The sequence below is a fragment of the Pinus tabuliformis genome, chromosome 1_1 (assembly GCF_031772625.1).
Source record: "Pinus tabuliformis cultivar Carrire ecotype Pingquan chromosome 1_1, CPIR1, whole genome shotgun sequence".
NCBI lineage: Eukaryota > Viridiplantae > Streptophyta > Pinopsida > Pinales > Pinaceae > Pinus > Pinus tabuliformis.
The window spans coordinates 462,832,983-462,905,071 of record NC_142297.1 but is presented as its reverse complement, the minus strand read 5'-3'; positions in this window follow the sequence as shown (position 1 = coordinate 462,905,071).

The following is a 72,089-nucleotide window of genomic DNA, read 5'->3' as shown; positions in this document are numbered from 1 at the left end:
CTTTTCCAACTTGAGTTCACACACTAGCAATTGCATTGGAAAGCAAAAACATTGTTTTGGTGGTAGCCAGAGTGCTTTGGTCTCAATTCATGGTCCCAAGGAGGAAGAAAGGAGCTCAAAGCCTACTTGGTAGCCCTTTTGTGGATATTTTCTATTATTGCAACAAACTAACTAATCAACCTGAAGCGAGAACAACTATTCTAATCATAAAAAACAACCTAAGTAATAAAGTAAGATTTAATCTAAATAACAGAAATTATTTCATGAATGCAAGAAAAACACATATAAATACAAGAAGGAGATACTAGGCACTTGGGTTGGACCCAACCCAGGGAGCTACAGCTCCCTTAGAAAGATCAGTGCTGGTTCAAGGATGAATTCATCTTCATTGATAAAAAACTAATAGTCATGTCACAAAAATTGTCTTTAGAAAGAGCTCGAAAATTAGCTGAATGCAGAGCTGCACAAAAGTGCGAAAATAGACTGTTCAATAGCTAACCTACTGAGCCCTGAGGCCTTCTTATTTATACAAGTTGAGGACCCAAATAGTCCCCCTAAACTTTAGGAACTCGGCTGCCAAAACTTGCTGTTAACAACAACTTCACTAGCCCTGCTCATCTACCCTTGTGATAATCGATGTGGTGGCCCTTGAACTCTGAGCTGCTGGTGGAGAACTCGAGGAAGGGGTCATAAATGCAAGAAACACCCTTCCTATAATTCTTCAGCTTGGTTTATTCGATTTTTGGTTGTCAATCTACTCATAAATGCCTGGTCTTGGTCCAAAAATTTGCAATAAACACTCATTAGACTTTGTGGTAAAGTGACTATCCCCATTCACTCAATTTACATAAATATATTAAAAAACATGCACAAAACTATGGAGAATGGTGGATTAAATGGAAATAATAGGCAAAATGAGCCCATATAGTTACCCATTTCTGGAGCTCATCATCACCCCCCTACTGAATGGGTTGCTCATCCTTTGAGCAACTAATCCAGTTCTTCATCCTTGATGGCCTTAATAGCTTCCCTGAAATCCCATGCTTCTAAGGTGATGTCCTCTTCCCTATCATGAAAACCTGCCTTTCTGTCTACTTGTTGAGTCTTGAAAATGTCATTCATTTCCATTACACTTTCACTATTATGTCCATTATATCACCTTCATTTCACCTCCATTTCACTACTATGTCACCACATTCATCCCAATTTCATTATCATTGGGCCACATTTATGTTTTTCCACACTTTGTTAATTCTAAGCTTTTTAAGTGAATTTGTGGTTAAAAATTAGAAAATAATGTGCATATGCTTATACCTAACAAATGGGTTGAGATTGTTGACATGTGTGTTGTGGGGAAAAATACCTATGCAGGACGATCCTATCCACCTAAGGTGTGACAGTGCCTTAGCAACAGAGGAAAGCAGCTATCCTAATATCTTTCCTTTATGAAATGAGAAAAAGAGAGATAAATAGACTTACCGGTGTCTTCCATTTGTCCCTCGATCCAATCTCTCTTCTCTTTGGGAGTTCATAGCTACTTGCCTTCTTGCTTGCCCAGCTTCGACAGGTTCATGTGAGATCACAAGAGAACAGCTGCTTGCCTTCTCGCTTGTCCAGCTTCAACGGGTACCTGCAAGATCACAAGAGAAGAACACTACACAAAGACATATATTCTCATTCACAACTAGTTCAGGATTAGAAGCAAACTAAATACACCAATGCAAACATACATCAAGAATACACCAGTATATAGGAGAAACCAAGATAGCTTTATTGATGAATAACAAGGTTCAGGAGGAGATACAACCCATATGGTTCCAATCCAGCATCTCACTCCCAGCAAATGAAATTCCTATCTTCACCTTCCCTTAAAGCATTAAGCACCCAATCTCAGTCTCAAACCAACAGCAATTCTTTGCAATAACCAAATTCCAGCCTCTAGATCCCATGGAGAAGAGATCCATATATAGATGTTTAGAGTGAAGATGAGTCAGCTTGTGATCTGACTAGTGTCCTCTTTCTCTGTCAGTTCTTACTTCCACTTGGAGGCTAACAACCTCTTACTCATTAGTTAGTCGAACTCATCAAGGCATGTGTCATGGAGGAATTTTTTGGAAGCTTCCACAGACTTGACACCTTTCACAAGATACCCTGACATTTGTCATTTCCCACTCAGCGCACCCTGGTAGTGCTTCTACCTACGTTGCAATGCAGGTAGCCAGTGTAACCTCTGCATTTTAGCGCAGACAGCTAGCAGAGCTTCTGAATTGATCCTGAATTGACTTGTTTTTGAGCAGTTTCTGGTGGAGAACTTCTGTGAATTGCTGTGGTTTGCTGGCCTTGTTCCTCTAGGGGTAGGAACAACATGTTTAGGGACTTTGGATCCCTTGGATTATGGACATTTCATGCTTATAGGCTGCAAGGCACAAAAATGTCTATAACAGTTGCCCCCTAAAGTATGAGGCCGTTTATCGGGTGAAATGCTTTATTAGGAGGATCCGAAGTTCTTTCAATGCTGGGAGGAGACCTGTAATACAATACAATACAATACATTATTTTCATACTTTCTCATGATCTAGCTGAAGCGGGCATTCCCATGCTCAGCTTTATAAAGTCATTTTTCATGTACATATAACAGACAATCGTTTGATGATAGACTGATGATTCTGATAGAGCCACCATCCTTTAGGTAGGATGATTATCTGTGCTGCAAAGCTGTACATTTCCATGTCTTTATTTCTAGAATATATATCACAACCCGGATGGATGAAACTAGATCCGGGGTCTTCAATCTCGTTCGATCTTCACTCTAAGTACAAGTCCATCCATGTGAGAATTTCTCTAAAGTCGAACATGGAAAGACATCGCTTGATTACCAGTCAATGATGTAAACTGTTAACAAGCACGAGAGGAATCACTGATAATGATGATGACCCTCAAGGTACTGCAGTACAATTCACGTGGTGTGAATAGAGGACTTGGCGTCGAACACCACGCAAAATCTTTCGGTCGAAGGTCATTGATGTATACCTGTCGCCGGAAGTGAGAAACTTGCCATTGAGGCATGCAAGCTTCAAAGTACTGGGGGGGTGTTCCTAGATCGACTTCTTGGATAATGAGCTGATGTCAATAAGAAGCGATCCGTCAAAGGAGGGCCTTAATGAATCCCACATCGATGACACAGAACGGAGCTAATGACTTTCATGGAGGTGAAAACGATCTATGATATATGATTCAGGGTGGCGGTCATGAAAGAGTATAATGTATGGTAGTGGATGGGACACGGGTGACTTCTCTAAATGACTTCTCTTGAACATATGGCGACACTGATGCGATGGATCGGTAGCATTACCCCAAATATGGATGGTACGGCGAGACCATGGTGATGTGACCGGTGAATGAAACAACCCAACCCGATTGTGGTACGGAGGAAAAGTGTCATGTTCAAGAGCGACTTGCTACCATCAAAGTTTCTTGAGTTTCTCCCAATTTTTCCCCAGTCATTGCTGACCAGTACTTCGTTATTTTTGTCAAGCTTGAGGAGGATAACATATGCTTGTTCTATAACCTGCACTTCGGGCAAGCCCATCGCTATGTTTTAACGAGCCTAGCGATAGGGAAACTCGTTCTCGTCTAAAGACAAGTTTGTCGCTATTTAATGCATTTAACGAGTCTAGCGACAAAGACAACTCGGTCCTTTTCATTTTTAGAGAGTCTGAAAAGGTACATAAAGTTAACTTCAAAAGTCCTTTTTCGTCATCTAATCCCTTAAGTCTGAAAAAGTATAAAACAATACAGAAGGGATGAATTTTCGATCCATTTTAACGAGCCGAATAAACAAGCGCTCGATCTTTTTGTGCAATAATCCCTCAGGTCCAAAAAGATTAAAATCTAGAGGAGGGATAGCTCTTCCGATCGCTTTAACGAGCTGGAAGGCCAAAACTTGGCAATCTTTTCATATTTTACGAGTCAAATGAAAAGAGCTTAAAGAAGACTCGTCTTTTGAGGAACGAGTGATAAAAGGGTTAGCAGTTGATTCCAGGGAAGGATTGGAATTTCCAAATCACGGCACTGTCACAAGGATTGCTAGTGAAATCACTCTTTGTAGTTGTTCCTCAAAATGGGTAAACAATCATATGGAGGTGGATGATCGGCCAATGGAAAAGTGGAGGTGGTGGGCAAACACGACCAAGGTTCTAATGGCTGATGATATTACGTCCACTGCGGTTATCTACTGGGACAGTTCATTTTTTAACGAGCTTAAACACGGGTGGAAACGTTTGCTCGATCTTATGTTTATTTTTTAACGAGCATGAACTATGTGCTAAAATTGCTCGGATCTTGCATTTATTTTTTAACGAGCATGAACTTGTGCTAAAACTGCTCGAATCTTGCGTTTATTTTTTAACGAGCATGAACGTGTGCTAAAACTGCTCGATTATGGTCTTGTTTTTGAGTTTTACCATAAATAGCTCCATTCTTTCAACAGATAGTACTTTATCTTCAACTGCTTCATCAAACAAGTTAGAAATAAACAATATTTGCTTGAAAATGAGATAGAGACACTAATATTTTACTTTGAACTACGTAAAAAGCATTTAGAAGTGTTTTTACCTTTCATTTTACCATTTCATTTACACTTGGTTTGTTGGAGCTTTGGAGGTGCCTCTTCCTCTTCGATTTTCATTAGCTGATTTCGGGAGATTCTGTGGATGATTCTCGGCACCGTCTGGACCAGGTAGGAGCTATACCCTAGCTCTTTCTTTTCATGGTTTCCTTTTTGCATTTTGTGCCTTCTTTCCTGATTTTCTGAGCACCTAGGGTTTCATGAGCTCATTTTCCAATCAACGCACCCTATACACATCGAAACCTGCGCTGAATGTCAAGCAGTATGAAGGCAGTTTGACCTTCAACGCAGGTGAACTGCTACTATAGGTGCGTTGGGCGAGAAAGAGGAAATTCTTGCACAGTTTTTGATGAAAATTTTGCCTGTTTGTCATCAAAATCAGGATCTTACTCCTTCTCTTGTTTGTTTTGCAGGGATCCTTGAGCAAAATGACCCTTACATGGTGAGAACGAGAGCATGAAGAAGAAGACATGATTGCCCTACATGATCCAGTTACAGTGAACGCGCTAAGGAACTGTGGCTTGTTGAAGTTCTTTCGCATCTCTAGCATGAGGCAGCAGATCAACCTACTACAGTATTTGCTCGATGCTTGGGATCCCGACCACCAAGTTTTTTAGATTAGGGGCAAGTCTATCCCCTTGACAGCAGTGGACATCTACTTCTTGACTGGTTTGTCGAGGCGAGGTGCCCCCATCTCTTTGTCAAGTTCGGTCCGAGGGAGCGATTCTGTGAGAGATTATGTTCGCCAGTACTGTAGGGAAGGATCTCAGCCGAGTAAAGACAGCAAGATCGTTATCCGTGATGTCACCGACAGGCCCCTCAGGGCGATCTTGTTTACTTTTGGTAGGATGGCCAGTAGCGCGTCCCTTCATGTAGCCAACAGGTCCTATATGCAGCATGCCTTGGAATGCCTCCAACAGAAATTGTTCAACTGGTGTGATGCAGTACTTTTGGTGATGAAAGAACAGCTAGCCAAGGTAAAGACCAGCAGATTGAAGAACTTCGGGTTTGGTTCTATTTTGACAGCCTTCGCCTTGGAGAGGATACCACTGATGTAGCCTCAGTACATTGCACTTGACTTACCTTCTCCTACCGAACCACAGATGCAGAGATGGGTGGTCCACATGTCACGGCATGCAGGACAGTCTTAGATTTCCTTTTGTGATACCTTCTTCAGGTGGTTCGATCGTCAGGATATGTTTTATGCCGAGTATCCATATGTTGGCATGGATTTCCGGGGTGATCCGGATTTAGTACTGCCGGCTGGTGAGCAGTGGGGCGCTATTGGTAAAATCTCTGACCATATCACTGTTTACTGTTCTTGCTTACAATGTTCTTGTGATTTACTCTATCAAGACTTTAATCAAACTCATGTGTACATGCAGATGTTGGTCCCGTCGGCCCAGTAGCCCGCCCGAGAGTGCCAGCGGTCGCCCCAGCAGGAGAGGCTGCCGGGAGAGTTGTCCTTCGCGATCTCAATGTGGCTGAGACTCTTTCAGCTATACAAGAGCAGGTTGAGAGCCCTACTCTTGGTATTCCAGATGTGAGGATCGACGAGTTTCCGTTGCAGCTACAGCGGCATACTACTGGCGTGCCTAGACGATGGACTCGTCTCTTACGCATGATTGCACAGGCCGTGACTTGCTATCACAAGCATCATTAGACTAGGGTGCCCCCTAGCATTTTGAGTTCTTAGGTCATATGACCGATTTTGTCTTGGTTACAGAACATTATATGTAAACCGTAAACAGCTATATTTATTTTTGATTTTCGGAGTTTTATTCTGGTTTATGTGATCCATATTGATGATGTTTTTCCTTTTTATAAATTTTGCAAATGTCTATCTAACACATAGTTTGCTAATGAGTCGGTTAATGTGTTTAAGTTTCTGGAAATGTGTTGATATTGAATAAGATCAAATTGTCTTTCCAAAATCTTAACCCTTAGGAACATGCGATAAATAGCTGGATTTCGGACAGAGTAGATACCAGTGAGTTGTAGTACTACGAGTTGTGAGTCTAGCCTGACAACTAGTCGGCGTATACCATGGGTGATGGCATCAGAGAGTAGTTCTATCAACGCGCTATACTCAGCGATGTTGTTCGTTGATCGACCAATACACACCCCTCTGAAACTCACTAACTCGCCACTTGGATCAAAAATGGCTCAGGCTGCGGAGGATAGGTTCTTCGAACTACGACTTGCTCCGTCTGCATATCCAACACACGGTTCCAATGGATTCGACATCTGCAATAAATGAAAAAGGTGGATTACTCAATGTTGTTGGGAAAAGTATCCAATACGGAATGACCCTATCCCACTCTAAGGGTGATAGTACCTCAGCAACAAGCAAGACAAAACTATCTAAGATTTCTTCTTTATGAAATGTAAAGAGAGGAGAAGGAGTTAACTAACTGATGTCTTCCGCTAGTTTGTTGATCCAATCTCGCTCCTTGCTGCTTGCTCCCAGCTCCTTGCTCTTTCACTGGCCCAGCTACACCAAGTTCCTACAAAATGGCAAGAGAGGGAAACTACAAGAAGCATACATTCACAACTAGTTTAAGGATTAGAATAAACTAAATATGCAAATACATCAAAACAGCATTGAGATACATGCATATAGAAGAAACTCAAATGGCTTTATTGATGGAAGAAGTAAAGTTCAGGAAGTGATACAACCATAAGAGGCCCAATCCAACATCACCTTCCCAGCAGAAAGGAATATCCTCTTCACTTCCTTCAAAGCAAATCACCCAATAGTTCTAAACTCAAACCAACAGCAATTCTTTGCATTCACAAAATTCGAGCCTCTAGATCTCATGGGGGAGAGATCCATATATAGATGTTTGGAGAGAGGATGAGTCAGCCTGAGATGTGACTAGTGTCCTCTCCTTCTTTCAGTTCTTGATTCCACTTGGAGGTTCTTGCTTCCACTTGGAGATTTGGAACCTCTTACTCATCACCAGTTGAATTCCCTGATACAAGTGTCATTTTGGAAGCTTCTTGGGCATTGACACATTGAGGAATGAGCCTGCCACTTGTCCAAACTCGCTCAGCGCAGGTAGCCTTTGTTGGAGTTGACATTCAACGCAGGTGGACAGTGGAGCAGTTGACATTCAGCGCAGATGCTCAGTGGAGCAGTTGACATGATCCAGAATTGGCTTGTTTTTGAGTAGTTTCAGGTGGAGAACTTCTCTGAATTGCTGTGGTTTCTTGGCCTTGTTCCTCTAGGGGTAGGAACAACATGTTTAGGGACTTTGGATCCCTTAGATTATGGACATTTCATGCTCAATGCTGTAAGGCAAAAAAATGTCTATAACAGTTTCCCCCTAAAGTATGAGGCCGTTTATCGGGTGAAATGATTTATCAGGAGGATCCGAAGTTCATCCAATCGCTGGGAGGTGACCTGTAATAAGATACAATACAATACATTATTTTTCATACTGCTTTCATGATCTAGCTGAGGCGGGCATTCCCATGCTCAGCTTTATAAATACATTTTTTTGTACATAGAACAGACAATCGTCTGATGGTAGACTGATAATTTTCTGATGAAATTATCATCCTTTGAGTAGGATGATCATCTGCTGCACATGTCAATGTCTTTATTTCCTGAATATATTTCGCAGGTCAGATGGATGAAACTAGATCTGGGGTCTTCAATCTTGTCCGATCTTCACTCTAAGTACAAGTCGATCCATGTGAGAATTTTTTGGAGTCGAACATGGAAAGACATCGCTTGATTACCAGTCAATGATGTAAACTGTTAACAAGCGCGAGAGGAATCACCGATAATGATGATGACCCTCAAGGTACTGCAGTACAATTCACGTGGTGTGAATAAAGGACTTGACGTCGAACACCACGCAAAATCTTTCGGTCGAAGGTCATTGATGTATACTTGTCGCCGAAAGTGAGAAACTTGCCATTGAGGCATGCAAGCTTCAAAGTACTGAGGGGGGTGTTCCTAGATCAACTTCTTGGATAATGAGCTGATGTCGACAAGAAGCGATCCGTCAAAGGAAGGCCTTAATGAATCCCACATCAGTGACACAGAACGGAGCTAATGATTGTTATGGAGGTGAAAACGATCTGTGACATATGATTTAGGGTGGCGGTCATGAACGAATGAAGGATAATGTATGGCAGTGGATGGGACACGGTTGACTCTTTCTGAACAACATCTCTTGAACATATAACGACACTGATGTGATGGATTGGTAGCATTACCCCAAATATGGATGGTATGGCGAGACCATGGTGATGTGACCGGTGAATGAAAACAACCCAACCCGATGTGGTACGGAGGAAAAGTGTCATGTTCAAGAGCGACTTGCTACCATCAAAGCTTTGAGTTTCTCCCAATTTTTCCCCAGTCATTACTGACCAGTACCTCTTTATTTTTGTCAAGCTTGAGGAGGATAACATATGCTTGTTCTATAACCTGCCCTTCGGGCAAGCCCATCGCTATGTTTTAACGAGCCTAGCGATAGGGAAACTCGTTCTCGTCCAAAGACAAGTTTGTCACTATTTAATGCATTTAACGAGTCTAGCGACAAAGAAAACTCGGTCCTTTTCATTTTTAGAGAGTCTGAAAAGGTACGTAAAGTTAACTCCAAAGGTCCTTTTTCGTCATCTAATCCCTTAAGTCCGAAAAAGTATAAAACAATACAGAAGGGATGAATGTTCGATAGTTTTATCGAGCCGAACTAAATAAGCGCTCGATCTTTTTGTGCAATAATCCCTCAGGTCCAAAAAGATTAAAATCTAGAGGGATAGCTCTTCCGGTCACTTTAACGAGCTGGAAGGCCAAAAATCGGCAAACTTTTCATATTTTACGAGTCAGATGAAAAGAGCTCAAAGAAGTCTCGTATTTTGAGGAACGAGTGATAAATAGGGATAGCAGCAGATTCCAGGTACAGGTTGGAATTTTCCAATCACGGCAGTGTCACAAGGATGGCTAGGTGAAATCACTCTTCGCAGCTGTTCCTCAAAATAGGTAAACAATCAAAATGGAGGTGAACGATCGGCCAAATGAAAAGTGGAGGTGATGGTGCAAACACGACCAAGGCTTTTATGGCTGATGAATTTACAATCACAATGGTTATTTACCGGTTCATTTTTTCTGGATGAGCTTGAACTCTAAGGGAAAGCTTGCTCACGGTTGCATTTATTTTTTAAAGAGCATGAACTCGTGCTAAAACTGCTCGATTCTTGCGTTTATTTTTTAACGAGCATGAACTTGTGCTAAAACTGCTCGATGATAAGTTTGCATGCCCCCAGCATAATAACGAAAATCGAGGTGCATGCCCCCCAAGCTTCATTGCATTCAACTCGGTGGTTGGAATGAAGGTTTACCTTTGAGATTTGGAAAGGGGGTTTGTTTCATTTTTTAATGAGGTTGACACAGTAAAAGAACTATCCTCATGACTCCTTGTTTCATTTTTTAACGAGGTTGACACGAGGTAAGAACCGTCCTCGGAGCCCACTTTATTTACAGTATTTCTATTAGGGAGATGATCCATGCTGACAAAATGTTTAGGAATCTTCCGAATCCATTAGATATAGAAGATTTCATATTGTAGGTTTCCACTGTGGCTACTTCCGCCAGATTACTTGCAGGCGGTAAGGCAAAAGTACCCATTAAGGGAGGGTCTTTTAGGAGACCTACTCCAATATTTTGAAGCGAATGATTGCTTCCATGGATCATTGGAATGGTTCCCGTAACTTGTGAACTGTCGGGGAGGAGAGTTTGTTGGTCGACGACTGTAATTCCTCCTTGAAAGGGAAATACAATCTTCCTGAAGTAGGTCGACACAACTGCGGCCATGGCATATATCCAAGGCCTTCCCAGTAGGATGTTGTAATCGAGTTTTCCATCAATTACTTCAACATCAATTTCTATTGTTTTGCCCCCTAGTTCAACTTGCAAGTTACTTAAAATCCCGTATGGAGTGTATGATCGTCCATCAAATTCTTTTAACATCATTGACGATTTTGACAAGGGTGGTGAGCCTAAATTTTTCCAGCAACTCATCGACATAATACACGTAGATGCCCCCTCATCAATAATTGTTCGATGAACAGTTTTGTTGAGGGCTTTCACTTGAATAAGGAAAGCTAGTTGAGCTGGTAACTGAGGGTCATATCCTTTATGATCAAAGGCCACAAGATTGGAATCCATTGGGCCAATCCCACCTATTGCTGATAATAAAGCTTGCTCTTGGGAGGGGAAATTTTGCGGTACCTCAAGTGTCGACATAGCGGACGACGATTGGGCCAGGTCCTCTATTATATTATAATTCTATGCTATTTTTGCACGAGGATTAAATGTCGATTTGTGTACTACTCCCTTTGGCGACTTTATCATTTGTTCAGGAATGATGGGTGGCACAACTTTGGTCAAAGTTGTCGTCGAACTACTAGGTTGTTCATTAGCCTTGTTATTCGACAACTATGGATTCCCATAATCTTTATTCCTTTTCAAAGCATCATTTTGCTGCTTTGAGATAGACAACATAAGCACTTGGGATCGGGAAGCATTTTGACTAGCAACCAGTTTGGTTCTCGGGTTTGGAAACAGATCAGTCAATACTACTGAGGTTTTTGAACTCTTAAAGAGTTTCTTAACTTCAGCTATATGTGGACAATCTCTCGTCCAATGATCCTCATCGCATATATGACACCCCGCAGGGGGTTTCCTTTTTCTCCCTTTCTTTTTCTTCTTGCCCCCTGGTTGCTTCAGTTGTTTGCCCTTATCAGTCGACATGACATTTACTTCCGAGGCAAGAAGTTCCTCATTTGCATTTTGATTAGAAATCTTACGGGCCTTTTTAGATGTAGCCTTTGTCGATTTCGCGTTTGTCATGCCAATCATGCCATCGCCGGCGTGAGAGTCATTGTTTGATTTAGGAGGAGGAGGAATTGAGAATTCCGGTCTAGGGGCGTCAGGTATTTTGTCGTAGAGCATGTCGGATTGAGTATAGACCAAGTCCAGATATTGCGCACGAGCGATAACTTTCTCTTCCGTTACGACTCCTCCCTTTACCACATCTTCCGTTATAGAGGGAAGTAACGACTTGATAAACCATTCAGCTAATAGCTGATCGGGAACGTATGTTTTTACCATCCTACGACGACGTCGCCACTCATGTATATGATCCGATATGTGAGTGGTCGTTGTCTGTTTGAAGTTGGTTAGGAGTTCTGTTCCCGTTTCATACCTTATCGGTAATTGAAAATGCGTTAAAAAGGTTGTGGCTAAGGTACTGAAGTTGTCGAACGAAGCTCTAGGCAATTCAATGTACCATTTTGCCGCTGGACCCGTTAACGTCCTCTAAAAGAGGCGAAGTCTTATCGAATCATCATTCAGGGTGTTTGATGAACACCATAGATGGAATTTCATCACATGATTCGACGGATCTTCACCCGGATTTCCATTAAATTTAGGAATATCTGACGGAAGTTTATGCGGAATCACTGGCCACCAAGGGGCATAAGCAATTGGATCATTCGTCAGCTGGTTTAGATCTGGTAATTCTAAAGTTGCTACAAAGGGCAACTGTTGATTCAGGTTCGGCGAAGCATACCCAGGATAAGATGGGATCGCCTGAGCAATGGGTCTTTGCAAACCAACATAACAAGGTTGATGGGCATAACCATTATAGCATGGTTGCCCATTACTTACAAAGACTTGTTGCTCAGGTCCTTGATATGATTGCGGGAATGGCGGTTGTTGAGATTGAACCAGCTCTGTTTGTTGGACCATTTGTTGTTGACCAATACTGGATGATTGACCAAGATGAGGAGTCACAGTACTTGTTTGAGCCTGAGTCACTCCAGATAAGGAGGCACTAACCTGAGGTTGTGATTGAGTCGTTGAGACAAGAGGCTGTTGTATTGCAACCTGAGAAACTTGGGGTTGACATACAACAAGTTGAGCTTGTACTTGCGACGCATTCACTATAACAGGTATGGTGGGAATATTCGACACAGGGTGTACTGGTTGTATTGAATATACAACCCCTGGTTGCTGAGGCAGTATTGGTACCCAACCGCTGGATGTAATTCCAGTTTGACCTGAACTTTGTTGTAAACTCCCATATGGTTGTTCTCCGGGAGGGAACAATGAAAAGGCATACTGCCCTCTATATGGCGGAAATCCAATACTTAAAGGGTAGATTGGCCTTTGAAGACACATTGGATCAATTTTTTGAGTTTCAACGTAAGAAATACCAGATGATAATCCGTATGAAGAAATAGGAACTAACCATGTTGTCGAAGTAGTCCCTGATGGGACTCCGGCTTGTTGTTGATAACTTGCCAGGACAGATGGTATACCATTGAACATCGTTGGAGTAGTAGCAGGAGGTTCTGCTGCTGCTGTATCGGATGACACAGTCGTAGATGTTGACGGTTGTTCAGACATATTTAGTCTATCCAAAAGATTTCTTAGCGATTCCACAAGAACTTGTGATGAAGGGAGACTAACTTCGAAGATCAACGAGGGAAAGGTGATGATTATTCCGTTTAAAATAAATTTTAATGACGCTTAGACACAACCTGCTTTTTCAATTTTAAAGAGTCGAGAAAAAGCAAAAGATGTCTCTAGTCTCCTTCGATGTTTTAACGAGCCCGAAGTGACAAATGCTCGGATGGAATTTTTCTGTTATAGAGTCTGAAAAAGGCCAAAAGAAACTGCTCTGGAGTTCTAAGTAGAGGGTGTGCCAAACTTTTCGCAAAACCGCAGAATACTTTTTAAGGTACGGGCGGTCGATCTTCCTGAATGTTGTGTTCAGTGCATTGCAATCAGTAGGGCGGCCGACATGGCTTCCTATGGATAAAGGCTTTATTCTTATAGGGGTCTCCCAATATATACTCGACGGTACGTGGGAGCACAATCCGTACTAATACTTATCGCTTCACCGTGGAGGAATCACCCAACCACTCGACGGTAAAATATCAGGCTTTACGACGCCGGAACACGTCTCTAGCCTAGACCTCTATGTTGTGCATTATGTTACAAAGCATTGTTATGTTCATTCAATTTATTTTAGGTTGATCTTATTTAGAAGTTTGCCTTTTTGGATCACCATGAGATGTATGGTACAACTCCTAAATGCAGTCTAAAGATGATAAGCAAGCTTTTTCTATCTTTTCAACATATGAAAATCCTAACTACTGAGGGAAAAGAAAGACATCATCTTTTCACACAGAGCGTAGAGCACACAGTAATGCACTTTTTCCTAAATCAACATGCAAGCTGTCAAAATGCAAATGCACGATGCAGGTATTTCTTTTCTCTTTCTTAATATTGATGTTTTATATAAAGAAAGCTGTTGTACAACTTTGAATTCGATTTCAAGTGAACACACAAATAAGCTTTTTGTCCAAAATCAAAAGACACCTTATGATTTACTTGTTTCGACACTAGAAATTCATAAATTCAAACCATATGACGAAAGTAAAATCTCAATCAACTGTGAACAGCAAACAAACTTACTCCTAAGATCAAAACGACACTTATGACAGGTCTAGATCTAAGAGGCCACAGTAAGACTAGTTTACTTTCGTAATGGGAAACTGCAAATGATGTAAGAAATACACAAAGAACAAATACAGTTTCTTTACACAACCGAGGCAGAATAGAGGCAAAGAAAGGCGGTTTCAGATAGGTACATTGACTGATAACAGGTTGCAAAAACAGGGATCAAAACAGGGCAACAGAGAGCAGAGAATCCCAGCTGCACAGGGCCAAACTGGTTCAGCGCAACCTCAACACTGTGGGTTTGACATTCAGCGCAGGTAGCCTTCACGGGACCTGTGTTGAAATGTAGACTGCCTTCACAGCAGTTGTGCTGAAGGAGAAACTCTCGTTTCTCCTGGGTTCTGGGTCACAAATTACTCAAAAATCAACAATTTTTGGCCAAATCAAAGCTAGCAATCGAGTACAAACTAAGGGATGATTCAAAGGAGGATGAAGATCTATCACTAAGAGTTGTTAGAGCACTTGTGGATCAGCTCTTTAGATCATAAACAGGTCCAGTAACTGGACTAGAGTAGCTGCCCTCTACTTTGCATTTGAAAAATCCAAATGCAGTTCGATTCGGTACTCCCTGAATTTATGAAATGAATAGCAAAAACACAAACAAACCAACAAGATACGATCCCCAGTGGAGTCGCCAATTTGTTGTTGGGAAAAGTATCCAATACGGAATGACCCTATCCCACTCTAAGGGTGATAGTACCTTAGCAACAAGCAAGACAAAACTATCTAAGATTTCTTCTTTATGAAATGTAAAGAGAGGAGAAGGAGTTAACTAACCGATGTCTTCCGCTAGTTTGTTGATCCAATCTCTCTCCTTGCTGCTTGCTCCCAGCTCCTTGCTCTTTCACTGGCCCAACTACACCAAGTTCCTGCAAAATGGCAAGAGAGGGAAACTACAAGAAGCATACATTCACAACTAGTTTAAGGATTAGAATAAACTAAATATGCAAATACATCAAAACATCATTGAGATACATGCATATAGAAGAAACTCAAATGGCTTTATTGATGGAAGAAGTAAAGTTCAGGAAGTGATACAACCATAAGAGGCCCAATCCAGCATCATCTTCCCAGCAGAAAGGAATCTCCTCTTCACCTCCTTCAAAGCAAATCACCCAATAGTTCTAAACTCAAACCAACAACAATTCTTTGCATTCACAAAATTCCTGCCTCTAGATCTCATGGGGGAGAGATCCATATATAGATGTTTGGAGAGAGGATGAGTCAGCCTGAGATGTGACTAGTGTCCTATCCCTCTTTCAGTTCTTGATTCCACTTGGAGGTTCTTGCTTCCACTTGGAGATTTGGAACCTCTTACTCATCACCAGTCGAATTCCCTGATATAAGTGTCATTTTGGAAGCTTCCTGGGCATTGACACATTGAGGAATGAGCCTGCCACTTGTCCAAACTTGCTCAGCGCAGGTAGCCTTTGTTGGAGTTGAAATTCAACGCAGGTGGACAGTGGAGCAGTTGAAATTCAACGCAGATGCTCAGTGGAGAAGTTGACATGATCCAGAATTGGCTTGTTTTTGAGCCGTTTCAGGTGGAGAACTTCTCTGAATTGCTGTGGTTTCTTGGCCTTGTTCCTCTAGGGGTAGGAACAACATGTTTAGGGACTTTGGATCCCTTAGATTATGGACATTTCATGCTCAATGCTGTAAGGCACAAAAAGTCTATAAAACTCAACCAAAATAAACACTTTAGCGAAAACAAAAATGTAACAAAAGCATACAGGTTACTATTAGGCATAGTAACGCTTGAGGTACAACCCGTTACGAGGTTGCGCCAGTGCAATTCCGTCATAATCCATTAACTCGTAGGCTCCTTTTGCTAATACCCTTTTAACAATATAGGGGCCCATCTATAAAGACTTAAATTTACCAGCCCCCAATTTATCGGATTCTTGGTCGTAAAGCAAGACCAAATCACCTTCTGAGAAGACACAGGGTTTGACATTTTTGTCGAACTACGCCTTGACTCGTTTCTTATGGGCTTCGTTAGCCAATGCAGCATCAAAACGGGTTTCATCCAATTGGATTAACTCTAAGAAATGAGCCTCTTCTTCCGAAGTTCCGGGGAAGAGATCAATTGCGAGTTTAAGAGACGAAATTTCACACTGGATTGGTAGGATTGCTTCCAGGCCATACACCAGTTGGAAAGGTGTGAATCCAGTTGCATTCCTTACCGATGTTCGGTAGGCCCACAGATCTGAGTACAGGATTAGGTGCCACCTTCTTTTGTGAACCCCAATCATCCTTTGCAGCATGCGCTTCAGGACTTTGTTGATTGCTTCAACTTGTCTGTTAGCTTGCGGATAATATGGGGTAGAGCTGTCGTGAGACAACCCTAGTTTGGAAGCTAATTCGACCATCATGTGATTGCCAAAATGCGATCCATGATCTGTGACTATAGCCTATGGTACGCCGAATCTGGCGACTACATGATTGAAAAAGAATAGGGCAGCTGTTTCACCAGTATTATCTAATGTAGGCATCGCCTCGGCCCATTTGGTAAAATAGTCAACTACGACTATAATATACCCATGCCCCCCGGTCGAGGTGGGGTTACATGTCATGAAATCGATGCCCCATTTGGCGAAAGGCCCCACAGCTACAATTGGCTGCAGCGGAGCGGGTGGTCTTCTGGTTTTGCTATCAAAAATTTGACAAGCATGGCAACTTCTGACTGCGGTTATGCAATCTTTGAACATGGTTGGCCAGAAGTATCCTGCTCGTAAGATTTTTTGTGCTGTAGCATATCCAGATTGATGCCCCCCACAGGCGCCTGAATGACACTCATTCAGGGCTTTTTCGGCTTCCTCATGAGTGAGGCACCTTCCCAGAACCGTATCGACACCACGACGGTAAAGTGTATCACCGACGATCATGTAGTCTTTTGCTTGGTAACGAATACTTTTTTGTTCTGAGTGTGAGGTGTCCGGCCAAAATCTTTGGGTTTGGAGATAAACGATGATATCTGCATACCACTCATTACTTGTTGATATCAGAAACAAACTTTTGTCCACGATTGATTCTTGGGATGTTTTATCGTTGGACGAAGATCGGAGATCGCATAATAATTCTGCGAAAACCAAAGCTTTCTTTGATTTGGATTTTACAAATTCCAGATCAAACTCTTGAAGGATCGCTATCCATTTTGAATATTTTCCCCCCAGCAACTGTCGCGACAGTATATAAGTCATGGGGTTGCAATCTGATAGAATGTTAGTTTTCCGAAAGAGGACATAATGTCGAAATCTCTGTATCGCTTGAACAGCAGCGAGTGCTAGCTTTTCAACATAAGAATATTTGCTTTCTGTATCATTTAAGTTTTTACTTAAATAATATATAGGATGTTCAATTCCATCGACTTGTTGAACTAAAACCATCGCAATGGTTGTATCCGCTGCAGCCAGATACAGGTTAAAATCTCTTTGATAGTCCGGGGCATACATTAATGATGCTTTTACTAGAGAATCTTTCAGAGCGTCAAAGGAAGCTTGCGCAACCTGATCCCAAACAAAAGGTACATCCTTTTTCAAAAGACAAGTATAACCTTAAGCAAGTTCTGCGTAATTTGGAATGAACCTCCTCAGAAAGTTTGCTTTCCCTTGGAGTTTCTGAATCTGAAGCAGATTTGAAGGTGGAGGCAAATTGATGATTGCCTGAACCTTATAGGGGTCGAGGTGAATCTCGTCCTTGAAGACTATAAATCCAAGTAAACGACCAGAACTAACGCAAAATACACATTTGTGTGGATTTGAGTCGTATCTTGTAGTGTCGGCAACGTAGAAATATAGCTCTTAAACGTTGCGGATGATCAGTCCGCTTTCGCGAGTGAGCCGGAAGGTCGTCAAGATATGGTTGAACGATGTTCTTGATGTCACGGAAGGCATAATTCATCGCCCTCTGAAACGTTGCCCCAGCGTTCTTTAAACCAAAGGGTAATTTTCGATATGCGAATGTGCCCCACGGACAAATAAATGCAGTCTTTGACTGGTCCTGTGGGCAGATATTTATTTGATTATACCCGGAGAATCCATCCATAAATGAAAAGATTTCACATTCGGCGCATTCATCAATTATCTGGTCGATGAAGGGTGTAGGGTAGTTTTCCTTTGGACAAGCTTGGTTTACATCCCTATAATCGACGCACACTCTAATTTTTCCTTGTTTTTTCATAACAGGGACAATATTTGATACCCAATCGGTTAGAGGAACCGGGTAGATGAAACCAGCATGGAGAAGTTTTTCAACTTCTGCCTTAATGGCAGCGGCTTTCTCGGGATGGACCTACCGAAGCCGTTGTCTTACTGGTTTGACATCAGGATACATCTTAATTTCATGTTCAACGATACTCGAGTCGATGCCTGGAATTTCATCATATGACCAAGCAAACACATCTCTAAATTCGCGAAACAGAGCTTTATATATTTCCAGTTCTGAAGGAGAACAACGTTTGCCAACATAAATATTCTCTACAACATCTGTTTTGGTCTAGATATTTATGGCGATAGTCTCTTCAATATTGGATAGGTTCCGCTCGGAATCCACCGTATTTACAGTATTTGATAGGAATTCAAAGACTGGAGGATGATAAAGGTCATATTGAGTATCTTCTTCACAATCCGGAAGAAGGGAACGATGGTGGCTATCATTTCATGGTGCCCCCTCAATCAACATCGATTGTAGGATTCCTTCGTCGGTTCCATGCACTTGCGACCAAGGATCCATTGGGGTACCATATTCTCTAGACCTATCTACCCAGACGCACGATGAGCGTTGATTTGGGTTCGCCTCCCAAGCTAGGAACATTGATTGCTACAATATTTCTGTTGGGCTTAGGGGCAAAACCATTGCACGATCCATGTCAATATCGTCTTCTGAAATCTTTTGCGTCGAAGATATCATGTTGCAGGTTCCTACCAACGCTATATCTCCTATATAGATTGGAGGTGGAAGCGCGAAATTTCCCATCAATGTGGGGTCTTTCAGTAGGCCTACTCAGATATTTTGAAGCGAATGGTTGCTTCCATGGATCATTGGAATGCTTCTCGTAACTTGAGAACCATTGGGGAGGAAGTTTTGCTGGTCGACGATTGTAATCCCTCCCTGGAAAGGGAATGCAATCTTTCTGAAATAGGTCGACACGACAGCTACCATGGCATAGATCCACGATCTTCCCAGTAGGATGTTGTAGTCAAGGTTCCCATCAATGACTTCGACATCTATTTCTACTGTTTTCCCTCCTAGTTCAACTTTCAAGTTATTCAGAATACCATACGGGGTATATGATCATCCATCAAATGCTTTTAATGTTGTCGAAGATTGCGACAAGGTTGGAGATCCTAAAGTTTTCCAGCAACTCATCGACATAATACATGTGGATGCCCCCTCATCAATAATCGTTCGATGAACGGTTTTGTTGAGGGCTTTCACTTGAATAAGGAAAGCTAGTTGAGCCGGTAGCTAAGGATCGTATCCTTTATGATCGAAGGACACAAGACTGGAATCCTTTGGGTCAACCCCACCGATAGCTGATAACAAAGCCTGCCTTTGGGATGGGCAATTCTGTAGTACTTCAAGAGTCGACATAGCGGATGGCGATTGGGCCAGATCTTCCACTATGTTATAATGCTACGCTGCCCTAGCGCAAGGATTAAACGATGACTTGTGCACTACTCCCTTTGGTGGTTTTATTATTAATTCAGGTATCACTGGTGGCGTTACAATTTCTGTCGAAATTGTTGTCGAACTACCTGGTTGATCATTATCCTTGTTTTTCGACAGCTGCGGATTCCCATAATCTTTGTTCCTTGTCGAGATCAAAGCATCATTTTGCTGTTTTGAAACCGACAACATAAGCACTTGAGACGGGGAAGCACCTCCACTATCAACCAGATTGGTACCTGGATTTGGAAACGGATTAGTTAACACTGCTGAGGTTTTAGAACTCTTGAAGAATCTCTTAAGCTCAGCTTTGTATGGACAATTTGATGTCCAATGATCCTCGTCACATATAAGACATGGACTATTTGGTTTCCTATTTCCAGGAGGGTTCGAAGAAGGTTCGTCAAGTGATGACTCATCCTGTTTCTTCTTCTTCCCTTTGTTTTGCTTCTTCTTGCTTCTTGGTTGTTTGGTTTCTTTGCCCTTATCTGTCGATACGGCATTTACTTCCGAAGCAAGAATTTTGTCTTTTGCATTTTGATTTGAAAACTTACTGGCTTTCTTGGAGGCAGCCTTTGTCGGTTTCGAGTTTGTCGTGCCAATCATGCCATCGCCGGCATGAGAGTCACTGTTCGATTTAGGAGGAGGAGGAATTGAAAATTCCGGTCTAGGGGCATCAGGTATCTTGTCGTAGAGCGTGCCGGAATGGGTATAAACCAAATCCAGGTACTTCGCACAAGCGATAACTTGCTCTTCTGTTACGACTCCCCCTTTGGCCACATCTTCCGTAATGGCAGGAAGTAAGGACTTTATAAACCATTCAGCTAACAGCTGATCGGGAACGTATGTTTTCACCATCCTACGACGACGTCGCCACTCATGTATATGATCAGATATGTGAGTGGCCGTGGTCTGTTTGAAGTTGGTGAGGATTTCCGTTCCCGTTTCATACCTTATAGGTAATTGAAAATGGGTTAAAAAAGTAGTGGCTAGGGCGCTGAAATTGTCGAACGAAGCTCTAGGTAATTCAATATACCATTTAGCCGCCGGACCTGTTAACGTCCTCTGAAAGAGGTGAAGCCTTATCGAATCATCATTTAAGGTGTTCGACGAACACCATAGATGAAATTTCATCACGTGATTCGATGGGTCTTCACCCGTATTTCCATTAAATTTAGGAATGTCTGATGGAATTTTGTGTGGAATTGCTGGCCACCAAGGGGCGTAAGCAATTGGATCGTTTGTTAACCGATGTAAATCCGGTAACTCTAGAGTCACCACGAATGGCAACTGCTGGCTCAGGTTAGGTGAAGCATACCCAGGATACGATGGGATCTCCTGAGCAGTTGGTCTTTGCATACCGACGTAATGCAGTTGATGCTGGTATGACTGGTAAGGTTGGTGGACAAGACCATTGTAAAATGGTTGGTTTTGACCATTTTGAATATACGGTTGTCCACTGTTTGCAAAGATCTGTTGTTCAGAACCTTGGTATACTTGTTGGAATTGTGGTTGTTGGTATTGCACTAGCCACGGTTGAGAAGCCATGTGCTGTTGCGCTATACTAACCGTTGGACCAAGGTGTGGGGTAATTGTACCCATTTGAACCTGTGTCGCCCCACCAGTTGGCAATTGCGGTTGAGTCGTAGGGTCAAGGGGTTGTTGCATTACAACCTGAGAAACCTGAGGTTGGCATACAACAAGCATCGCTTGAACTTGCGACACTGTCACAATGGCCGGTGTAGTTGGGATGTTCGACATAGGTACACATTGTTGCATTGAATATACAATCCTTGGTTGTTGAGGTAGCATAGGTACCCAACCACTTGAAGCAATTCTAGTGTAACCTGAACTTTGTTGTAAACTCCCGTATGGGTAACCTCCCAGAGGGGTTAGTGAAAGGGCATACTGCCCCCCATACGGTGGTGATCCGGAACTGAAGGGGATTGTTTGTCCTTGGGTACCGGATTGCCCAAATTGACCTCCAAATGGATCAATTTGTTGAGTTTCAACATAAGAGTTGCCGGGTATTATTCCGGAGGAACAAACGGGAACAGACCATACAGTCGTAATTGCCCTTGAGTGGGCTCCTTCTAGCGGTTGAGAGCTAGTCGGGACAGATGGTATGCCGGCGAACATCGTTGGAGTGATGGCAGGGAGTTCTGCTGTCGCTGTGGCGGGTGCCACAGTCTTAGATGTTGACGGTTGTTCAGACATTTGTAGTCTATCCAAGAGATTACCTAGCGATTATACAGGGACTTCCGCCGGTGGTGGACTAACTTCTGATGAAGGATATAGAGTGACCCCGACTCCAAAGTGAGTTGGAGTACTTATAGGAGGATCCTCTACAATCTCTTCAATCGCAATCAGACCAGGTGGAAGGGGAAGACCGTCAGGTCCGTAAAATATTTCTAGTGCCGAAGAAGGGGTTGACTCGACAGCGACAGATGTTTGAAGAGTAAGACTCCCCGGACCGGTTACTGATGGAACTGGTTCGGTAACACAACTGTTTACTCTCAAACTAGGATCAGTATCACTGTCCCTCTGTGGCCGTTGAACTTCTTCTGTAGAGGCAGGGATTCCAGAAATGTTTGGAGTAACCGGAACCTCCGATGTTGTCGGAACACTTGTTCTAACTTTAAGAGGAGATTTGGAACCGGTTAAACGAGTTCGCTTTGTCCGTACTGGACTCGATTCCGGAGACAAAGACGGTTGACTCGTAAGCCTCCGTGAACGACGGGGTTTCAATTGACTTTCTTCCACGATTGCAGATTACTCGATCAACTAAAATAAACAGGGGAATTATGTTTCCGAATTGAATGAATTTTAGATGCTTTTAGACACAACTCGCTTTTTCAGTTTTAAAGAGTCGAGAAAAAGCAAAAGATGACTCTAGTCTCCTTCGATGTTTTAACGAGCCCGAAGTGACAAATGCTCGGATGGACTTTTTCTGTTATAGAGTCTGAAAAAGGCCAAAAGGAACTGCTCTGGAGATCTAGGCAGAGGGTGTGCCAAACCAATCAGAAAACTGCAGAATACATTTTACGGTACGGCAGTCAATCTTCCCGAATGTTGTGTTCGGTGCATTGCGATCAGTAGGGCGGTCGACACGGCTTCCTAAGGATAAAGGTTTAAGCCTATAGGGGTCTCCCAATATATAAGTGACGGTACGTGAGAGCACAATCCGTACTGGCACTTTCGGTCCCTCAAGAGGAATCACCCACCATCAGCGAGGCCAAGAGATACCAGGTTTTACGACGCCAGAACACGTCTCTAGCCTAGACCACTATGTTGTGCGTTATGTTACAAAGCGTTATTAAGTTCATTCAGTTTATTTTATTGTTGATCTTTCTTAGAAGTTTTCCTCTTAAGGTTCACCACGAGATGTATAGATACAACTTCCTAAATGCAATCTAAAAGATGATAAGCAGCCTTTATCTCTTTTAATCAATGAAAATCCTAGCTACAAATGGAAAAGAAAGACACCATCTTTTCTCAGAGAGCAATCAGCACACTCTAAATGCACTTTTCCTAAATCAAGCATGCAAACTATCAAATGCAAATGCACAATGCAGGTGTTTGTTTTCCGCTTTATTAATATTGATGCCTAAAAAGAAAGCTTTTTGCACAACTTTGAATTTGTTCTTTAAATAACCAATATAAACAAGTTTTACTTTTCCGAAATCAGAAAGGGTAGAAGAGATTACAACACTTTACAACTTTCGAAATGAAGACTTGTTTTGACCCTTAAAAGAGACAAACTCAAACCAAAAACAAAAATGAATGCATAATCAACCTGTAAACAGCCAATGAACTCTCTCCTAAGATCACAATCAGATCTGAATCAGGGGCTACAGGTCGACTATTTCACTCTTGCAGAAGGAGACTGTAAATGACGCCACAAACACTTAAAAACACTCACAGTATTTTGAACAAAAGGAGGCAGAATGGAAGCAGAGAAAAGGGGTTATCAGACAGGTACCAATGCTGGTTGCAGGCTACAGAAAACAGAGATCAAAACAAGGCAAAACAAGGCAGAGAACCCCAGTTGCACAAGGCAAAACTGGATGAGCGCACCTGCAGAGAAGGGAAACTGGATTTCAGCGCGGGTAACCTTCACGGGAACTGCGTTGAAATGCAGAGTCTCTTCACAGAGCCTGTGCTGAAGAAACGAGAGCTTGTTTCTCTGGGTTCTGGGTGACGGTTTGCTGATCAATCTACGGTTTCAGGCCAAATCAAAGAAACAACCAAGGTACAATCAAAGGGATGCTTTGAGGAAGGGCTAAGATCTATCACAAAGGATCATCAAATCATTTGTGAGTCCATCATGCAGCTCATAGACAGATCCAGTGATTGGATCAAAGCAGCAGCTACCTACTTTGCATCTGAGAATAGCAGATGCAGTTCGATTGCTGCTCTTCAGTCTATGAATCAAACAATGATGAAAGCACAAATAAAATGACTAAACAGATTTCCCCAACGGAGTCGCCAGTCTATTGTGGGGAAAAATGCCTATGCAGGACAATCCTATCCACCTAAGGTGTGACAGTGCCTTAGCAACAGAGGAAAGCAACTATCCTAATATCTTTCCTTTATGAAATGAGAAAAAGAGAGATAAATAGACTTACCGGTGTCTTCCGTTTGTCCCCCGATCCAATCTCTCTTCTCTTTGGGAGTTCACAGCTACTTGCCTTCTTGCTTGCCCAGCTTCGACAAGTTCATGCGAGATCACAAGAGAACAGCTACTTGCCTTCTCGCTTGTCCAGCTTCAACGGGTACCTGCAAGATCACAAGAGAAGAACACTACACAAAGACACATATTCTCATTCACAATTAGTTCAGGATTAGAAGCAAACTAAATACACCAATGCAAACATACATCAAGAATACACCAGTATATAAGAGAAACCAAGATAGCTTTATTGATGAATAACAAGGTTCAGGAGGAGATACAACCCATATGGTTCCAATCCAGCATCTCACTCCCAGCAAATGAAATTCCTATCTTCACCTTCCCTCAAAGCATTAAGCACCCAATCTCAGTCTCAAACCAACAACAATTCTTTGCAATAACCAAATTCCAGCCTCTAGATCCCATGGAGAAGAGATCCATATATAAATGTTTAGATTGAAGATGAGTCAGCTTGTGATCTGACTAGTGTCCTCTTTCTCTGTCAGTTCTTACTTCCACTTGGAGGCTAACAGCCTCTTACTCATCAGTTAGTCAAACTCATCAAGGCATGTGTCATGGAGGAATCTTCTGGAAGCTTCCACAGACTTGACACCTTTCGCAAGATACCCTGACATTTGTCATTTCCCGCTCAGCGCACCCTGGTAGTGCTTCTACCTACGTTGCAATGCAGGTAGCCAGTGTAACCTCTGCATTTCAGCGCAGACAGCTAGTAGAGCTTCTGAATTGATCCTGAATTGACTTGTTTTTGAGCAGTTTCTGGTGGAGAACTTCTGTGAATTGCTGTTGTTTGCTGGCCTTGTTCCTCTAGGGGTAGGAACAACATGTTTAGGGACTCTGGATCCCTTGGATTATGGACATTTCATGCTTATAGGCTGCAAGGCAAAAAAATGTCTATGACAATGTGTTGGTTGAAAAGAGGCTTCTAGAAGACCCTTATGTGGCACTCTAAGGCCAAATTCGAATTTGAGTGGAAAGAATCATGGGATCATGAGGATATGTGTCACATCTCCTAATTATATTGTAACTCTAAGAGGACATGTGTCTTATCAGTTCCTATTTTGATTAGGACTCTAGAGGTAGAGGGTGAGATTCATGGACTCTCATTAATGAGATGGCTTCTCATCTTTTTGTATAAATAGGAGACATCTCTCCTTCATTTGTTAGTTCTTAAGTCTTAGTTTGTTAGTTCTTAAGCTTGTTAGCTTGTGAGATGGCTTTTGAAACCTTTGGAGAGCTTTGTTGTACTTGGTAATTTTGAAGAATTTGAATAAAGCTTTGATGTTCTCAACGTGGAAGGAGATGTGAAGTAGATGTCATGGAGCATATTAGAATGTAAGGTAGAGTAGATTTCATTTTGTAATTTTGCTTTGATTTCATTATGTCATTTGATTTCTTTCAAGTTTGATAGATTATATTTTTTATTCATGCAATTTTAATTTATGCAAGTGTGCTCAACCGGTTGATTGTAGATTAGTTTTTCTTTACATGTTTTTACATCAAATAGTGACATGAGATTTACCTCTCTGCTGACTTTGTTTTTTTTAGTTTTTCAATTTCAGTTATGCTTTGATTTCAGTCTTATTCATTTGCTTTATTAGTTAGTTTAGATATCATATTGCTCAAGTTATTGATGATTACCTCCGAAAGCCATAGCTTAGACTACCTATTGAGGGATCAGACTATGAATTGATGTGATTTGATTTTAGTTTTACTTTTCTGCAATTAGATATCAAATTGCTCAAGTTATTGATGATTACCTCCGAAAGCCATAACTTAGACTACTTGGCGAGGGATCAGACTATGAATTGATGTGATTTGATTTTAGTTTTACTTTTCTACAATTAGATATCAGATTGCCCAAGTTATTGATGATTACCTCCGAAAGCCATAGCTTAGACTACCTGGCGAGGGATCAGACTATGAATTGATGTGAATTGATTTTAGTTTTACTTTTCTGCAATTAGATATCAAATTGCTCATGTTATTGATGATTATCTCCGAAAGCCATAGCTTAGACTACCTGGCAAGGAATCATACTATGAATGATGTGATTTGATTTTACTTTTTATTAGTTTGCAGTTTTTGATTTGTTTGAGTGCAACAGCTTAACTTTTATTTCCGTATTTAGACAAGCAGCAGAGACAATGATTTCATGATTAGTATTTCATATTTTTCTTGATTGAAGTAGCTGCATACTTACACTTTTGTTTAAGTACTAATTCCATCAATAACATCTTTTGAGATCTTTTGAAGTGCTAAGTTTTTGAAGTTACCATTAGGGACATAGACCTTGTCTTGAAATCTACATCCATACTTGACCTTTAAAATTATTCTTAAGACCTTAGAATAGGATTTCCATTTTCACTAGATACTTTAGGAGATCAACAATAACAAAACCCCAAAAAAAAATAAAATCTATAAAACAACGAAGTAAGAAAAAGGTTAACTACGCACATATGGTGCACCACACTTCATCAGTTTATGATACCCGGATTGATAATTTATGTAGAGCAATTTAAGACATTAAATTGACTAGACACTACTTCCTCCCATTACCTATGTTTTTCTTCTTCCTTGAACCCTTATAGTAGTCCTAAGAGTAGTTGAGGACTAAAATTAAGGCCAATCCAGCCAGCGTTCAGGTTTTGCATTGATTGTTTGTACAAAGGCACTCTCACCACAGTCTCTCTCATTCTAGTGGGGGAGTGATACTCCCTGATCTTTAAGATATATGATAATATATTCCATCTCCTCATACAAGAATGAAGGTAATCATCACCAAATAATCTTTCCATATCCTCAAAATGGGCGATACCTTGCACTTGCATTTCTACATAATTCGGGAGAACTTGAAGGTTGTTGGCAAGGTGTTGATGAGCATAAATGAGAGCTGAGGAGTCTTCTGGTTTTGCTCTGATTAGTAGGGGCTCATTCAGTTCTTTGGCCATGATTTGTTGAACTTCCACTGCCCTTTTTTCCTCATGGCTCATCCAGGAAGCCATAGCCATGAGCTGTACATCTCCCAATGCAGCATTGGGGTCCCAAAAGTTCATATCAAGGAGTGCCATATTATGTAAGTAAAATTCTGCTAATTTGGCCTTGTCCTCAGCCAAACTAGTAGCACATAGATGCATGAATTGACCATAATTTTGGAAAGGGATCATGCCCCTTTGGGCCAATGTTTTGATTTGGAACTAGAGCCATTGGTCTTTCAGATACAATGCATAAGATCTGGCCAGTTGTTTACATTGCAAGGCTTCTATTGCCCAGCTAGCCATGCAGGCCATTTGGACTTCTCTCTCCTGCAACTGTTGTTTTAGCATCAGCATTTCAGCTACTGCCTGAGACTCCCTCTCTTGCTGCTGCTTTATCAATATTTCCATATCAAGTTGTGGCTCTCCCTCTTGCTGCTGTGTTTCTGCTGTTTCCTTGTCTATTAGGGGACCTTCCTGTAGTGGCTTCTCTTCAGAAATCTGTGTTATGTCTGCCCTTGGAGTTTCCTGTTGCTGCAACTGCTTTTTCAGCAGTGCATTTTCCTCCTGTAGCTGGGCTCTTTTACTGCTCTCAGTGTGTCTCACCATTTCCAACTCTCTTCTTAATTCTTTCAGTTGTTCTTCCATGTGGCCTATGTCTGCAACTCCCTTGGATTTAGCAATTTTCATCCAAGTGTGGGTCCTAACCCTTTCCTGTTCCAATGCAAAGAAAAGTGGTACAACAAACTTTTGTGGGATGATCTTCCCACCTTCTAACAAGTTGTAATATGAGCCAAAATTAGGTTGAGGGCTTGGTTCAGGTATCTCCTTGGTCTTGTCTTCTTCTTGTGACTGTTTCGCTACCTCCTCTTCCAATTTTTCGGTCTCCTTTAGCTTGGACAATGTTTCCTATAGAGAAGTCTTAGCTTCCTATAGAACTGTCTTGGTGTCCATCAGTCTAATTTTCTCCTTCTAGGTGGAAGTTTTGGGACTTCCTCTCTCATAAGTGATAGATATTTTGGAGGGGGATTCCTCCTTCTTCTTAGTAGGTGCATCTATGATTATTATAGGTTCCTTTGGTGTAGGCTGGGGCTTGCCCACCTTTATCCTGGTGCTCCTTTTGGCTTTAAAATACATTGATGTTTTACTTTTTCTTTTCCCTTTTTGTTTTGTTGGGGTGCTTAATGCAGCTAGCATAGCTGCTGCTTCTTTTGCTAATGTCTTAGGGGATGTGTCTTCCTGTTGCTATTCCCCTTCATCTTCTACACTCTTCTCTGTGCCTACTGTTTTTTCTTGTGTTTCTGCTATTTCTGGCAATGGCTTCTCTGCTTCTTGTTGGGTTCCTGCCTTGCTTGTGGTAGTCCTCTTTTGGGCCTTCTTAGGCTTTTCCTTCTCACATTATGTTCTGTTCCTGTTCTTTTTCTTTGGGGTGGTATTCTTTCCTACAATAGGTTTTTCAAGTTTATCTTCTGATTCATATTCTTCCTTTGTTTCCTCCTCTTTCGTTGTTTGAGTATGTGGTGTCTCCTCATGCACTTCCTCCTCAATTTCCCCTTTCTCTCCCTCCTCCTCACTGGCAGAGGGGTTGATATCCTCAGTCAAAGTCTTTATGTCATCATCCTTGGACATATTTCTAAAAATTTCCCAATGGTATATGTATGTAAGGCATCTTCTACCAACAGTTTGATGAGCCCATGGTGGGCCAACTAGTCTGGGATTCTTGCATTTAGCTTGGTACTACATTCTAATAAAGACTGGAGGAGGAAATATGGAAGGCTCAGTTTTCCAACTAGAGGCAGGTCCATCCCATACCTCAATTCATGTAGTGACCTGAAATGATAACCATAAATAATGTTGAACCTTCCTTCACAAGTGATATATTTCATTATTTGGTAGCTAACTTCATTCCATGGAGGAGGCAAACTTGTCCTCTTGACCCCATTTTTATCCTCTACAGGATCCTCTCCAAGTTGAAAAAATGTCTTCTGGGCCACCTGTCCCAATGCGTTTTCCTTCTTTCTCCAAGGGAGCCCAGGTGGAAGGCCTGTAATTCGACTGATAAAATCAGGGGTGAGTTCTAAGGAAAGACCCCTAAAACTGACTGTGGCATGTGTTTTCGAATGGGGTCTTAAGGTCATCAAAAATTCTTTAGTTACCTCATCATCATATCCTGTATTCTATCGAAGAAGATCATCCAATTTTCCCTGGTGAAAAGGGCCACCACCTCAGGGTGCTCATGTAATTGGTTGGAGTTCAAGGGTTTCTTCCTCATAAACCCTCCTGGCATGTTGTTGATTGGTATCTGAAGTGCTTAGGTGAGGAGAAAAAAAACAATTTCAAAGAAAATCAAAGATAGAGGGAGAATTGAGTTTTGTTTCTTTTCTTGAACTATATGAGGATTTTCAGTGCTTCTTCCCACAATAGCAAATTGCAATATTTCCCTTGTTTCAAACTGCTCTTACCCCAAATTTGATTTTCTGCTTGTGGAGAGAAGATATATATATATATTTTTTACAGAACAGAGGATAAATAACACAGGTTTTTTTCTCAAAGAATAGACAGATATGCAATTTCGATTTTTTCACACAGGCTAGTTTCCACGATTGCAAGTGTTTTCTTTACAGTGGAATACGAAAAAGAAGAAGATAGACTTCGAATACATAGAGGAAAACAGAGAACTATGTAGAACTCAGGGAAAATATGCAGACAGACTTTCAAACTTTGTTCTCCTTTTTTCCAATCCAATTATGTGTTTTTAATCCACCACCTTATACAAATAAGACCTATGCAGGGAGGTTTCCTGAGCCTACCTTGTTTGGAGCTTGAATTCTAGTAAAAATCCCGGGTTTTCCTTCTGCTGGTTGTTCTCTGCCTTTCCTGTAGAAGTTTTCCTGTAGAAATTATCCGGCTTCTTGTAGAATGCAGTAGGGCTCCTGTAGAGCCCGATAGGGAAGAGGGTTTCGAAAAAACTGACAGAAAACTGGTAGAGGATGACTAGTTTGTTGCTCTAAAGGTGGTAGACAAACACTGCAGTCGAGAGCTTCGTAACATGTAAATAAACCAAAAGGGTGGTGAAGGCTTGGAGTGAATTGTACTTAACTGTTGGCATAACCCATGGTGAGGAGATGAGGTGGCTGGATGGGTATGTTATCCCCATCCAGACCATTGGTCTGATGCTAGTGTCATTATAGCTCCTTATGTCGCCTGACTTCCATCACCTCCCTTACTCCCGTTATCCACTGCCACCACTACCAATTTCAAATGCCTTCTTCATGAGTTGACATGCCGCACGTGCTGGCTGCGTATCTAGTCAACAGTTTGAATTTGGATGTGGCTCAATTGAATTCTGTGAAGGGGTATGAACTGAATGAGGGTGGCCAGTTAGTTGGCCACCGATTCCACGTAATTGACCATTCCATAGTTCATGCAGTTTTGAAATATTATTCATGCAATCGAGGAATAGGTTTAGGCACTTACCTGCGCAGTCGCTGGTGTGTTATGCATATTTCAGATTTTGGCACTTCGTTTCCTCGTTGCTGTTGCTTCTTGCACTCTACATGCTCGGCCTTGTTGTTTCTAATGATCTCCCATTCAAGCATTGCTCTTCATACGTCCTGCTGCGCTGACCCTGTCCCAGCAGTATGTTTTTCAAAGGGATCAGTTGCTATAGGAATCCTGTAGGATTTCTTGTAGCTGCTTATCCTCTTGAAATTCAAGCTAATACGTGAGCGGGGCTAAAACTGCTAAAGAAGGCTTCGACTAAGAAGAAATCACAGCTGGAGGGTATCAAGTAGGGATGAGTGAAACTGCTGCTGCCTTGATTTGTCATTTTTTCATTTTGCTGTGTGTTTGCAAGATGACAGAAACAGAATATCTGAATGTGGTTGTGTAGGGACAAAAATGAGTGGAGAGACAGGTGTACAGGGATGGAATGGAAAAATGGGAAGATGGATGGTGGTAAATAGGTTCACAGTGCTGCCAAACGAATTTCCAACCCTCGTGTTCTATTTTAAAATGAATTTTGGCCTTCCTGTAATTTCTACAGGATCCTCTTGTAGAAAACACAGAGTTTCCTGTAGGATGCAGAATTTCAGAACAAATGAGGCCAAAAACTTGGGAAAGGATAGCAGTGATGGGGTGATGGACTGTAAAGGGTGCATGCAGCCTGTCATGTCTTTTCCTCTTGTGCAACGACCTTCCTGCAACCTGCAATTTATTCCAAAGAAGTTAGGTTTTTTTTCTTTTTTCCTTTTTTTTGAAACAGCTGGGGCGCCTCTAGGAGGTTTTCACCCTCACTGCCTGCCGTGGGCACCTCCAAGAGGTTTTCACCCAAGGATATTGTTTGGTTCCAATTGATGATGTCAATTAGAGTTCAATTTATGTCAACCCAGGAAGGTAAACTTAGAAGTGCTTATCTAAAATATATAGATCTAGAAAGATTCCTAATTTGTCCAAGATCTTAAATTCCTCTTACAAGAACATATTCATTAAGAACTCTTTCAATAACTAATCAAACTTAGATCTAACAATTGTTTGAAATCTATGATTCTCTTAAAATAACATATTCTATAAGATCTCTTCCAACATTAGAACATCTAATAAGAAATTAAAAGCTGAAATGAAATAAACCTAGATCTAATAATTGTATGAGATCTTATGGTTCTCTTACAAGAACACTTTCAAATAATATTCTTCCAATATTAGAACATTTAACAAAACTTGAAAGCTGAAATCAAACAAAAACATAAAATAAATTATACCTAAAATAAGCAAATAAGCATGCAAGTGAGGCCATGGGGGCCCTCCATAACTCCACAAGCATACCACTTCAATGGAGACTCAAATGTAGAAGAAAAATTGAAGTATGATCCTTTATTTCAAATTCTCCATTACAAACCAACTCTAAGGTTACAACTCTCAGCTTCTAAGATTACATACTCCAAAATTCTAAAACTACAAAAACTTCAAGATTACAAATGGAGGAGATTGTACTCCTATTTATACAATGGGATGAGTAACAAACTCATAATGATCATCCACTAATCTCTCATTTAGTTCCATAAATCTCTCAACCATCTATACACATAACCCCCTTTTGTCCTTGATCTTCTCCATGAGATCATAATCTTCTCCATGAGGTTTATCTCTTCAAATTCGAATTTGATCATTCAAGGCCACGTAAAGGTGTATTGGAAGCTTCCTTGGCACCTACACATGTCACAAAAACAACCCACTTTCCATATATAAAGTAAAATATATTATTTTCTAATATTTAATCAAGAATTTCTCTTAAAAATGCTTAAAAATAAATAATATTTGGAAGATATAAATGTGGCCCATTAATGGTGAATAATAGGGAAAATGAAGTGACATGGTGGTGAATAATGGGTGATATAATGGAAGCATAGGTGAAAATGTATGGTAATGAGTGACATTTTGAAACCCAAACAGATATTTTATTTCATTTTCTTTTTTCTCTGTTTTTTCTGTTTGTTTGTTTGTTTGTTTTTTTTTTTTTTTTTTTTTTTTTTTTTTCTCAGGGTGTTGGTGGAGTGGAAATAGGGACCTGCTCCACTACCAGCACTGATTTACCCAAAGTTTCAATGAATTCCTGCTTAGAAAGGGGCTTCCTGTAGATTTTCAATCGATGCCCATTGACGAGCATGGGGATGGCTTCTTCATCAATGGTCCAGATAAAGACTAACCCATTGTCATTTAATTTGTCCACTGTATATGGTCCTAGCCATCTGGTTCTCAGCTTGCCCTTGAAATCCTTGTACCTTGAGTCATATAATAGCACCCAATCTCCCGACTGAAATTGTTTTTGTCTGAGGTGTTAGTCATGCCATATTTTTCTTTGACGTTTGACTACCTCTGAGTGGAGAAGGGCTTGCATTCTCTGTTCATCTAATCCATTTAACTAAAGCAATATTTCTTTTTGTGCATGGCTGAGGTCTAGGTCTAGTTGAGCTACCAGCCTTAATGTGTTATATTCAAATTCTATGGATAGCAAAGCCTTCTTCCCATAGACCAGCTCATAGGGTGTGAAACCTGTGGTAGTTTTCCAAGTAGTGTTATAGGCCCAGATGGCCTCAACCAATCGGTCTGCCCGATCTTTTCTGCTGCTACTCACCACCTTAGTCAAAATCTCTTCCAAAGCTCTGTTAGTGACTTCCACCTATCCATTTTCTTGTGGGTGATAAGGGGTGGACGTTTTGTGCTTAATCTTGTGGTGTGTGTTGGAAATAATACTGAGAGGGGGGGATGAATCATTATTATCACATTAATAAAACTTTTTCATTTCCATAATCAGATTCATATATGCTACTTCCACAATTTCTTATGATTAAGTTAATTGATCTTCAATGAGTGCATTAGAACATTATCAACCATATTATCAGATAACAGATGCAGTAATAGAGAATAGATCATCACACATAAGGCACACACATGAACACCATGATATAAGGTGGAAACCCAATGCGGGAGAAAAACCACCTGCTGCAAGTCATCTCAATCTTCTTCTTAATAAGAAAATCCTTTTACAATATTTGTACTGGTGTAGTCTTATACCAGTACGGGAGCTACAACCCCCTTTGCTCTTGTACTAGCCGATCCATTTACTAGTACGCAGGCTGCTACCTGCTACAATGCTCCAAAGATCTCCCTTAGCTTTTATACTAGCTTAGATACTAGTACATAGGCGCTGGCCTACAATCTTCTCTCCTCCAGGTACCACGTTTCATCAATTTTCAGACTGGATACACTGAAGCACAACACATAATCTGAAAGGCCACTTTTCATCCAATTTTCATACTGGACCCAACGACAACATTGAAGCTCATAATCAAACAACCTTCTGAATCACCCAATCACCAGATCCATACATATACAATGATATTATGAGAGTTATCAACCAGATCTAGTACATAAAGATAAGTCATTAATCATGCCGTTATCTGAACTCAATACCAGTAACCAAACATCAGTTATGCACCCAAAACCCTGCAGAATAGTCAAAGGCAGTTAAAACAAATTTTAAGCAGGGATCGCAACTTCACTGGTATAGATCTGCGGATATCTATACTACCTCCGCACCTGCACCTTCTGTGGCGCCGCGACCACCGCACCTGCGCCTTCTGTGGCGCCTCCGCACTGCGCCTTCTGTGGCGCCTCTGTGGCGTCTTCGCACTAAGCCTTCTGTGGCGCCTCCGCACTGCGCCTTCTGTGGCGTCTCCGCACTGCGCCTTCTGTGGCGCCTCCACACTGCGCCTTCTGTGGCGTCTCTGCACTGCGCCTTCTGTGGCGCCTCTGCACTGCGCCTTCTATGGTGCCTCCGCACTTCGCCTTCTGTGGCGCCTCTGCACTGCGCCTTCTGTGGCGCCTCCGCACTGCGCCTTCTGTGGCGCCTCTGCACTGCGCCTTCTGTGGCGCCTCCGCACTGCACCTTCTGTGGCGCCTCTGCACTGCGCCTTCTGTGGCGCCTCCGCACAGCGCCTTCTGTGGTGCCTCCGCACTGCGCCTTCTGTGGCGCCTCCGCACTGCGCCTTCTATGGCGCCTCTGTGGCGTCTCCGCACTGCGCCTTCTGTGGCACCTCTGCACTGCGCCTTCTGTGGCGCCTCTGTGGCGTCTCCGCACTGCGCCTTCTATGGCGCCTCCACATTGTGCCTTCTGTGGCGCCTCTGTATTGCGCCTTCTGTGGCGCCTCTGCACTGTGCCTTCTGTGGCACCTCTGCACTGCGCCTTCTGTGGCACCTCCGCACTGTGCCTTCTGTGGCGCCTCTGTGGCGTCTCCGCACTGCACCTTTTGTGGCGCCTCCGCACTACGCCTTCTGTGGCGCCTCCGCACTACACCTTCTGTGGCACCTCTGTGGCGTCTCCGCACTTTGCCTTCTGTGGCGCCTCTGCACTGCGCCTTCTATGGCGCCTCCGCACTGCGCCTTCTATGGCACCTCTGTGGCGTCTCCGCACTGCGCCTTCTGTGGCTACTCTGTGGAGTCTCCGCACTGCGCCTTCTGTGGCGCCTCCGCACTTCCGCAGCTGCAGCGCTCGAGAGATCACCCTTCACAGATTCGCTTTCAACTTCACTTTCATAGATCAACGTATGTCCGCATCAACAGAATTTCACATTCTATGTGAGAAACATCATAGCCATCTAGATCTACATGAATCAAGTATCATCAATTGGGAATATCTACATTAATCAACATATGTATGAAACAATCCTATCATCATATAGATAAGATATCATTATCATCATGTCTCCAACAATGCAACTTTGAATAATCATCCCTGTATCCAGCCAACAATCCTCATCCATTTGTGCCAAGAATGAAAGGAACCATAACTGTAATATATGATCTTATGCATATGACGACAGTAGCATATGAGTGACTCAACATCAAGAAGATGTGAATTCAAGCTAAGTGCTTCCCATGCAAGCATCATTAGAGAATAAACCATAAATCTGATCCAAGAACCATGTGAACAACTCATAACCATAGCAAGATGAATCATTTATCCATATAAGTATCGTCATCAAGGACTATTAACCATAATGCCAATAATGCATTAAGTCCATATGCTCCCTCTAAACCTGTGCCATCTGTCTGATCATGCATATCAATAAGAAGTATCAAGACATCATCAATATCAAGTTAGAACCAAAACACTTCTAACCATCATATCCACACATCATTATTATTAACTAGAGCAAAACTGATCCTTCTCTTGAATCTGTCCCTACTTCCTTTCTTCAAACAATCATATACGCGACTATGCAGTAACTAACTCGCGTATATATGAAACTTTCCTTTATGGAGTTTGCATATGAGATTCAGGACACTGAAGTTTTGTACTTTCAGCTCCCTCTGATTCTAGTATGTCTGTACGTTGTGCAGTGCCGCCTTTTTCTGACTGTACTTCCTTTTTCCTCCATATCTTCAAGCGTGATTATGACATTTTCTCCTTTTGATATGGTGCCCACACTTTGTTTCTGCATTCCTTAGCTATATGTGCAAGCTTGTTACATGCATAACATCTTACATGTTTCATATTCCTCCTGTAACAATCAGCAACGTTGTGACCAAACATATTGCAAGCAAAGCAATATCCATAAAAGTACCTAGAATGTGATGATCTTTCTGCATAATGGTCTTGAACCCTTCTTCTTCTACATCTAGCTGCAACATGTCCAAGATTATGACATACATAACATTCAACATTATTCATAGGAGGAGTAAAGGATATTCTTTGAGGAATCTCTTTTCTTGGTTGATGATGAGATTGATCTTTCATTTCTTCGTTGATCACTTTAGATTTCTCTTTAGAGTTCCTTGCCTCACCTTGTGAACTAGATTCACCTTCAACATATTCATGGAAACCAAGACCAGTCTTTATAGCAGGAGACTTTTGACTACTAAGAATATCATCCAAGACTTTAGAACTATCTTGAAATCGTAAAAGCTTATCCTTTTCTTCTAGTTTACCTTTCAAGATATTTACCTCAACCTGAAGCTGTTCTTCCTTTTCAAGAGATTTCTTTTTCAATTCTTCTTCAGCTTTCCTTCCTTCTTCCGTTTGTTCCCTTAGTTTGAGAATCTCCTTTTCTTGTTCTTCATTAATATCCTGCTGCATTTGACGAACTCGGAAGGCACATTCTAGTTGAGATTTTAAGCTGGTGACTTCGTTTTCTTGTTTTGCAATAGATTGGAGTAGATTTGTATTCTGCTTCTTTGATTCTTCAAGATCTCCTTTTAGTGAGAGGATTGTAGCTTCAAGATTTTCATAGTAGCTGGATCTATCTTTGAGTTTCTTGATGGTTGTGCTTCTTTCGTTGACTTCTTTTCTTAATGATGTCACTTCATGCTGCAATTTTTGACATTGGTCTTCCTTGTCCTTGAGTAGCTTTCTTACCTTGTTTCCTTCTTCTAGTTGGGCCTTTAGTTTGGTAGCTTGTTCTTTGAAATCACATTCCCTTTTGTTCAATAGATCTTGTTGATCTCTAATTTTGTCTGTCAGCCTTTTAAATTCTGCCTCTATTTGATATCTTTCTTGTTCACCCATAAGAGAAAATTCGGTAGTTTCGCTATCACTTTCATCTCTTCCAAAAGGAAAGATAGCTGGAACATCAGAGGATAATATATTCATACCTGATAATGATTCTGAATCTGAAGAGCTTCATATACCTAATCCCCAATCGATTCTCCCACTGTCATAGTTCTTCTGAGATGACTTTTTTTTCTTAGGTTATTTCTTCTTAAGCTTCTTTCCCATTGTTCCACGGATCTCCTTCAAGCGATCAAGCTTCTATCAAAGGACCTGCTCTGATAACAATTGTTGGAAATAATACTGAGGGGGGGGGGGGGTGAATCAGTATTATCACATTAATAAAACTTTTTCATTTCCATAATCAGATTCATATATGCTACTTCCACAACTTCTTATGATTATGTTAATTGATCTTCAATGAGTGCATTAGAACATTACCAACCATATTATCAGATAATAGATGCAGTAATAGAGAATAGATCATCACACATAAGGCACACACATGAACACCATTATATAAGGTGGAAACCCAATGCGGGAGAAAAACCACCTGTTGCAAGTCATCTCAATCTTCTTCTTAATAAGAAAATCCTTTTACAATATTTGTACTGGTGCAGTCTTATACCAGTACGGGAGCTACAACCCCCTTTGCTCTTGTACTAGCCGATCCATTTACTAGTACGCAGGTTGCTACCTGCTACAATGCTCCAAAGATCTCCCTTAGCTTTTGTACTAGCTTAGATACTAGTACATAGGCGCTGGCCTACAATATTCTCTCCTCCAGGTACCACGTTTCATCAATTTTCAGACTGGATACACTGAAGCACAACACATATTCTGAAAGGCCACTTTTCATCCAATTTTCATACTGGACCCAACAACAACATTGAAGCTCATAATCAAACAACCTTCTGAATCACCCAATCACCAGATCCATACATATACCATGATATTATGAGAGTTATCAACCAGATCTAGTACATAAAGATAAGTCATTAATCATGTTGTTATCTGAACTCAATACCAGTAACCAAACATCACTTATGCACCCAAAACCCTGCAGAATAGTCAAAGGCAGTTAAAACAAATTTTAAGCAGGGATCGCAACTTCACTGGTATAGATCTGCGGATATCTGTACTACCTCCGCACCTGCGCCTTCTGTGGCACCGCGACCACCGCACCTGTGCCTTCTGTGGCGCCTCCGCACTGCGCCTTCTGTGGCATCTCCGCACTGCGCCTTCTGTGGTGCCTCCACACTGCGCCTTTTGTGGCGTCTCCGCACTGCGCCTTCTGTGGCGCCTACGCACTACGCCTTCTGTGGTGCCTCTATGGCGTCTCTGCACTACGCCTTCTGTGGCGCCTCCGCACTGCACCTTCTGTGGTACCTCCGCACTGTGCCTTCTGTGGCGCCTCTGCACTGCGCCTTCTGTGGCGCCTCTATGGCATCTCCGCACTGCGCCTTCTGTGGCGCCTCCGCACTGCGCCTTCTGTGGCGTCTCCGCACTGCGCCTTCTGTGGCGCCTCTGTGGCGTCTCCGCACTGCGCCTTCTGTGACGCCTCCGCACTGCGCCTTCTGTGGCGCCTCTATGCTGCGCCTTCTATGGCGCCTCTACACTGCGCCTTCTGTTGCGCCTCCGCATTGCGCCTTCTATGGCACCTCTGCACTGCGCCTTTTGTGGCGTCTCTGCACTACGCCTTTTGTGGCGCCTCCGCACTGCGCCTTCTGTGACGCCTCTGCACTGCGGCTTCTGTGGCGCCTCTGTGGCGTCTCCGCACTGCACCTTCTGTGGCGCCTCCGCACTGCACCTTCTATGGCGCCTCCGCACTGCGCCTTCTATGGCGCCTCTGTGGCGTCTCCGCACTGCGCCTTTTCTGGAGCCTCCGCACTGCGCCTTCTGTGGCGCCTTTGTGGCGTCTCCGCACTGCGCCTTCTGTGGCGCCTTCGCACTTCCGCAGCTGCAGCGCTCGAGAGATCACCCTTCATAGATTCGCTTTCAACTTCACTTTCATAGATCAAACTTTCAAAACAATAACCCAATATTTCAGATCTTAAGATATTCAATTGCAAGGATGATTTAGCCAAGTGATCTCCTTTGCTTTATATAGGCAAGCTTCTTCCTAAAATCATGGATCAATACCATAGATAACCAATACAAGGGGCCCAAAAACATGGGGCTCAATAATACCAAGGACTAACCAACATGGACCAAAGGTAAGTTCTCCAACATATAAACACTTTTGACGAGGTACCATGGTCCAAAACCATAGGTTCAAATACCAAGGACTAACTACCATGGACCAAAGGTAAGTTCTCCAACATGAAAGTGCGTGAACTTTTTCTCTACATGAAATAAACTTTTCTCTACATGACATAAACGTTTCTCTGCATAAAAGTGCATGAACTTTTCTCTACATGAAATAAACATTTCTCTGCATATAAGTGCATGAACTTTTCTCTACATGAGATGAGTGGGTTGCCATCAAGTACAACATATGTATCATAAAGCCATACCAGAATCATAATGCCAACAATCTCCCCCTTTGGACTTGATGGAAACCTCAAAATCTTCGGCATCATTCTCCCCCTTTGACATCAAGGGCAAAGGGTTATGCTCCCCCTAAGAACATGCTCCCCCTGAATATGAACCAGATCTGCAAAGAAGAACCATAATCCACTAAACACCATAAATGACCATGAAAGAGATAGATTGCAGCAATAATCAGACCAGCATCCAAGATATCCTTCTGTACGTCCTCCATAATGCCAACAATGCATTATAAGCTCCCCCTGAGTACCTGTTGAAATCTCTGAATGAGCTCCCCATTTGTATATGTCATGGTGCACCAATCTGATCATGCTCTTTCTGAGAACAAGCTGAAATGTCTGCTCTGCTATATAGTGTTGTTCATGCTCATGCTCCCCCTGGCTGTAAGCAAGGTCTGCAAAAGGATTTTCTACATCACAAATGACCTTCCTAAAAGGTTCAATACATACATCCATCACCCAACCAAGTGGGGATATATGAGAAAAATGAAAACCAAATACATTACATCTTCATCCCAGGCATAGTGGGGAAACCAACATAGGTCGTTACATGACCTAAAGAGATGACACTATTACATCATGAGTCTTGATATGACATCACCTAAATAAGATGAACATCAGCAACAACACTTTATGATCTGCTCCATAGTATCTGTCAACAGCAACTAGACCAGCAACTTGTATTAGTGCATGAATCATCAAGGTATGTCCGCATCAACAGAATTTCACATTCTATCTGAGAAACATCATAGCCATCCAGATCTACATGAACCAAGTATCATCAATTGGGAATATCTACATTAATCAACATATGTATGAAACAATCCTATCATCATATAGATAAGAGCTCATTATCATCATGTCTCCAACAATGCAACTTTGAATAATCATCCCTGTATCCAGCCAACAATCCTCATCCATTTGTGCCAAGAATGAAAGGAATCATAACTATAATATATGATCTTTATGCATATGACGACAACAGCATATGAGTGACTCAACATCAAGAAGATGTGAATTCAAGCTAAGTGCTTCCCATGCAAGCATCATTAGAGAATCAACCATAAATCTGATCCAAGAACCATGTGAACAACTCATAACCATAGCAATATGAATCATTTATCCATATAAGTATCATCACCAAGGACTATTAACCATAATGCCAATGATGCATTAAGTCCATATGCTCCCTCTAAACCTGTGCCATCTGTCTGATCATGCATATCAATAAGAAGTATCAAGACATCATCAATATCAAGTTAGAACCAAAACACTTCTAACCATCATATCCACACATCATTATTATTAACTAGAGAAAAACTAATCCTTCTCTTGAATCTGTCCCTACTGCCTTTCTTCAAACAATCATATACGCGACTGTGCAGTAACTAACTCGCGTATATATGAAACTTTCCTTTATGGAGTTTGCATATGAGATTCAGGACACTGAAGTTTTGTACTTTCAGCTCCCTCTAATTCTAGTACGTCTGTACGTTGTGCAGTGCCGCCTTTTTCTGACTGTACTTCCTTTTTCCTTCATATCTTCAAGCATGATGATGACATTTTCTCCTTTTGATATGGTGCCCACACTTTGTTCCTGCATTCCTTAGCTATATGTCCAAGCTTGTTACATGCATAACATCTTACATGTTTCATATTCCTCCTGTAACAATCAGCAGCTCTGTGACCAAACATATTGCAAGCAAAGCAATATCCATAAAAGTACCTTGAATGTGACGATCTTTCTGCATAATGGTCTTGAACCCTTCTTCTTCTACATCTAGCTACAACATGTCCAAGATTATGACATACATAACATTCAACATTATTCATTGGAGGAGTAAAGGATTTTCTTTGAGGAATCTCTTTTCTTGGTTGATGATGAGATTGATCTTTCATTTCTTCGTTGATCACTTTAGATTTCTCTTTAGAGTTCCTTGCCTCACCCTGTGAACTAGATTCATATTCAACAGATTCATGGAAACCAAGACCAGTCTTTATAGCAGGAGACTTTTGACTACTAATAATATCATCCAAGACTTTAGAACTATCTTGAAATCGTAAAAGCTTATCCTTTTCTTCTAGTTTACCTTTCAAGATATTTACCTCAACCTGAAGCTGTTCTTCCTTTTCAAGAGATTGCTTTTTCAATTCTTCTTCAGCTTTCCTTCCTTCTTCCGTTTGTTCCCTTAGTTTGAGAATCTCCTTTTCTTGTTCTTCATTCAGATCCTGCTGCATTTGACGAACTCGGAAGGCACATTCTAGTTGAGATTTTAAGCTGGTGACTTCGTTTTCTTGTTTTGAAATAGATTGGAGTAGATCTGTATTCTGCTTCTTTGATTCTTCAAGATCTCCTTTTAGTGAGAAGATTGTAGCTTCAAGATTTACATAGCAGCTGGATCTATCTTTGAGTTTCTTGATGGTTGTGCTTCTTTCGTTGACTTCTTTTCTTAATGATGTCACTTCATGCTGCAATTTTTGACATTGGTCTTCCTTGTCCTTGAGTAGCTTTATTACCTTGTTTCCTTCTTCTAGTTGGGCCTTTAGTTTGGTAGCTTTTTCTTTGAAATCACATTCCCTTTTGTTCAATAGATCTTGTTGATCTCTAATTTCGTCTGTCAGCCTTTTAAATTCTGCCTCTATTTGATATCTTTCTTGTTCACCCATAAGAGCAAATTCAGTAGTTTCGCTATCACTTTCATCTCTTCCAAAAGGAAAGATAGCTGGAACATCAGAGGATAATATATTCATACCTGATAATCATTCTGAACCTGAAGAGCTTCTTATACCTAATCCCCAATCGATTCTCCTACTGTCATAGTACTTCTGAGATGACTTCTTTTTCTTAGGTTCTTTCTTCTTAAGCTTCTTTCCCATTGTTCCACGGATCACCTTCAAGCGATCAAGCTTCTATCAAAGGACCTGCTCTGATACCAATTGTTGGAAATAATACTAAGAGGGGGGGGGTGAATCAGTATTATCACATTAATAAAACCTTTTCATTTCCATAATCAGATTCATATATGCTACTTCCACAACTTCTTATGATTAAGTTAATTGATCTTCAATGAGTGCACTAGAACATTATCAACCATATTATCAGATAACAAATGCAGTAATAGAGAATAGATCATCACACATAAGGCACACACATGAACACCATGATATAAGGTGGAAACCCAATGCGGGAGAAAAACCACCTGCTGCAAGTCATCTCAATCTTCTTCTTAATAAGAAAATCCTTTTACAATATTTGTACTGGTGCAGTCTTATACAAGTACGGGAGCTACAACACCCTTTGCTCTTGTACTAGCCGATCCTTTTACTAGTACGCAGGTTGCTACCTGCTACAATGCTCCAAAGATCTCCCTTAGCTTTTGTACTAGCTTAGATACTAGTACATAGGCGCTGGCCTACAATATTCTCTCCTCCAGGTACCACGTTTCATCAATTTTCAGACTGGATACACTAAAGCACAACACATAATCTGAAAGGCCACTTTTCATCCAATTTTCATACTAGACCCAACAACAACATTGAAGCTCATAATCAAACAACCTTCTGAATCACCCAATCACCAGATCCATACATATACCATGATATTATGAGAGTTATCAACCAGATCTAGTACATAAAGATAAGTCATTAATCATGTTGTTATCTGAACTCAATACCAGTAACCAAACATCAGTTATGCACCCAAAACCCTACAGAATAGTCAAAGGCAGTTAAAACAAATTTTACGCAGGGATCGCAACTTCACTGGTATAGATCTGCGGATATTTGTACTACCTCCGCACCTGCGCCTTCTGTGGCGTTGCGACCACCACACCTGCGCCTTCTGTGGCGCCTCCGCACTGCGCCTTCTATGGCGTCTCTGCACTGCGCCTTCTGTCGTGCCTCCGCACTTCACCTTTTGTGGCGTCTCCACACTGCGCCTTCTATGGCGCCTTCACACTACGCCTTCTGTGGCGCCTCTATGGCGTCTCTGCACTTCGCCTTCTGTGGCGCCTCCGCACTGCGCCTTCTGTGGCGCCTCTGCACTGCGCCTTCTGTGGCACCTCCGCACTGCACCTTCTGTGGTGCCTCCGCACTGCGCCTTCTGTGGCGCCTCCGCACTACGCCTTCTGTGGCGCCTCTATGGCATCTTCGTATTGCGCCTTCTGTGCCGCCTCCGCACTGCGCCTCTGTGGCATCTCCGCACTACGCCTTCTATGACGCCTCCGCACTGCGCCTTCTGTGGCGCCTCTGTACTACGCCTTCTGTGGCGCCTCTGTACTGCGCCTTCTGTGGCGCCTCTGCACTGTGCCTTCTGTGGCGCCTCCGCACTGCGCCTTCTATGGCGCCTCTGCACTGCGCCTTCTGTGGCGTCTCTGCACTACGCCTTTTGTGGTGCCTCCGCACTGCGCCTTCTGTGACGCCTCCGCACTACGGCTTCTGTGGCGTCTCCGCACTGCGCCTTCTGTGGCGCCTTCGCACTGCACCTTCTATGGCGCCTCCGCACTGCGCCTTCTATGGCGTCTCCACACTGCGCCTTTTGTGGCGCCTCCGCACTGCGCCTTCTGTGGCACCTCTGTGGCGTCTCCGCACTGTGCCTTCTGTGGCGCCTCCGCACTTCCACAGCTGCAGCGGTCGAGAGATCACCCTTCATAGATCCGCTTTCAACTTCACTTTCATAGATCAAACTTTCAAAACAATAACCCAATATTTCAGATCTTAAGATATTCGATTGCAAGGATGATTTAGCCAAGTGATCTCCTTTGCTTTATATAGGCAAGCGTCTTCCTAAAATCATGGATCAATACCATAGATAACCAATACAAGGGGCCCAAAAACATGGGGCTCAATAATACCAAGGACTAACCACCATGGACCAAAGGTAAGTTCTCCAACATATACACACTTTTGACGAGGTACCATGGTCCAAAACCATAGGTTCAAATACCAAGGACTAACTACCATGGACCAAAGGTAAGTTCTCCAACATGAAAGTGCGTGAACTTTTTCTCTACATGAAATAAACTTTTCTCTACATGAAATAAACTTTTCTCTGCATAAAAGTGCGTGAACTTTTCTCTACATGAAATAAACTTTTCTCTGCATATAAGTGCATGAAATGTTCTCTAAATGAGATGAGTGGGTTGCCATCAAGTACAACATATGTATCATAAATCCATACGAGAATCATAATGCCAGCAATCTCCCCCTTTGGACTTGATGGCAACCTCAAAATATTCAGCATCATTCTCCCCCTTTGACATCAAGGACAAAGGGTTATGCTCCCCCTAAGAACATGCTCCCCCTGAATATGAACCAGATCTGCAAAGAAGAACCATAATCCACTAAACACCATAAATGACCATGAAAGAGATAGATTGCAACAATAATCATACCAGCATCCAAGATATCCTTCTGTACGTCCTCCATAATGCTAACAATGCATTATAATCTCCCCCTGAGTACCTGTTGAAATCTCTGAATGAGCTCCCCCTTTTTATATGTCATGTTGCACCAATCTGATCATGCTCTTTCTGAGAACAAGCTGAAATGTCTGCTCTGCTATATAGTGTTGTTCATGCTCAGGCTCCCCCTGACTGTAAGCAAGGTCTGCAAAAGGATGTTCTACATCACAAATGACCTTCCTAAAAGATTCAATACATACATCCATCACCCAACCAAGTGGGGATATATGAGAAAAATGAAAACCAAATACATTACATCTTCATCCCAGGCATAGTGGGGAAACCAACATAGGTCATTACATGACCTAAAGAGATGACACTATTACATCATGAGTCTTGATATGACATCACCTAAATAAGATGAACATCAGCAACAACACTTTATGATCTGCTCCATAGTATCTGTCAACAGCAACTAGACCAGTAACTTGTATTAGTGCATGAACCATCAAGGTATGTCCGCATCAACAGAATTTCACATTCTATGTGAGAAACATCATAGCCATCCAGATCTACATGAATCAAGTATCATCACTTGGGAATATCTACATTAATCAACATATGTATGAAACAATCCTATCATCATATAGATAAGAGCTCATTATCATCATGTCTCCAACAATGAAACTTTGAATAATCATCCATGTATTCAGCCAACAATCCTCATCCATTTGTGCCAAGAATGAAAGGAATCATAACTATAATATATGATCTTTATGCATATGACGACAGCAGCATATGAGTGACTCAACATCAAGAAGATGTGAATTCAAGCTAAGTGCTTCCCATGTAAGCATCATTAGAGAATCAACCATAAATCTGATCCAAGAACCATGTGAAAAACTCATAACCATAGCAAGATGAATCATTTATCCATATAAGTATCATCGCCAAGGACTATTAACCATAATGCCAATAATGCATTAAGTCCATATGCTCCCTCTAAATCTGTGCCATCTGTCTGATCATGCATATCAATAAGAAGTATCAAGACATCATCAATATCAAGTTAGAACCAAAACACTTCTAACCATCATATCCACACATCATTATTATTAACTAGAGCAAAACTGATCCTTCTCTTGAATCTGTCCCTACTGCCTTTCTTCAAACAATCATATACGCGACTGTGCAGTAACTAACTCGCGTATATATGAAACTTTCCTTTATGGAGTTTGCATATGAGATTCAGGACACTGAAGTTTTGTACTTTCAGCTCCCTCTGATTCTGGTACGTCTGTACGTTGTGCAATGCCGCCTTTTTCTGACTGTACTTCCTTTTTCCTCCATATCTTCAAGCGTGATGATGACATTTTCTCCTTTTGATATGGTGCCCACACTTTGTTCCTGCATTCCTTAGCTATATGTCCAAGCTTGTTACATTCATACCATCTTATATGTTTCATATTCCTCCTATAACAATCAGCAGCTTTGTGACCAAACATATTGCAAGCAAAGCAATATCCATAAAAGTACCTTGAATGTGATGATCTTTCTGCGTAATGGTCTTGAACCCTTCTTCTTCTACATCTAGCTGCAACATGTCCAAGATTATGACATACATAACATTCAACATTATTCATAGGAGGAGTAAAGGATTTTCTTTCAGGAATCTCTTTTCTTGGTTGATGATGAGATTGATCTTTCATTTCTTCGTTGATCACTTTAGATTTCTCTTTAGAGTTCCTTGCCTCACCTTGTTGTTGTAGGGAAAAGTATCCAATACAGAATGACCCTATCCCACTCTAAGGGTGATAGTTCCTCAGCAACAATCGAAGCAAAGCTATCTAAGATTTCTTCTTTATGAAAGTAAAAGGAGGGAGAAAGAGATCCACTAACCGATGTCTTTCGCTAATGGTTGATCCAATCTTCTCTCCTTGCTGCTTGCTCCCAGTTCCTTGCTCTTTCACGGGCCCAGCTACACCATGATCCTGCAAAATGACAAGAGAGGGAAAGTACAAGAAGCATACATTCATAATTGATTCAAGGATTAGAATAAATAAAATATACAAGTACAACAATACATCATTGAAACACATGCATATAGAAGAACCTCAAATGCTTTATTAATGGAAGAAGTAAGGTTCAGGAAGTGATACAACCATAAGAGGCCCAATCCAGCATCACCTTCCCAGCAGAAAGAAATCTCCTCTTCACCTCCTTCAAAGCAAATCACCTCAATAATTCTAAACTCAAACCAACAGCAATTCTTTACATTCACAAGATTCCAGCCTCCTGATCTCATAGGGTAGAGATCCTTATATAGAGTTTTTGGAGAGAGCATGAGTCATCTTGAGGCTGGTATGAAGCTGACTAGTGTCCTCTCTAACTCCAGTTCTTCTTCAGTTCTTGAGTCCACTTGGAGATCCTTGCTTCCACTTGGAGTTTAAGAACCTCTTACTCATCACTAGGTGAATTCCCTGATCCAAGTGTCACTTTGGAAGCTTCCTGGGCACTGACACATTGAGGAATGAGACTTCCACATGTCAAATCTCACTCAGCGCAGGTAGCCTTTGTTGGAGTTGACATTCAACGCAGGTAGACCATGGAGCAGTTGACATTCAGCGCAGATGCTCAGTGGAGTAGTTGACATGATCCAGAATTGACTTGTTTTTGGGTAATTTTCAGTGGAGAACTAATTTGGATTGCTGTGGTTTGCTGACCTTGTTCCTCTAGGGGTAGGAACAACATGTTTAGGGACTTTGGATCCCTTAGATTATGGACATTTCATGCTTCATGCTATAAGGCACAATAATGTCTATAACAGTTGCCCCCTAAAGTATGAGGTCGTTTATCGGGTGAAATGCTTTATCAGGAGGATCCAAAGTTCATTCGATCGCTGGGAGGTGACCTGTAATAAGATACAATACAATACATTATTTTTCATACTGCTTTCATGATCTAGCTGAGGCGGGCATTCCCATGCTCAGCTTTATAAATACATTTTTCTGTACATAGAACAGACGATCGTCTGAAGGTAGACTGATAATTCTCTGCTGAAATTATCATCCTTTGAGTAGGATGATCATCTGCTGCACATGTCAATGTCTTTATTTCCTGAATATATATCGCAGCCCGGATGGATGAAACTAGATCCGGGGTCTTCAAACTCGTCCGATCTTCACTCTAAGTACAAGTCGATCCATGTGAGAATTTCTTGGAGTCGAACATGGAAAGACATCGCCTGATTACCAGTCAATGATGTAAACTGTTAACAAGCGCGAGAGGAATCACCGATAATGATGATGACCCTCAAGGTACTGCAGTACAATTCACATGGTGTTAATAGAGGACTTGGCGTCGAACACCACGCAAAATATTTCGGTCGAAGGTCATTGATGTATACCAGTCACCGGAAGTGAGAAACTTGCCATTGAGGCATGCAAGCTTCAAAGTACTGAGGGGGTTGTTCCTAGATCAACTTCTTGGATAATGAGATGATGTCGACAAGAAGCGATCCGTCAAAGGAGGGCCTTAATGAATCCCACATCAGTGACATGGAATGGAGCTAATGATTGTGATGAAGGTGAAAACGATCTGTGAAATATGATTCAGGGTGGCGGTCATGAAAGGATGAAAGATGATGTATGGCAGTGGATGGGACACGGTTGACTCTTTCTGAACAACATCTCTTGAACATATAACGACACTGATGCGATGGATCGGTAGCATTTACCCCAAATTTGGATGGTTTGGCGAGACCATGGTGATGTGACCGGTAAATGAAACAACCCAACCCGATGTGGTGCGGAGGAAAAGTGTCATGTTCAAGAGCGACTTGCTACCATTAAAGCTTTGAGATTCTCCCAATTTTTCCCCAGTCATTTCTGACCAGTACCTCTTTATTTTTGTCAAGCTTGAGGAGGATAACATATGCTTGTTCTATAACCTACCCTTCGGGCAAGCCCATCGCTATGTTTTAACGAGCCTAGCGATAGGGAAACTCGTTCTCGTCTAAAGACAAGTTTGTCGCTATTTAGTGATTTTAACGAGTCTAACGACAAGGATAACTCGGTCCTTTTCATTTTTAGAGAGTCTGAAAAGGTACATAAAGTCGAATCCAAGGTTCCTTTTTCGTCATCTAATCCCTTAAGTCCGAAAAAGTATAAAACAATACAGAAGGGATGAATTTTCGATAGTTTTAACGAGCCGGACTAAACAAGCGCTTGATCTTTTTGTGCAATAATCCCTCAGGTCCAAAAAGATTAAAATCTAGAGGAGGGATAGCTCTTCCGGTCGCTTTAACGAGCTGGAAGACCAAAACTCGGCAAACTTTTCATATTTTATGAGTCAGATGAAAAGAGCTCAAAGAAGACTCGTATTTTGAGGAACGAGTGATAAACAGGGATAGCAGCAGATTCCAGGTACAGGTTGGAATTTTCCAATCATGGCAGTGTCACAAGGATGGCTAGGTGAATTCACTCTTCGCAGCTGTTCCTCAAAATAGGTAAACAATCAAGTGGAGGTGAATGATCGGCCAAATGAAAAGTGGAGGTGACGGTGCAAACACAACCAAGGCTTTTATGGCTGATGAATTTACGATCTCAAATGGTTATTTACCGGTTCATTTTTTCTAGATGAGCTTGAACTCTGGGGGAAGCTTGCTCACATGCTTATGTTTATTTTTTAACGAGCATGAATTCCACGTTAAAACTGCTCAGTTTTGCGTTTATTTTTTAACGAGCATGAACTTTGCCAAAACTGCTCGTTTATACCAGTCATAAGATAAGAATGTCTCCTGAAAGATCCCATTTTTTATAGAGCTTGCGCCTTACCAAAGCTATGCTCCCTCTCCTTTCTTTATGCAAGTTTGGTTACGACTAATCCCAAAAGCAGATAAATAATCGCTCCTTGCTTGCACTCCAAAAGGTTTGCATGCCCCCAGGTATAAAGTACAATTTCAAGGTTACCCCTCCAGTTTCCACATCTGCTTTTCTTTGGGTGTTCACAGCTACTTGTCTCCTTGCTAGTCTAGTTTTACTGGGACTATATGAGATCACAAGAGAGCAGCTACTTGGTTTTTCTCGATAGTCTAACTTTGATGAATCTTGCAAGATCACAAGAGAACAGCTACTTGCGACAAGAGAACAACTACTTGCGACAAGAGAAGAACACTCCTCAAAGACAAAACATTTGTTTTACCAAAAGCATACCTCTTTCAGGTTACCCGAAGATTGTCTCGTTAATCTTTCAAACAAAACATTCCCTCGGCAATGTCTATCGAAATAGACAAAGGTGAGCGACGATGCCCGCCAACTCACATAACTTTGACAAAAGAATCTTATTCTAGAACAACCCCACTTCCTAGACGGACGGGGTACGGACTAGTCATATTCTCCCGCGGAAATTCTACTTTGTGCCCAGGGTCTTTTCTGCCCAAAGCAGACCAGGATGCATGCCCCCTAGGTTCCAGTCCCATCTTTCCGAATCACTCGCACTCATCGGGAAGAAGGACTGGGGGTGGAGACATTTCTTGATTGAATAAACCATTCAGGGTTGGTATGTGACTATTTGCGATGCGTGATCCCGGAAATGAAAGTTGGTCTACGAGCTTGACCATTCTTCCTTCGTGTGGAAAACACATTACTCTAAAGAGTGAGGAGACTATTGCTCCCATGCAATATATATAGTCTCGTCCAAGGAGTAGGTTATAATCCAAGGGTCCTTGAACGACCATCACGTTCATTTGAACGGCCTTCCCTTTCAATGTAATGGGTACATTGGGGAGGATCCCTAATGGTCGACTGGTTCCTTTATCAAAGCCCGATAGATTTCTCATCTCAGGCAAAAGCACTGGGGAACCCAGGGCTTTCCAAGCAATAGAGGAAAGGATACTCACAGATGCCCCTTCATCAATGACAGTGCCAGCCATTACCATTCTGTATATTTGGACTATAATTCTGAATGGTATACTGGCTGGCAACCGGGGTCTGCCTAGTTGGTTCCAGTCAAAGGACACAACCAGGTTGCTTGGTGGTGGGACTGAATACACGGCCGGATATGACCCTGACGATGTTCCTTCCTGCGATAAAGGAGTGGGCGCATTGCCCTGATGCTCGTCAGAGTCGGTGTTGATGAAAAGAATCTGGATGGTGTCATCCTTATTCTCTTCAGTGAGGGTGTCATTTGAAGATGAATCTTCAGTGACGGTGTCATTTGAAGATGAAACCTCTGAAGGCAGAACCGGGTCAACTGCCGTTTCGACCTTTGGACTTTCGTCCGGTCTGGATTCAGTAGGTTCATTTTCAATGAGTGATGCTTCAGCTGACCACTTGAGCGGGCCAGCTGTATTTTCAACTAACGAAGGACTTGGCACGAGTTTTTTGTATCCAGGAGGAAGTCGTAACGGTGAAACCAGACGATCTTCCAAAACTCTCTTCGCCTCGTCTAAGAAGGGACAACGGTGGATGGCGTGATCGCCTTCACACAGTCTGCAGGAGAATCTTGCTCCCCCTCTCTGTCTTGAACCTTCACTTTCGCTGGTTAACGGTAAGCACTCAACTTGGCTATCAGAGGTTGATGCTCCCGAATTGTGCAAACGAGGGGACCAGTCCCTTAGTATCCGAGGAATACAGGGACAATCTCGATGGAAGTGGTCTCCTCTACATATGACACATGGTGATTTGGGCCCGGTCTGTGCTGTGTGTGGATTTTCGTTAGATGTCTTTTGCTTGCCCCCAGTCACCTTTGGCTCCTTCTGCTTCTTCTCTTTCTTCTTCTTCTCCTTCTTCTCTTTGGGAGCTTGGCTTTTGCCGGCTCTACCTTGCGAAGAGGAAGGATTGGAGGAAGATTTATAGGAAGTAGAAGGCTGGAGGGCAACTCTAGAGTGATCTAACTGTTGACTCGACTGTTTAGGAACCGTGGTGTTCTGAACTACACTGGTTGAGAATAGCCAGACTGGCAGGCCAATTGTCAGTCCTGGAAGCGACAATGTGGCCATGTGGGGCGCACCAACTTCTCCCCAAGTGGAGAAGGGACTAGGATTTCCATCATGGGGAATTCCTTGGTTGGTGTGTTCCATTTTCTCAACCTAAATATCAACGCAGGAATAGGAGGTGATTATGTTCCATTTAAAATAAATTTTATAACGACGCTTTAGACACAACTTGCTTTTTCACTTTTAAAGAGTCGATAAAAAGCTAAAGATGACTCTAGTCTCCTTCGATGTTTTAACGAGCCCGAAGTGACAAATGCTCGGATGGACTTTTTCTGTTATAGAGTCTGAAAAAGGCCAAAAGAAACTGCTCTGGAGATCTAGGCAGAGGGTGTGCTAAACCTTTCGCAAAACCTCAGAATACGTTTTACGGTACGGGTGGTCGATCTTCGTGAATGATGTGTTCACTGCATTGCGATCAGTAGGGCGGCCGACACGGTTTCCTATGGATAAAGGATTTATTCCTATAGGGGTCTCCCAATATATACGCGACGGTACGTGGGAGCACAAGTCTGTATTGATACTTATCGCTTCACCGTGGAGGAATCACCCAACCACTCGACGTTAAGATATCACGTTTAACGACGCCGGAACACGTCTCTAGCTTAGACCTCTATGTGTTTGCGTTATGTTTCAAAGCGTTGTTATGTTCATTCAATTTATTTTAGGTTGATCTTGTTTAGAAGTTTTCCTTTATGGATCACCACGAGATGTATGGTACAACTCCTAAATGTAGTCTAAAGATGATAAGCAAGCTTTTTCAATCTTTTCAACTTATGAAAATCTTAACTACTGAGGGAAAAGAAAGACATCATCTTTTCACACAGATCATAGAGCACACACTAATGCACTTTTCCCTAAATCAACATGCAAGCTGTCAAAATGCGAATGCACAATGCAGGTATTTCTTTTCTCTTTCTTAATGTTGATGTATTACAAAAAGAAAGCTATTGTATAACTTTGAATTCAATTTCAAGTGAAAGCAAACAAGCTTTTAGTCAAAAATCAAAAGACACCTTATGATTTACTTGTTTCGACACTAGAAATGCATCAATTCAAACCATATGACGAAAGAAAAAGCTCAATCAGCTATGAACAGCAAACAAACTAACTCTTAGGATCAAAACGACACTTATGGCAGGTCTAGATCTAAGAGGCCACAGCAAGACTAGTTCACTTTCGTTATGGGAAACTGCAAATGATGTAAGAAATACACTAAGAACAAATACAGTTTCTTTATACAACCGAGGCGTAATAGAGGCAAAGAAAGGTGCTTTCAGATAGGTACATTGACTGCTAACAGGCTGCAAAAACAGGGATCAAAACAGGGCAACAGAAAGCAGAGAACCCCAGCTACACAAGGCTAAACTGGTTCAGCGCAGGTGTAACACTGTCAGTTTGACATTCAGCGCAGGTAGCTTTCACAGGACCTACGTTGAAATGCAGACTGCCTTCACAGCAGTTGCGCTGAAGGAGAAACTCTCGTCCCTCCTGGGTTCCGGGTTACAGATTGCTCAAAAATCAACAGTTTTTGGCCAAATCAAAGCTAACAATCAGGTACACAATAGAGGATGATTCAAAGGAGGATGAAAAGCTATCACAAAGAGCTATTAGAGTCCTTGTGGATCAGCTCTTCAAATCATAAACATGCCCAGAAACTGAGCTAGAGTAGCTGCCCTCTACTTTGCATCTGAAAGATTCAAATGCAGTTCGATTCGGTACTCCTTGTGTTTAGGAAATGAATAGCAAGAAACACAAACAACCAACAAGATACGATCCCCAGCGGAGTTGCCAGTTTGTTGTAGGGAAAAGTATCCAATACAGAATGATCCTATCCCACTCTAAGGGTGATAGTTCCTCAACAACAATCGAAGCAAAGCTATCTAAGATTTCTTCTTTATGAAAGTAAAAGGAGGGAGAAAGAGATCCACTAACCGATGTCTTTCGCTAATGGTTGATCCAATCTTCTCTCCTTGCTGCTTGCTCCCAGTTCCTCGCTCTTTCACGAGCCCAACTACACCAAGATCCTGCAAAATGACAAGAGAGGGAAAGTACAAGAAGCATACATTCATAATTGATTCAAGGATTAGAATAAATCAAATATACAAGTACAACAATACATCATTGAAACACATGCATATAGAAGAACCTCAAATGCTTTATTAATGGAAGAAGTAAGGTTCAGGAAGTGATACAACCATAAGAGGCCCAATCCAGCATCACCTTCCCAGCAGAAAGAAATCTCCTCTTCACCTCCTTCAAAGCAAATCACCTCAATAATTCTAAACTCAAACCAACAGCAATTCTTTACATTCACAAGATTCCAGCCTCCTGATCTCATAGGGTAGAGATCCTTATATAGAGTTTTTGGAGAGAGCATGAGTCAGCTTGAGGCTGGTATGAAGCTGACTAGTGTCCTCTCTAACTCCAGGTCTTCTTCAGTTCTTGAGTCCACTTGGAGATCCTTGCTTCCACTTGGAGTTTAAGAACCTCTTACTCATCACTAGGCGAATTCCCTGATCCAAGTGTCACTTTGGAAGCTTCCTGGGCACTAACACATTGAGGAATGAGACTTCCACATGTCAAATCTCGCTTAGCACAGGTAGCCTTTGTTGGAGTTGACATTCAACGTAGGTAGACCATGGAGCAGTTGACATGATCCAGAATTGACTTTTTTTTGGGTAATTTTCAGTGGAGAACTGATTTGGATTGCTATGGTTTACTGACCTTGTTCCTCTAGGGGTAGGAACAACATGTTTAGGGACTTTGGATCCCTTAGATTATGGAAATTTCATGCTTCATGTTGTAAGGCACAAAAATGTCTATAACACTTGTGAACTAGATTCACCTTCAACAAATTCATGGAAACCAAGACCAGTCTTTATAGCAGGAGACTTTTGACTACTAAGAATATCATCCAAGACTTTAGAACTATCTTGAAATCGTAAAATCTTATCCTTTTCTTCTAGTTTACCTTTCAAGATATTTACCTCAACCTGAAGCTGTTCTTCCTTTTCAAGAGATTGCTTTTTCAATTCTTCTTCAGCTTTCCTTCCTTCTTCCGTTTGTTCCCTTAGTTTGAGAATCTCCTTTTCTTGTTCTTCATTCAGATCCTGCTGCATTTGACGAACTCGGAAGGCACATTCTAGTTGAGATTTTAAGCTGGTGACTTCGTTTTCTTGTTTTGCAATAGCTTGGAGTAGATCTGTATTATGCTTCTTTGATTGTTCAAGATTTCCTTTAGTGAGAGGATTGTAGCTTCAAGATTTTCATAGTAGCTGGATCTATCTTTGAGTTTCTTGATGGTTGTGCTTCTTTCGAGGACTTCTTTTCTTAATGATGTCACTTCATGCTGCAATTTTTGACATTGGTCTTCCTTGTCCTTGAGTAGCTTTCTTACCTTGTTTCCTTCTTCTAGTTGGGCCTTTAGTTTGGTAGCTTCTTCTTTGAAATCACATTCCCTTTTGTTCAATAGATCTTGTTGATCTCTAATTTTGTCTGTCAGCCTTTTAAATTCTGCCTCTATTTGATATCTTTCTTGTTCACCCATAAGAGCAAATTCAGTAGTTTCGCTATCACTTTCATCTCTTCCAAGAGGAAAGATAGCTGGAACATCAGAGGATAATATATTCATACCTGATAATGATTCTGAATCTGATTCTGAATCTGAAGAGCTTCTTATACCTAATCCCCAATTGATTCTCCCACTGTCATAGTTCTTCTGAGATGACTTCTTTTTCTTAGGTTCTTTCTTCTTAAGCTTCTTTCCCATTGTTCCACGGATCTCCTTCAAGCGATCAAGCTTCTATTAAAGGACCTGCTCTGATACCAATTGTTGGAAATAATACTGAGAGGGGGGGTGAATCAGTATTATCACATTAATAAAACTTTTTCATTTCCATAATCAGATTCATATATGCTACTTCCACAACTTCTTATGATTAATTTAATTGATCTTCAATGAGTGCATTAGAACATTATCAACCATATTATTAGATAACAAATGCAGTAATAGAGAATAGATCATCACACATAAGGCACACACATGAACACCATGATATAAGGTGGAAACCCAATGCGGGAGAAAAACCACCTGCTGCAAGTCATCTCAATCTTCTTCTTAATAAGAAAATCCTTTTACAATATTGGTACTGGTGCAGTCTTATACCAGTACGGGAGCTACAACCCCCTTTGCTCTTGTACTAGCCGATCCATTTACTAGTACGCAGGCTGCTACCTGCTACAATGCCCCAAAGATCTCCCTTAGCTTTTGTACTAGCTTAGATACTAGTACATAGGCGCTGGCCTACAATATTCTCTCCTCCAGGTACCACGTTTCATCGATTTTCAGACTGGATACACTGAAGCACAACACATAATCTGAAAGGCCACTTTTCATCCAATTTTCATACTAGACCCAACAACAACATTGAAGCTCATAATCAAACAACCTTCTGAATCACCCAATCACCAGATGCATACATATACCATGATATTATGAGAGTTATCAACCAGATCTAGTACATAAAGATAAGTCATTAATCACGTTGTTATCTGAACTCAATACCAGTAACCAAACATCAGTTATGCACCCAAAACCCTGCAGAATAGTCAAAGGCAGTTAAAACAAATTTTAAGCAGGGATCGCAACTTCACTGGTATAGATCTGCAGATATTTGTACTACCTCCGCACCTGCGCCTTCTGTGGCGCGGTGACCACCGCACCTGCGCCTTCTGTGGCGCCTCTGCAATGTGCCTTCTGTGGCGCCTCTGTGGCGTCTCCACACTGCGCCTTCTGTGGTGCCTCCGCACTGCGCCTTTTGTGGCGTCTCCGCACTACGCCTTCTGTGGCGCCTCCGCACTGCGCCTTCTGTGGCGCCTCTGTGGCGTCTCTGCACTGCGCCTTCTGTGGCGCCTCTGTGGCGCCTCCGCACTGCGCCTTCTGTGGTACCTCGGTGGCGCCTGCGCACTGCGCCTTCTGTGGCGCCTCTGCACTGCGCCTTCTGTGGCGCCTCCGCACTGCGCCTTCTGTGGTGCCTCCTCACTGCGCCTTCTGTGGCGCCTCCGCACTGCGCCTTCTGTGGTGCCTCTGTGGCATCTCCGCACTGCGCCTTCCGTGGCGCCTCTGCACTATGCCTTCTGTGGTGCCTCCGCACTGCGCCTTCTATGGCGCCTCTGTGGCATCTCCGCACTGCGCCTTCTGTGATGCCTCCGCACTGCGCCTTCTGTGGCGCCTCTGTACTGCGCCTTCTATGGCGCCTCTGCACTGCGCCTTCTGTGGCTCCTCCGCATTGCGCCTTTTATGGCGCCTCTGCACTGCGCCTTCTGTGGCGTCTCTGCATTGCGCCTTTTGTGGTGCCTCCGCACTGTGCCTTCTGTGACACCTCTGCACTGCGGCTTCTGTGGCGCCTCTGTGGCGTCTCCGCACTGCGCGTTCTGTGGCGCCTCCGCACTGCACCTTCTATGGCGCCTCCGCACTGCGCCTTCTATGGCGCCTCTGTGGCGTCTCCGCACTGTGCCTTTTGTGGCGCCTCCGCACTGCGCCTTCTGTGGTGCCTCTGTGGCGTCTCCGCAATGCGCCTTCTATGGCGCCTCCGCACTTCCGCAGCTGCAGCGCTCGAGAGATCACCCTTCATAGATTCGCTTTCAACTTCACTTTCATAGATCAAACTTTCAAAACAATAACCCAATATTTCAGATCTTAAGATATTCAATTGCAAGGATGATTTAGCCAAGTGATCTCCTTTTCTTTATATAGGCAAGCTTCTTCCTAAAATCATGGATCAATACCATAGATAACCAATACAAGGGGCCCAAAAACATGGGGCTCAATAATACCAAGGACTAACCACCATGGACCAAAGGTAAGTTCTCCAACATATACACACTTTTGATGAGGTACCATGGTCCAAAACCATAGGTTCAAATACCAAGGACTAACTACCATGGACCAAAGGTAAGTTCTCCAACATGAAAGTGCGTGAACTTTTTCTCTACATGAAATAAACTTTTCTCTACATGAAATAAACGTTTCTCTGCATAAAAGTGCGTGAACTTTTCTCTACATGAAATAAACTTTTCTCTGCATATAAGTGCGTGAACTTTTCTCTACATGAGATGAGTGGGTTGCCATCAAGTACAACATATGTATCATAAAGCCATACCAGAATCATAATGCGAACAGTGTGTGACCAGGTCTTCAACTAATTTGGAGGTAAACTGACTCCCTTGATCTGTAACTAACTCTCTCAGGTAGCAAAACTTGTAGAAGATATTTTCCCTTAAAAACTCAGCTACTTTTTCTTCGGTTTCTGCTTTTATTTCCTTTGTTTCTGCCCACTTTTTTAGGTAGTCCATGCACACAATGATGTAAGACTTCTGTTTTGAAGGAGGGTTGATAGGACCCACAAAGTCGATGCCCCACTTCTCAAATGGCTCGAAAGCCACTTGAGGTTGCAGGGGCATCTCATCCCTTGGAGTTGGTTTCCCAATCCTTTGACATCGGTCATATTGGCTGATATATCTCCTGACATCTTGATGAATAGTGGGCCAATAGTAACCTACCTGCAAAATCTTGAAAGCGGTCCTCTTTGTTGCAAAGTGGCCCCCACAAGGTCCATCATGATAGGTTAAGAGGATGTCAAATATTTCCTCTTCCCTGACACATTGCCTCAAAATATGATCTGGGCCAAGTTTGAATAGGTTGCCCCCAATCCAAGTGAATGGGGTGCTTTTCCTCATGATCTTGCTCTTCTCTTTTGGGTACAAGTGTGGTAGAAACTGTGTTGAAACCAAGTAATTTTCTATATCAACAAACCATGGAGAGAGTACTGAAATGGAAAATAGGTGTTCATCTGGCATTTGGTCATCCACCATTCCTTCTTCACCTACAGTTAGATCTAGTCTAGACAGAAAATCAGCAACATTTTCCTTACCTGGCTTATCAACAATAGTCAAATCAAATTGCTACAACAAAAGTAACCATCTAATGATACGAGAGTTTACATCTCGTTTATTCATCAAATACCTATTGCAACATGATCAGTGTGTAAAAATGTTTGATAACCAGTGATGTAGTGTCTGAACTTGTTTAGGGAATGGACTATAGTTAGGAGCTCTTTTTCGGTTACAGTGTAGTTTAATTCTACCTTGGATAGGTTTTTACTGACAAAATATATGGAATATGGTAGTTTCTCTTCAACTTGTCCTAGGCCTGCTCCTATAGCTTTGTTCGAGGCATCTGTGTGAATGTGAAAAGGTAGGGCCCAGTTGGACCTCTCAAGATTGGGGCAGTTACCAACTTACCTTTCAAAGCATCCATAGCCTCTTGACAATTGTTAGTCCATATAAACTCAACATCTTTCCCCAAAAGACCAAACAATGGAGAGGCTAGCTTGCTAAAATCCTTAATGAATCTTCTATAATACCCTGCTAAGCCTAGAAAACTCTGAACATCTCTTACCTTTTGAGGAGGTGGGACCCTTTGGATGATAGCAATCTTGTTGGGATCCACCTATAATCCTTGCTGAGAAATTGTATGACTTAGCACGGTCCCTTCAGTCATTAGGAATTTACATTTATCTGGACTAAGGGATAGGTTCATTTCAATACACTTGGCTAAAACTTTCCTCAGGTTAGTCAATGCTTCTTGGAAGTTAGAACCATAAGGGGTAAAGTCATCCATATAGATTTCCACTAAATCATGAACCAGCTCAGCAAATATGCTCAGTACTACTCTTTGGAAAGTGGTAGGAGCATTGCACAACCCAAAGGGAAGGACCCAGTAGGCAAAGGTACCCCATGGACAAGTGAAAGTGGTCTTATCTTGGTCTTCTTGGCTGATTCGGATTTGGTTATACCTGCTAAACCCATCTAGGAAGGAAAAGAACTTCTTCCCTGCCAGGCCATCTAACACTTGATCTATAAAAGGAAAAGGGAAATGGTCCTTCTTGGTGGCCTTGTTAAGCTCTCGATAATCTACACAGATCCCCCACTTCCTGTTTTTCTTTGGCACTAGCACCAAAGGAGAAACCCATTCACTGTCAGAGATGGGGTAGATGAATCCTGCATCCAGCAGCTTTTGCAGTTCTACTTTGACAATGTCCTTGAGGGCTGGATTCATCTTCCTTTGAGGCTGCTTAACTGGTTTACAATCCTCCTTAATGTAAACGTGATGAGTACAGACTGAAGGGTGGACTCCCATCATCTCCTTATAACTCCAAGCAAAAGCATCCAAGTGATTCTTCAATAAGCTACATAGCTCTTTCTCCTGAGAGGTGGATAGGGCTGAGTTGATCCTCAAGGTTCTTTCTGGGCCAAATTCCACATTCTTAACTCTGAGATAGGTTAGATCAGCCACGCTGAGATCAACTGAAGCATTGGCTTGTGTTTCTTCCACCAACTCTTCTAATGCAATTCATTGGGGGGTGGATTCTGGATCAATTTTTCAATAAGATCGTCCTCGGTTTGTGGACCCCCCATGGTAGTTTCTACTGTACATAATGGTGCGGAGTAGACTTCATCCTCATCTTACTCCTCCAACCAGAGGGGTAAATCATGTTCCAGTAGAGGTTGAGCAGGAGGATAGAGGACTAGCTGCTTGGACATATGCCCATTCTTAATTGTCATGTTCCCAGCTCGATAGTGGATGTAGGCTTCTGCAGTCACCAACCAAGGTCTTCCTAGGATGAGAGGATACCCAGTGAGCTTTGCCTTTGGTTGGAGAACCAAGAAATCGGTGGGGTACTCCCAGGAATCAATAGAGACCATGACATCTTCCACAATCTCCTCAAGGGTCATGGTGGAGCGGTCTGCTAGCTACAATATTGTCGAGGTCTTTCTTAGGGAACCTTGAAGGTTGAGTTTGAGTATAGTGTCCTTGGTCATCACATTAATGGTAGCCCATAGATCAATCAAGGTATGGGGGATTATGGTGCCATTGATGTGGACATCGACTACTGGACTCCCAGGGTCTAGATATTTTGGACAAATTACCTACCCCAACATCAAATCGGACAGTTGTCCTATGACATTGATAGTTGGGGCATCTCTCCTTCGCCTGCCTGGGTGTTTAAAGCACTTCTCCTTGATCATCTTGTTGTATATGGGCACATCCTTTATGGCTTGGAGAAGGGGTATTTTTACACATAACTGTTTCAGTTCTCCCAGAAGTTCAGTTTCTTCTGGGGTCGGTTGTGTGGTTCTAGTTAGTCTCTTAGGAAAGGGTGGAATGACTTTTGGTTCACTTTCCTGTTTCTCTTCTTCATCCTCCTTAGGAGGAGGTTGGCTGTCTGGGAGGACCTTCCCAGATCGTAGGTTGATCTCCTGAATCTCCACAGCATAGGTAGGGCATGTTGTTTCTCCAGTATATACCTACTGGGCCTATCTATTATTGGGGTTAGGGTTCGGTTGAGCAGGTATTTGGGGTTGTCTTGAAGGAGCAAGAGGTAATGGTTGTGTTTGAGTAGGTGGTGGAGGCAAAAGAGCGGGAGGAGATTTGTATTGGGGCCTCCACCCCTGATGAGGTGCATTCCACTAAGGTTGCAGCTGAGCATGAGAATGGAACAAATGAGTAGTTGGTTGAGTATGGTATTGAGATGCATATGACCGAGGAGGGGGTGTGGAATAGGAAGGATGAGCAGGGGGACCCCATGAAGGTATGTGAGTGGATTGATTGGGGTTGTAATAAGTCTGGGATGTCCCTTGCATTCCCTGCTGGTAAGGTCTGGGTCCATGTGGCCTCCTTTGGTTCATGAAGCAGAGTGGTTCAGTGGCTCCTTCAGCCCCTTGGTACATAGCTTTAAATCCGAGTAAGGACGGATATTGATTGGTAGGATAGTCTGCTTCATAGACAAAACACACTTCTACAGAGTGCAATGGACATTTGTTCCTCAGATGCTTTCTAGTGCATCTGGGACAAAATATGGCCAAAGCCCTCTCACCTTCCTCTTGCTTCTTTTGGATTCGCAAGGTATCCATTTGCATGGAAATGGTCTATCTCATCTCGCTTTTGAAATCTTCCACCTGATTTGCAAACTCATTTTTGGATAAGGGGGCACTGGCTAAAAGTTGACTTCCCCTACCTCTTTTTCTGGGTGCCCTAGAATGGTTTTTAAACACAGTCTTTATGTCATCATAAGGTAGTTGTAGATGTCTCCCCCAACCAACAAATGGCAGGTATCTAAAAGGTCTTTATGGACTCCTCGGAGCAGAACCAACTTCAGAGATTCGGGGTCAAGTGTGCACTTTTCCCTTTTATAACTAAGTTGAAACCTATCTTCATAGTATTCTAAAGATTCATCACTTCCCATGGTCATCCGAAAGATTTCTTCATTTGTTTCCTTTGAGCTACAATAATCTCGGTATTTGTTGTTAAAGGCTTGCTGCATCTGAGCCCAAGTTGTGATACTGTAACTAGGTAACCTCATGAACCAGCGGAGTGCTACATCCTTGAGGGTAGAGGGAAAGAGTTTCAACTTTTGCTTGTCTTTTGCATAGCCATAAGTTTGACAAAGGATAGCAAACTCAAACAAGAAGGTATCAGTGTCTTCAATGGTCAATCCATGGAAGTGAGGTAAGGCTGAGGGACTTATGTTTTTCATCTTTATGTCCCCATTGGTCTCTCAGATGGGAAAGGTGCCTTCTATTCTCTCCTCATTTCCTATACCATTTCTGTTTTTAGCCATGGTCTCAGGAGGAATGTTTTCTTGCTCTTATTCTGTTACAGGATCTTCGTATATCTCTGGAGGTTCACCTATAGGTTCTTCTGGACCACTGCCACCAAAGAAGAGAGAAGGGTGACTTAGTGATGTGTTGGGGGTGTTGGGTAGGAATTTTCCTGAATTGTCTTTGTTCCTACGAGGCATGAAAGAGAATCTATTTTTAGGACTTTTGTGTTTCTTTTTCTGCTTGTACCTGCAAAAACTTGAAATGGATTGAACATAAAATTGCAACTAACTAAAATAAACTTTGCTGAAATGAAACTTGTGGAATTGTATTGAAAGAAGGAGATATCTAATCTACTTTTGCTTAAATGAAATTGCAGAATTGAAATGAAAGCAGGAGATATCTAATCTACTTTTGTTGAAATGAAATTGCAGAATTGAAATGAAAGAAGGAGATATCTAATCTACTTTTTCTAAAATGAAATTGCAGAATTGAAAGGAAAGTCGGAAATGTCTAATCTATGCTTGCTGAAATGAAATTGCAGAACTAAAGTGAAAGCAGGAAATATCTAATCTATGCTTTCTGAAATGAAATGAAAGCAGGAAATATCTAATCTACGCTTGCTGAAATGAAATGAAAGTAGGAAATATCTAATCTACTTTTGCAGAAATGAAATTGCAGAATGGAAATGAAACAACTACTCTACTCTTGTTGAAATAAACTACTTAGCAGAATGTTGCAGTAGAAAATAGAAGAAAAGCAGTAATCACAAATACTTTGACACTTCCCCGGCAGCGGTGCCAAAAAGAGTGGTGAGCTCCAGTATTGCAGCAATGATGCTGCAACTCTTGGGATTCCCTTCTTTACTTTTATCAACCCAGTAGTTCGTAACAAACTTGGAAGTAACGGTGTTGTATGCTCAAGTACTAGCTCTTACTGCAGGTTGTCACTTGATTAGCTAGCACAAGCTCGCTAGGAGCTCAAGCTAACTTCTATGAGTTCTCAGAAGAAGCTTTTCGTTGTGATGGAAGAAAGCTAACTCAAATGAGGCTATTCTACTTGCAAAAAAAAGATGAAAGCTGAAAGGAAATGCAAACCCTAGCAAACCCTAGTTTTACGCATTAACCCTACCTTTGTAAGAAAAAGATATGAAACTACTGAAATGGATGCCATGGACTACTTTCAAGATAAAATGCATGTACTTAAGCTACCTCTGAAAATGTGGAAGAACCATCTTTTTGTACTTTTGAACAATTTTATGTAGAATTATTATGGTTGTGTTTTAACTATTTGACTGTTCAGATGTTTGGTGGTGAAAGGAGATGAATTTTGCTATTTCGGATGATGAGGAAGGTGTGGAGAGGACCTAAGGAGTCCCTATCACCCTTCCAAATAATTCCATTGCGATCAGATTTCGAAAAATCACTTGCATGAACCCCTACAGGAAGTTTGCAGGGGATTTACAGGAAGTTCTACAGGAGCAGGCTGAAAGTGATTTTTGAAGGTTTGGAGGAGGAAAAATGGTAGGAAAAGGAAAATGAAGGTTGGATGAGGGTGTTAGATGTTCTAGGACTCTGTCAATGAATATCAAACATGAAGGTGATGGTTGGATTTGCTCGAAGGATAAGAAAGCGATTTTGCACAAAAACGTAGAAATTAGCACTGTTTGGGAAAGTGTGGCGAATGAGTGGAGAAAACCTTGAGAAATGGAATGAAATAGGTTGGGGGATGAGAGGATGATAAGGTAGGATGGTATTTGAGTGAGCTGCACACCTGCTTGTACAAACTAATTCAAGGAGAAACAAAATTTTACCTATCTTAACCTAATTCTGCCCTTAAAAAAACCAAAAAAGTGTTGAACAGAATTTTATGGATAGGAAATGATGCAAGAAAGCTATGAAAACTGAACAAGGAAAATCTAAGCATGTACATACGACTGATATCAACTTTTCCAACTTGAATTCACACACTAGCAATTGCATTGGAAAGCAAAAACAATGTTTTGGTGGCAGCAAGAGTGCTTTGGTCTCAATTCATGGTCCCAAGGAGGGAGAAAGGAGCTCAAAGCCTACTTGGTAGCCTTTTTGTGGATCTTTTCTATTATTGCAGCAAACTAACTAATCAACCTGAAGCAAGAACAACTATTCTAATCATCAAAAACAACCTAAGTAATAAAGCAAGATTTAATCTAAATAACAGAAATTATTTCATGAATGCAAGAAAAACACATATAAATACAAGAAGGAGGTATTGGGCACTTGGGTTGGGCCCAACCCCAAGAGCTATAGCCCCCTTAGAAAGATCAGTGCTGGTTCAAGGCTGAATTCATCTTCATTGATCAAAAAATAATAGTCATGTCACAAAATTGTCTATAGAAAGAGCTCGAAAATGAGTTGAATGTAGAGCTGCACTAAAGTTCGAAAATGGACTATTCAATAGCTAACCTACTGAGGCCTGAGGCCTTCTTATTTGTCACACGGAAACAGTCGACGGTGCGGACACAACCGACCTTCCTAGAAGCCTAAGACTTTCTAATGACAAACAAGACAAAAAAGAGCAATCCTTCTCTAAATATGCATTATACTATGAGAAATCAAGTGTTTAGCTCTTACCTCTAACCCAACGCTGTTGTAGTAGTCTAGCTTCGTTGATCCAGATGAGCTCCTCCTTCTCTTCGAAACCTGCATTCACCAACAGTCAAACAATTAAATAGCACCTGATTATGACATAAAATAAAACATATTTAACATATAGACCAAGGAGTATATGAAACAACTCATAAATGACAAATTGTTGAGAAGAATGGACTAATTTGTATTAAAGGTAACAAAAGGAACCATTACAACCTGAGCCTTGGTGTTGTGCAAGCTCCTCCCAGGGTTCACAAGAGTTCTCCTTTACTCTAATCAGCTCACCCACCTCCCAATGGAAACAAGTAAAGATGGTAATCTCTCCTCACAAGCTCTCACAAGGAAGTCCTAATTCCAGCAGCATCTACCCTTAGGAATGTTCAGCTTTCAGCGTCCCTCCCTCTGGCCCAATGCCTGTATTTATAGTGCTCTAGAGGAAGTTAACTAGCTCCACCATGGATGGGATAAGCCCCTCTTTCAATGGGATAGGCTCCCCTCTTCATGGGATAAGTTCCTCTTTCTTTGGGTACATGAACCATCTGGAGGCGCTTCATACACGTCAAACAAGCTTCTAGAATGCTCTAGAAATGACCACAAGTAACTTTTTTAAGATGAAACTCACGCCTTTTGACCTTTACAGGGGTACGCACCCACCCCTTTACATACAGAGCATACAAATACGCAGGTATTGTGAACTTGGGTTGCGTACACACAGGTTAGGCTAAGAGAAACTACGTACCAGAGATAATTGACTTTAAATGACTTTTCTCTTCTTTTTGGAGTTTGACATGAAGAGCAGAGGCATGAGACTTGCCAAGGAGGATAGTATGACAGTGGATGGAGCCATACTAACTGCAAATAGTCATGGTGACATTTTTTAGTGTAACAGATTGCCCCTTAAAGTGCGAAGCCTGTAGTAGATTAGGGTTTCATAAGATCTAGGAAGGGTGAAGTACTTTATCATTTCAAGGAGTATCTTGCGGAGAGCCCAGTCAGAACTTGCAATTATTCAACACAAAATACATATATAAGATGATATCATCGCTGAGGTAGGAATTCCCATACTCAGATTGAAAACTTTAACTAACAATCTAACTACTGCTCTGATACAAGAATGATTTTGCAGTACATCACAATTATAGACTTTTGTAGACACAGTATGGACGCAGCCATCTGTTTATGATAAGTCTACTATATAATGAATACAAAACTCCTCGCAGCCTGGATGGTGGAAACTAGATCCAGGGTCTTCATCTCTACTTCTCTAATTGGTACGATTCTATCCATGCGAATAAATGAGTTGATGTCGAACATGGTAGAAACCACTTGATTACCAGTCGATTATGTAAACTGTTAACAAGTGTGAGAGAGACCACCAGTGATGTCAATGGTTCTCAAAGTACCCAGTACAATCCATGAAATGTGAATGAATGGGTTGATGTTGAACACGTCACGAAATCCTTTGATCGAAAGTCAATGATGTAAACGGTCGTCAAAGGCAAGAAACCTGCCATTGATGCATGCAGACTTCAAGGTACTGACGATTTCTAAGTCATCTTTCTAGATAATGTGCTGATGTCGATAGAAAGCGACCCGTTGCAGGCAAGCCCACAACACGAAATCATTGTTCAAGTTGAAGAAATGTTGCTGTAAGGACTGAATCAGTGATGGTCAAATGGATGACATGTGTTTTGCATATGAATGGTTTATTTGCAGAGACCTCTTGAACACATAACGACACAACAGATGACTTGGTGACGATTGACCCAAAGTTAATTCTCGGAAACGGTTGAAGACTTTCAAAGAGGTTTGATCAACTTTAAGGCAAAATATTTCCTAACCCAGGTGAATGAAAAGTGTCGTGTTCAAGAGCGGTGATAAGGTTCTTCTGTAGCAAAGGATAACAAATAGGTTCATTCTTCTCTCTTTTCCCCCACCATTTCTGGCAAGTACCTCTTTATTTTTTACAAGCTTGAGGAGGATAACATATGCTTGATTATAAGCTCATCCTTCGGATGAGTCCAACTTAGTTTAGATTCAGACCCTAAGAAGGAGTGGTATGTTCCTGTTTGTAATCGAATAGGTCCTTTACTGTGACATTTTAACGAGTCCAGTATGGGAGAAACTCGGCGTTTTTCAATTTTAGAGAGTCTGAAAAAACTAAAGAAGACTCCAAGGTGAACTTTTTCATAAATTTGTGTCTCTCAAGCCCGAAAAAGTATAAAATCATACCTGAGAGAACCGCTTGATCTTGCGACCAAGGAGTACTTTCATGTTTAGTGTCGTTGACCTGAAAAGTAAAAAGCGATCAAAGACACGTCATTTTATTTCCAATATCGAGTTTGAAACGACAAAAACCCGGCAATCTTTTTGCGTTTTTACGGTCGGAAAAGGGCCATAAGAAGACCGTCTTTTAATTCCATTTTAACGAGTGTAAAAGAAACGCTCGGCAATCTTTTCATGTTTTAGGAGTCAGAAAAGGGCTTAAAAGATGACTCTGATGTGAAAAATGATAATTTACCCTAAAGTCCCTTTGTCCTGCACAAAAACAACACATTACTCGTACCTGTTTAAGATGGGCAAAACTACATTGAAAAATATCCTTTCATGGTGAAAAATAAACAAACTTAGCATTCATTTATCCAAAAAACCTATAAAAAGACTTTTTACCATGTCATTTTTACCATTTTACTGTTGAGGGCGAGAAAAGAGCTTTTGGCAAGAAACTTCCCGTGGACATTGCGGAGAATCCGACCGTCAGAATTGAGCGTCATCTCTTTCAGGTATTTCACAACATCCTCCTCTTCAATTTCATCCGTTTAGAATTTCATTTTAAGTTTTAGTTTGATTTTTTAGAGGGTTTTAGGTTTTAGGGTCCGCTTTTCGGGGTACGCAGGTGCCCCATGGGTGACCTACGTACCCCGACAATTTTCTACACAGGAAAATGGTCGGAGTACGCAGCCCACCTTCAGAACAGCTGCGTACCCCCGCTCTGTTTTCTGAACGCGGGGTGCGTACCCCGTGAAACGCAGATTTTCAAACCCCAAACCCCAAATTTGACCAACCAAATTTTGTTTAATGAATTCTAATCATTGTTTTTTGGTGTGTAGATCACCCACCATGCTAGATTGGCGTGAAAGAGAACACGAAGACGTTGATTTGGCTGCAATAGGTCATCAACCTTCTATTGATGCGTTAAAGGCATGCGGTCTGTACAAGTATCGGGCCATACCTGGCATGAGGGCCCAGGTGCCATTCCTAGAGTGGATGGTTGAAAGGTGGAACGTTCAGGACCAATGTTTCTACATCGGAGAGCACCAGCTCGAGATAGAGCCCTCCGACATATATTTTCTCACTGGCTTGCCTAACAGGGGCGAGCAACTGTCTCTATTCGGGACTAGGCCGGGTGGCCAATCCCTTGCTAGTCTCCGGCTAGAGTGGTGCAACAATCAAAACCAGGAGAAGGGGATAGAAATCAAATACATATCCCGGCCTGAACTTATGGTAATTGCCTTTACGGTTACCAGACTCTGCGGTGCTGCCGCTTTGCACAATGCCACCGGGTCCCAAATGCGGATGGCTGTAGATTGCTTCCGAGGCACCATTTTCAACTGGTGCGATGCTGTGCTGGCCAATATGAAAGGCCAACTGACTAGGGCAAAGAACGGACAATTGAAGACCTTTGGATATGGGCCTTTGGTTGTGAGCTTTGCCCTAGAGAGAGTTCCTATGCTGATCCCCCAGCAGCTTACTGTTCCAGTTGGGGCTCCTCGGGAGCCTAAGTTGACGAGATGGGTTGCGGTAATGGCCCGGCATCCTGATGAGGGCGCGACAGTTGTCCGATTTCCTGACGGTTACTTTCACTGGTTGGAAAACCAGGTCTTTGCTATTCAGGATTTTCCTTATGCCGGAATGGATTTTCGGAATGATCCGGACATGGTTCTTCCACAGGGAGAACAATGGGATGACAGAGGTACTTCATTTTTCACAAGTTTTTAAATTATCTATTTTTTTTTGTTTTTTATATATATCGTCTCAAACTGACAGTAAAAATGTTCAAAATGCAGATGTAGGCCCACGGCGTCCAGCCAATCTCCGGGCTTTTGAGAGGAGACATCCAGTTGCACCGGCACCGGCCCCTCAGGACGCGGCCGCAGAGACACTAGCTGAGTTGGAGCAGGATCTAGAGCGTCTGACGGCGGGTATACCAGAGACCACTATAGATGACATTCCTATCAGACTTCAGCGCTATGTGGTCGCAGTCCCGGGACCTTTTAGGAGGTTTTTATGTAGAGTGGCCCGTGCAGTGGTGTCTTACAGGGAGCATCACCAGTGACTGGATGGTCACTTTGTAGACACATGTGACATTTTGGTTTTTTGTACTTATCATTTTTGCCGATCATAAGGTGTTTTAAACCTATGATCGAAGACGATGTATATTTTTTGACACACTCCTATCTATATATATCATTATTACCGGCTTATTTTGTTAAACATGTGTGATGGAATGTTTATAAATTTACAATTATTGCAAATATCTATTTAACACTCGAGACGCAATTGCATCTGCTAATGTGTTTAAAGACCTTGGAATAGGATAATATTCAATGTAATCAAATCCACGTTCCAAGAGACGCACCCTCAAAAACAATCTTAATAACACTGGATTTCTAATGGCATAGACTCTATTAAGCTATAATACAACGAGTTCAGAATCTAACCTCACTATCAAACTCCGAATCCCAATTGAAATAGATTCAGATAATAACTCAATCACTGCACTGTATTTTGCAATGTTGTTTGTTGTTTGACCGAGGCTCACCCCATGCATAGAAACTAACTCGTCAGAGGGTGAATAGATAACCTAAGCTGCGGAAGAGATATTCCGTGTACTACGACAAGCACCATCAGCAAATCCAATGTACGTTTGGAGAGGCGTCGACATCTACAATATCAAGAGTAAAACCAAGATAAGCCAGAATAACGACAAAAACCACACTCTCTAAAACTAAGCACACTGTCTTAAACTAAACACGCAGTCTAAACTAAGCACACATAGTAACTAGAAAGAGAAAACTAATCCTAACTAAAATCTCCATACCCATCATTTAAGCATAATACCTCTTTAGGTAAAGTCCATTTCTGGGTTTACCCAAAGAGTCCCCGTCAAAGTCTACCAGCTCATAGGCCCCTTTTGCTAGCTTTCGCTTGACAATGTAGGGCCCATGCCACATAGGAACGAATTTTCCAGCACCTAACTTATCATTAGCTTGATCATATAACAACACTAGGTCTCCTTCCGAAAAATTTCGAGGGGTCACATTCCGGTCATACTGAGCTTTCATTCGTTTTGTGTGAGTCTCGATTGCTAAAGCAGCTTCACGTTGAGTCTCATCTAATTTAGCTAAGTATAACAGATGCTTCTCCTCTTCAGAAGTAGCTGGGAGAAATTCGATGGCCATTTGCAGTGACGGGATTTCGCATTCAATGGGTAGCACGGCTTCCAAACCATAAACTAGTTGGAAAGGAGTGAACCCTGTTGATGTTTTCACTGAGGTTCGGTATGCCCACAGCGCCGAAAATAACATGTTGTGCCAATTCGACCGATGAATACTAATGATCCGTCAGATCATGATAACTAGAACTTTGTTGATCGACTCAACCAGACCGTTCGCTTGGGGATAATAAGGAGTAGAGCTATCATGACGTAAACCAAGCTGGCCTGTAAGTTCTGTCATCATAATGTTTCGAAAATGGCGCCCATGGTTAGTGATTATCGCTTGTGGGACACCAAACCTAGCTATAATGTTATTGAATACGAAAATCGCTGTTGTCTTGCTGTCTGCCTCGAATGTAGGCATCGCCTCGGCCCACTTAGTAAAATAATCAACCGCAAGGATGATATACGCATGCCCCCCGACCGAGTGAGGGTTACAAGTAATAAAGTTGATACCCCATTTGACGAAAGGACCAACGACAATTATAGGGTGGAGAGGAGCAGTTGGCACGCGCATCTTTCGATCAAACACCCGGTAGTTGTGGCATTTTCGGACCACAATAATACAGTCTTTAAATGAGGACAGCCAGAAATAGCCAGCGCGCAATATTTTTTGGGCAGTGGCATACCCAGACATATGACCACCACACGCTCCAGAGTGACAGTCATTCAAAACCCTCTCAGCTTCCTCATGAGTTAAACAACGTCGAAAAATCAGATCCGCCCCACGACGATAAAGAGTATCTCCAATAATTTTGTATTGTTGGGACTGGAATCGAATTTTCCGACGCTTCG